The 57,888-nt window shown below is 35.8% G+C and overlaps 2 protein-coding genes across 7 annotated transcripts in view; both read right to left on the minus strand.

Moving 5' to 3' along the window:
• Positions 1–10,713: 10,713 nt before the first annotated feature.
• On the minus strand, positions 10,714–31,911 carry ppp6r3 (protein phosphatase 6, regulatory subunit 3). 6 transcript variants are annotated; one of them, XM_067378789.1, is made up of 26 exons: positions 31,728–31,911; positions 24,678–24,856; positions 24,324–24,557; positions 24,021–24,207; positions 23,804–23,941; positions 23,543–23,608; positions 22,878–22,990; positions 22,629–22,742; positions 22,421–22,550; positions 21,923–22,075; positions 21,092–21,250; positions 20,928–20,992; positions 20,693–20,808; positions 20,531–20,616; positions 20,318–20,404; positions 19,988–20,034; positions 18,778–18,832; positions 18,540–18,670; positions 18,310–18,431; positions 18,035–18,209; positions 16,357–16,454; positions 16,090–16,273; positions 15,756–15,773; positions 14,376–14,486; positions 12,183–12,269; positions 10,714–12,093 (listed from the first exon to the last, which is right to left on the minus strand). In XM_067378789.1, the coding sequence occupies exons 3-26, from the start codon at positions 24,548–24,550 to the stop codon at positions 12,042–12,044; spliced, it is 2,721 nt and encodes a 906-aa protein (XP_067234890.1). In that variant the 5' UTR covers positions 24,551–24,557; positions 24,678–24,856; positions 31,728–31,911; the 3' UTR covers positions 10,714–12,041. The 6 variants fall into 6 exon arrangements, with proteins under 6 accessions (XP_067234890.1, XP_067234889.1, XP_067234887.1 ...); XM_067378788.1 differs by having other exon boundaries at positions 10,715–12,093; positions 19,988–20,067; XM_067378786.1 differs by having other exon boundaries at positions 10,715–12,093; positions 19,988–20,085.
• A 6,525-nt stretch (positions 31,912–38,436) lies between these two features.
• Positions 38,437–57,888, minus strand: part of lrp5 (low density lipoprotein receptor-related protein 5) — a 74,869-nt gene continuing 55,417 nt past the window's right edge. Inside the window, exons 11-24 of the mRNA XM_067379355.1 lie at positions 55,431–55,657; positions 53,763–53,947; positions 53,330–53,653; positions 52,378–52,574; positions 50,723–50,925; positions 47,956–48,146; positions 45,306–45,515; positions 44,135–44,260; positions 43,803–44,039; positions 43,161–43,271; positions 42,814–43,047; positions 42,568–42,710; positions 41,962–42,059; positions 38,437–40,630 (exon numbers count right to left, since the gene is read on the minus strand). Of these exons, the coding sequence (XP_067235456.1) occupies positions 40,369–40,630; positions 41,962–42,059; positions 42,568–42,710; positions 42,814–43,047; positions 43,161–43,271; positions 43,803–44,039; positions 44,135–44,260; positions 45,306–45,515; positions 47,956–48,146; positions 50,723–50,925; positions 52,378–52,574; positions 53,330–53,653; positions 53,763–53,947; positions 55,431–55,657 (2,748 nt within the window). The 3' untranslated portion in view covers positions 38,437–40,368. The remainder of the gene's footprint in view (positions 40,631–41,961; positions 42,060–42,567; positions 42,711–42,813; positions 43,048–43,160; positions 43,272–43,802; positions 44,040–44,134; positions 44,261–45,305; positions 45,516–47,955; positions 48,147–50,722; positions 50,926–52,377; positions 52,575–53,329; positions 53,654–53,762; positions 53,948–55,430; positions 55,658–57,888) is intronic.

Consider the following 57,888-nt stretch of genomic DNA (forward strand, 5'->3'; position numbering starts at 1 on the left):
GGGCAGAGGATCACCAATTCCCCAAATGCTGCGGCGAAAAATAGTGGAGCAATATCAGAAAGGAGTTTCTCAGAGAAAAATGTTGCCGGCCAAAACTCCATAGGTCAAAAAATAAGCCATATCTAAACATGATCCAGAAGCGCAGGTGTTTTCTCTGGGCCAAGGCTAATTTAAAATGGACTGTGGCAAAGTGTAAAACTGTTCTGTGGTCAGACGAATCAAAATTTGAAGTTCTTTTTGGAAAACTGGGACGCCATGTCATCCGGACTAAAGAGGACAAGGACAACCCAAGTTGTTATCAGCGCTCAGTTCAGAAGCCTGCATCTCTGATGGTATGGGGTTGCATGAGGGCGTGAGGCATGGGCAGCTTACACATCTGGAAAGGCACCATCAATGCTGAAAGGTATATCCAAGTTCTAGAACAACATATGCTCCCATCCAGACGTCGTCTCTTTCAGGGAAGACCTTGCATTTTCCAACATGACAGTGCCAGACCACATACTGCATCAATTACAACAATTACTGAAATGGCCAGCCTGCAGTCCAGATCTTTCACCCATAGAAAACATTTGGCGCATCATAAAGAGGAAGATGCGACAAAGAAGACCTAAGACAGTTGAGCAACTAGTAGCCTGTATTAGACAAGAATGGGACAACATTCCTATTCCTAAACTTGAGCAACTTATCTCCTCAGTCCCCAGACGTTTGCAGACTGTTATAAAAAGAAGAGGGGATGGCCTTGTCCCAACTTTTTTGAGATGTGTTGATGCCATGAAATTTAAAATCAACTTATTTTTCCCTTAAAATGATACATTTTCTCAGTTTAAACATTTGATATGTCATCTGTGTTGTATTCTGAATAAAATATTGAAATTTGAAACTTCCACATCATTGCATTCTGTTTTTATTCACAATTTGTACAGTGTCCCAACTTTTTTGGAATCCGGTTTGTATTTCCCAGCATGCAATAGCCGTCATTTCACTGTCTCGGTTAACTATAAACCCGATATAGTCTGGCTATGAATAACCCACTTCTAGCCACAATAACCCTGAATTTGGTTACATGCCGTTTTTGCCAAAATAACTTGTGAGATGTATGATATTCCAACATGTAAACAAAATCATCAGTAATTACAAGGTTTCATTTCTTTGATGAATAGTGCATTCTTGAGCTATGGTTAGAGGTCTATTAAACTTTTCTCTGACAGCCCAAATTTTGCATTGTTATAAGCTTAGACATCAAGGCTGTGTTTGGACAGCTAATAGATGTCTTACCAACTCAAAATTTCTTGCTGGGTTGAAAGTTAAGTATGGTTAACTTCCCTGAAAATATTGTGGCTACATCCGGAAGCTTAAAGATTCTGACTTCAGAGTATGGATTCCAAGGTATGAAGGCTTCCAGTGTTCATCCAAAGCTTCCTGTCTCCTGAGATACCTTCATCTGATTTTGAAGGCAGCATAGATGTATCTTTCCCTGCCTTTGATATCCCACAATCCTGTGCTTTCCATTCTGTGGCAGTTGAGCTAAAAAATAAAGATGGCGTCTGAAAGTTGTGTTTGGTGATCAGTTTGTGTGTAAATGTACATTTTCAACCCCTTTTTTCCACTGTTGATGTCAGTTCTAGTGAGAAATTAAAGTTATCATCAAAGTTACCATTATGCTACCAATAGTGTACGTTTGGGGCGGAGCTACATTTTCTGCCGTCCAATGTTAGCATATCTGTTTGAATATCATTATTTTTATAAAAACTGTGAAAACATACACATATTTAATTTTAATTTAATTTTCTTGTCAAAAAGTAGTATAAAGATGCATTTTCCCCATATAATCTCATCAGGGAAAAATCATTTAAAGAATTGTTTATGCAAAAATGAAAAAATCATACATATTTTTTGCACGGATGTACATTTCTTCTGTTCTTCTGTTAAGATACGTCATGATGAGCAGAAAATCTCCACCATGTCAGGTCACACTAGCACACAGTGTCAGATATCTTCTCACACACTCCTGCAATAACAAGCTAAAGCCTGCTGACTTTTAGTGCTTTTAGAGCAATCTCCTCTGACGCTACCATCAAAGGAAATGGGACACATCACAAAATATAAATGATTAGGTCTGTTATAAGGCAGGATGAGGCTTAAGATCAGGAGGGCTGGGTGAATGTACCAACCCATTGTCAGAGGAGAAAAACAGCACAGGGACACGGGTGACGTCTCTAAGAACACGGTGGGAGACATTAACTCGAAGCTCCATTTCACTCTGCTTCCCAGAAGTGTGCATCTTTCTGAAAGCCACATAACACAGAATTAGCATTTCAATGGTAGATTGGTGACAATCCTCGTGTGGAAGCTATTTGAATAATGGAGTGGGATTAGGGATTTGAAATGTGTATTAAAAAACTGAATTTCACCTCAGAGGATGGTCATGATTTCTGGTGTGATGAATGAAACAGGTCAGTGCGTCTGTAAGGATAGGTTACCGGAAGAGAACTCCATGTAAAATATTTCTTTCACATTACAAGTTTCCCTAAGAATAAGAGATGGCATAGGATTATTAAAAGACAGTCCAAGTGTTGAAGGTTTGCATGGCAGGCTGAAAATTGATCTGTTTGGTCTTTACTTGTTGTGTAGCCTACTATATTTCTGATTAAATCGATTAAAATTAAAAGGCACAGGAAAGATCAGGGTTTTGATTTCTGTCCATTAGGATCTGGGTCCATTTTCAGCATGATATACAGTAGTCAACATTTAAAGTGGATCAAAACCGTTTATCAAAGTTGTCCTAAAACCTTCTTCTTAGGACAATTATGATTAACTTTTTTGATCCAAATGTTGACGATTATATATAGCCTATATATATATATATATATATATAAGAAAGTGGAAAGAAATACTAAACGTCTGCCGTCTGTTTTTACTGTTACTGTGTGTCACCAACACTATCTACTTGTGTTGTGTAAGGAACTGGACTGACACATTTCAGAATGCAACGGCGCATGAAATCAAGCTTGATGCTTATCATGCTTTTTAACAGTTTACAATACTACTGTAAAATAAATGATAGTTGAATCATTAGTTTATTTTGCACATAAACTTAAATACAACTGCTTTCTAGACAAAAGCTAAATTCAGAAAAGCAGAATAACTTACAAAATGAACAGGTCTGATGAAAATAAAGCTTAAAAAAAAATGAACTAGAAAATTTTGAGTGTAAAGGCCTGTTCATACCAAGAACGATTTAAAGTGTTAGTTCACCCAAAAAATAATGTCATTAATTACTCACCCTCATGTCGTTCCACATCCGTAAGACCTTTGTTCATCTTCAGAACACAAATTAAGATATTTTTGCTAAAATCCGATGGCTCAGCATTGCCAGGAAGATAATTAACACTTCCAGTCCAAATGCCCAGAAAGCTACTAAAGATGTATTTAAAACAGTTCATGTGACTACAGTGGTTCAACCTTAATGTTATGAAGTGACGAGAATACTTAATAACAAATATATTGAAATTTTGGTAGATTTTAAGTCTGCCTGGCACCCGAATTTGCAAAGATTATTTTGGGGAATTTTTAATTAAATTCCAATTGTTGGGAACCACCATTACAATCTAGTGATGGCCGATTCAAAACACTGCTTCATGAAGCTTTGAAGATTTACAAATCTTTTGTTTCGAATCAGCGGCTGCACGCCGGAAGCTATTTGAATTTATAAAGTTTTAAATATGGATATTTTTCTTACAAAAACCCATTGCTTTGCTTCAAAAGGAAATTATTAACCCACTGGAGCCGTATGGATTATTTTGTTTATGGATGAATGCATGTTTTTTTTTTTCACATTCGGACTTTCCAATAAATGTTCAATAAATTAATGTTTGCGAATTTTAAGCAACGACAAGATATTGACAACCAACTATTGTAAACTTACAACATTTTTCACAGTCGATCAAAATAGGCAAGTATTGTTTTAATGGCATATTTACTTGTGAATGTCCACTGAATGTCCAATGTAGTGTGATTGTCAAGGCTATTGAATACGGATGTCCGAATGTGCGAATATAAAACCAACTTCTACAAGTACCAACCTTGGAGAACTAATGATATTTTTAAATATATCTCCGATTGTGTTCATCTGAAAGAAGATATAACCTAGGATGGCTTGAGGGTGAGTAAATCATGTGATAATTATTCATTTTTGGGTGCGCATGTGCCTATTTGCTCGACTGATTGAATATGGAAACAAAGCAAAATAACCGCGGAAAATGAGAATTAGCCCTCAGATGCCATGTCTGTAATTTATTGCAAAAACTCTAGCTAATTCGATCTCAAACGGATTCATTTAAAGAAGTTATTACTCCACCACCTGCGTGACATCATTCACCAACAACAATACGGTTTAGGGAAACTGTCGTGTCTAGTTAGTTGATTTGTTTAACGATGCATGGTATTGAAGCAGCGAGTTACGTCGTTGTACAAGAAACGCACCCCAGAACGATTTTTCCCAGCTGATGAACGATAAAAACATTGACAGCCAATCAGAATCCATCCCGCTGTAAAGAGCTCGAGCATTTAAAGTGACAGACGACATTTTAAACATCGCTCGCTTAGAATAAATAAGGGTGCGTTTCTCATACAACGACGTAACTTGCTTTTCACTTGGTGCGATGCATCGTTGAACAAATCAACTAGCTAGTCATGACTGTTTCCCGAAACCGTATTGTCGCAAACCTGTCATTCAACGACGTTGAATGATAATAACTTCTTTAAATGAATCCGTTTGAGATCGAATTAATGCTAACTTTTCTGGACATGGCATTAGAGCACTAATTCTCATTTTTCTTGTTATTTTGCTTTATTTCCAGATTCAATCATAGGCTCATTCTTATACAGCACATGCACACTCTTCAAAACGGTGCTTTAAATCCCTTGACAAACTAAAATATGTAAATGACATTTGTATATATTCGAAATAAAAGATATACATTGTACTTAATGTCAGCTTACTTATTTTGCTCAAGATAACGATTACGTCCACACGTCATAAAAACAACCACATTTCGAGAGCTGTCGTTCCAGCCACACAAGTTTGCGATGTAGTTTGCGAATGTTCGTGGTTCCGGGAAACACCAAACTATTAAACTATTAGTAACGACAGAACTTGCGACGTTAGTTGGCTAACAATGCTTTTGGGAAACCCACCCCAGAACGATATTTTGTGGACGCTTTAGTTAGGCTATCGTTATAGTTATTGTTTTTGATGTGAAATGCCTTAAATTGCTTATAGGTCAGAAATAAACCATATGGCCTAGGGAAATAGCTTATATGAACTTTCAGACATTGTCATCAAATCAGGATGACACATGGCCTGTGTCCTTAACCTCTTGTTCTGGACTTTAATGAAAGCTTTATTGTGTTTTGTCAGACAGTAATTCTGAGCGAATACCCAAAGTGTGTCTGCCTTCTGTCAGTACTATCGACATAACAGTCTTTACAAATGTAGTTTAAACTTCTGTGCTGTTTTGAATTGAGTTAAAGGTCAAAGTTTCAGTTCCAACGGACAAAAATGAGCCAACATAAGTCACAGAAATGGACAAATAAATAATAATGAAATTAAATATTTCAAGTCTGTGAAATAATTCTTAAACGATATATATATATTTTTTAACTAATCAAATTTTAGATGTTAAAATATATATTAAAATATAGGCTATTTTATAAAACCTACCTTAAGCCACTCTACCTTTTTCTTACAAAATAATGAGTGTGCCTAATTTTGTTCAGAGAACTGTTTGTCCAAAGAACCCTGATAGAAGGCATGAAGTATATTAGAAAAAACCATTGACATGTGCAAATTACACTCAATTCATCAGTTCTTTACTACCTTAGTAATAATAGAGCATAACATTAGCAATTTCAAAACATTATAGTGTCACACTGCAATTATGGGTTATTTGGAAAGATAGGGCATAATAGCTCACACACTCTGCTAACGCGTTTATCTTACTGTGATGCGCTAGTTCAACATACGCTGGGAAAATGTTGCGCGACCTCATAAACTTCTGTGGCAGCAATGCCATGACGATTTATGTCATAACATTGTTCCTACAATGCTTTCAAGATGTCCCATTTATTTTACAGCTTTGTTTTTTAATGTCACTCACTGATAAAAAATCATGTTTTTTCCTTTCACAGACAGTAAGTGGCTGTTTCTTTTTCCTCTGTGGACTTAAAGAACTTGAATTAAAGAGATTAAACTAAATTAAACACATTCTTCACACTCTTGCTAGTTTTATTTAGTTTTTTTTCTGCTGACAATATCCAACATTCACTCAAAAAAAAAAAAGGTTTTTGCCATGATGCCATTGAAGAACTATTTTGGGTTCCCCAAAGAACCTTTAAAGGGTTAAGTTCACCCAAGAATGGAAATTCAGTCATTAATTATTTTGATTATTAGTCATTTTAATTATTATTGGTGGCCAGATTTAATCAAAAATATCTTAATTTGTGTTCTGAAGATTAACAAAGGTCTTACGGGTGTGGAATGACATGAGGGTGAGTAATTAATGACAGAATTTTCATTTTTCAGTGAACTAACACTGTAAGTGAAAAGCCATTATTCCATGTAGTGTAATTAACATTTTAATAACCTAAAGTATATTTGTCCAGTATAAAGAATCTTTTGTTGTTGTCCCAAAATTATATATATAATTTCCATCAAACATCAAATGACTGTTCTCTGATAGAAATGACAGTTAAGGAAAAGAGCTTTTTTTTTTTTTTTTGGAATAAAGATTACGTTTTTGCTCTTCATTGACACTGTTGGTAAACAAACGGACGTATTTTTGAAAAAAAAAAATAATAATGGCACAATTAAAATAAATTCATTAAAATATTTTCCCACAATAATTATTAAAATAAAATATTGTTTGATTAGATTATCATAGTTTTATATATACTGTATATATGTAAATAATTAATCATAAAAATTAAATCAACATAAGATATTACTAATTTGAATTACAACATTGCTTTGTACATTTAACAATTAGTATTTTAATTGCATTGTTTTTCATATTTTAGGATTGAAAATCTGGGTCTGGAAAAAATCTATAAAGTAAAGTACATTTGTAAATTTGCCAATATAAATGGTAATAATATAATAAAAATGTATACAAGAAAGCCATATAACAATATAACAAACAATAAATAGCCCAAATGATTGATAGATAGATAGATAGATAGATAGATAGATAGATAGATAGATAGATAGATAGATAGATAGATAGATAGATAGATAGATAGATAGATAGATAGATAGATAGATAGATTGCTGGATTGATTGATCGACAGATTGATCGACAGATTGATCGACTGATTGATTGGATAGCCTATATAGTCAACTTTGTGCATCGACAATATAACAAACAATAAATAGACCAAATGAAGATAGATAGATAGATAGATAGATAGATAGATAGATTGCTGGATTGATTGATTGATTGATTGATTGATTGATTGATTGATTGATTGATTGATTGATTGAATGATTGATTGGATAGCCTATATAGTCAACTTTGTGCATTGACAATATAACAAACAATAAAATAGACCAAAGGAAGATAGATAGACAGACAGACAGACAGACAGACAGACAGACAGACAGATAGACAGATAGATAGATAGATAGATAGATAGATAGATAGATAGATAGATAGATAGATAGATAGATAGATAGATAGATAGATAGATAGATAGATAGATTGCTGGATTGATTGATTGATTGATTGATTGATTGATTGATTGATTGATTGATTGAATGATTGATTGGATAGCCTATATAGTCAACTTTGTGCATTGACAATATAACAAACAATAAAATAGACCAAAGGAAGATAGATAGACAGACAGACAGACAGACAGACAGACAGATAGATAGATAGATAGATAGATAGATAGATAGATAGATAGATAGATAGATAGATAGATAGATAGATAGATAGATAGATAGATTGATAGATTGATAGATTGATTGGATAGTCTATAGAGTCAACTTTGTGCATCAACAATATAACAAACAATAAAATAGACCAAATGAAGATAGATAGACAGACAGACAGACAGATAGACAGATAGATAGATAGATAGATAGATAGATAGATAGATAGATAGATAGATAGATAGATTGATAGATTGATAGATTGATTGGATAGTCTATAGAGTCAACTTTGTGCATCGACAATATAACAAACAATAAATAGACCAAATGAAGATAGATGATTGATTTATTGATTGATTGGATAGCCTATAGTCAATTTTGTGCATAAAAGTTGTGAACTGATGCAGCCATTTGTGAATCAAGTCCATCAAACTTTAGTTTTACCCACACCGCATTATGTGGGCTGATGTCCTCAGATTACACTGTATTATAGTGTATCAAGAATGTGTGTGAGGTGTGTTCATCTGACTTCTCTCTCCTCACACACACACACACACACACACATCAAAGAGCTGCAGTCATCTTCCTTCTGATGACAGACAGAGACTCGCTGCTGAAAGGAAACTAATGTCTTTAATGATATCAGCACTGTCACTGTATAACATGTCTGTTCTCTGAGAAGGAAAGTCTGTATATCTATCTATAAAATCTTTTTCTGATGATATTTGATTATGGTTACTTAACATTTCAGTTGCACTTAAATGAGCTGACAGAAAAGTCGGACATATTTTTGTATAATATTAATAAGTCTCTTTGATGAGAATTGGCATCTGCTTAGAGGCTCGTTAAATTGTATGATTCAATAAGCCTTGCAAAAGTGAATCCTATGATCATCTTATTTTTAGCAGTGTTTTGATAATGCTTGCAGCAATGCAGTCCATTGATTTGAATTTCATTATTTTCCTTCCGATTTTTTTCAACAAGCGGAAATCCAATGTTTGGACATGTATAAGGTGCAATATCAACAAAGTAATAAAAAATGACCAAAGAAAAACTTTTGTTGAAAGATGAAGCAATGCCAACAGCAGCTATGGTGACAAAAGTCTACTGAAGTCGGCAAGAAACGGAAGTTGCAATAATCTTTTCTCCCCTGTTGTGAAGTAAATCCGAGTAAAAAAGCTTCTCGAACAAGAAAAAATGTAGGGTGGGTGGGACTTCATCAGGAAATGATTGGATTGTTGAATCATTAGGTTTGCTATTGGTCGATCTCATGTGAGTGACAGGTTGTCCCGCCCTTGCACCAGTAAACGCGTCATCAGAGGGAAAAAAAAAAAAAAAAAATATATATATATATATATATATATATATATATATATATATATATATATATATGAGAGAGAGAGTCACAAGCCTATAAAAGGCGATTTGGTGTTAAGATTACAAAACGTTTTTGCCCAGGTTTTGACAGTAACCATGGAAATTTCATCAATTTCCAATCCTTATCTTTTTCCACTGCGTTCTGTCAAGTAGTTATAATCAACATTATCAATCTGGTTCCTTTTTCTAGATATTCAGCAGTCTATTATCTTGCTCCTCGGCCCCTCAGTTCTGCACATTTTAGGTCAGCAGCTCCTGACCGTTTATTACTTTTGTAGCGGATTCTTAAAGGGACAGTTCATCCAAAATATGTAAAAATTTGGAACGACGCCATTTAAAATGACATTAACATTACTCAGTTTATCAATTACCTAGTGTTACACAACCTATGCATTTACAACCTAAAGAGAAAAAAAATAAAGTAACGACAGCCTATTTCAAGTATGTGAACGTCTGTATTTCCATGCCATATTTTACTGCCACCTATTGGCTTCAAAACAAAAATGCACTGTGTACTGACCTGCAAACTTTCTTGCTCCTGGTTTCACAGACAAGACTGTACGAGTTTCTTTACTCAGTTGAACACAAAAGAAGATATTTTAATAGTTTCCATAGTACAATTCCATAGTAGAAAAAACATTTTCATTTTGGGGTGAACTATCCCTTTAAATGCCCTGATTGAATTAAAACCTAATCCTGGCTTAAAGGGTTAGTTCACCCCATAATGAAAATTCTGTCATTAATTAATCAACCTCATGTCGTTTCACACCCGTAAGACCTTCGTTCATCTTCAGAGCACAAATTAAGATATTTTTGATAAAATCCAATGGCTCAGTGAGGCCTCTATTGCCAGCAAGATAATTAACACTTTCAAAAAAATACTAAAAACATATTTAAAACAGTTCATGTGACTACAGTGGTTTAATACTTTTTGTGCGTCAAAAATAAAATAGCGACTTTATTCAACAATATCTAGTGATTCATAAAGCTTCGAAGCTTTAAGAATTGTTTCGAATCAGTGGTTCGGAGTGCCAAAATCACATGATTTCAGTAAAAGAGGCTTTGTTACGTCATAAGTGTTTTGAAATTTCAATGGATCATGTGACTTTGGCAGTTTGATACGCGCTCTGAACCACTGATTCGAAACAAAAGATTCGTAACAAAAGATTCGTAAAGCTTCATGAAGCAGTGTTTTGAAATCACCCATCACTAGATATTGTTGAGAAGTTGCTATTTTGTAATTTTTGGCACAAAAAGTATTCTCGTCACTTTATAATATTAAAGTTGAACCATTGTAGTCACATGAACTGTTTTAATGTTTTTAGTAGCTTTCTGGGCTTTGAAAAGGGGAGTGTTATTGCTGGCGATGCAAGCCTCACTGAGCCATTGGATTTTATCAAAAATATCTTAATTTGTGCTCTGAAGATGAACGAAGGTCGTACAGGTTTGGAACGACATGTGAGTGATTTCATTTTTGGGTGAACTAACCCTTTAATCTAAACCCTTTCTTTGAAACCAGGTCTTAAAGTCATGTAATTTATTCCCTTCACACAGCAAACCATGTAAAGGATTTTATAACACCCCCAATTGGTGTTATACAGTGGCCCAATTGACAGTGAAGAGGCAGAACACAAGAGATCCAGGGGGCCGAGACGGGTAGGTTAAGGGCTATGTAAAGTGGGAGGAGTTGGATCTAGATCTCAAGTTCTGCAATCTGCAGTCACTCAGAAATATATGTTAGATTCACAAACAGAACCTTTTCCTTCTTGCTGGCACAGATAGCGTTTTATTACAAAAAGAAAAAAAAAAGTCGATGCATGATCATTGTAGCATTACCAGGAATATGTTGCATTCCCATCACTCTTCAGGTAGAAAGGTTGACTTGTTTGGAGAGGATAACAGTTATAAAAGTTGGGCTGTATTTAATGCAGGCCCGTAGGTAAGAATCACTCTTACTAGCTACATGCAAATGGAGACCCATCTGTTCATTCACTCCAGATTCGAATTTCATCAAAATGGTGGGGGTTTATGTATGTAACATCATCTCTTTAAGAATAAATTAAGTTAAAAACTATACCAAAACATGTTTCTTTTGTCCAAATCTTGCTCATGTTTTAAAGAATACAAGAAACATTTACAATTAACACCGGTGGCAAAATAAATCAATTTCTGAATATCTCAAATCAGTTTCCCCTAACAATAAGTTTAATAAACCGTGGTAGCTGTTGCTTTTACTTGGAAATTAAATAGCAGATTTTTGTGCAAGAGCAAAATCCTATCAAAAAGACAGCTTATGTTTTGGTCACACTTTAACGTTCCAATCGGTATATTTCGGTTTTAACAATCCTGTTTCTGTATACATTTGTCTTTTATAAAATATTTTTTTTTTTATTCATACAATCATTTTTAACTAGCAACATTACTATTCACTTTTAAGTGGCAAGATGTCAGACAGATCACCTCATAAGAACAATAGTATATAAACGACTGAAAAAAAAAATCATTAGAGTATGTTTCTCTTCATAACAGTTCAAATTTTCTGTACAACTGTCTAATATGAATATTGCTGGTCCTGATCTGGTGGCATCAGTGCAGTGCTGGAGTAAGAGACAGCAGCAGCGGTGGTGGTGGTGGTGGTGGTGGTTTTCTTGGGGGCTCCAGTCTGGCACTGGCCTCTCCGGGTGGTCCTGGAGGAGGGGTGTGCAGGAGCTGACTGACAGCACTACTCTCATCATGCTGGACCGTTCACTGCTGCCTCGGGGTTGGCCGTGCGCTGCTCTGATCTGGTTGGAAAAAGGGGAGGGGCTTGACATGATCAGTGGAAGCGAAACAAAACTAGAGGAAATGAAAAGGTGGAGGGCACAGAACTCACTTGGCTTCATCCATAGCGGCCGGATCCTCAAGAGGACCATTTAGAGCTTCGCAAGTGGCTTTTGCTTTCTCTTCTAAGTGCTTTAGACTGAAGGAGAAAAAGAAAATGACAGTTAAAACAAAAAATTAACACTATTTTAGTGTCCTTGTTATACATATACAAACTATAGCAGTAAGTTCTGCATAATTACAACCAAACCCTAAACCTAACCTATAATAAGTACGTTGTTAAAGGCACATTATGTAACATTTCACCACTAGAGGTCGCCTATTCCAGTGTTTCTCAAACTGGGGTACGTACCCCGTGAGGTGACAAAAGGGGGTACGTGAACAAAATGCGGAGTAGTTAATTTAACTCTACCAGACCTAAAAATAATATTAAAACAGAGCATGTATTTCTAACTGGCAAAATGCCGTAAATCCGTTACATTTAATCAAATAACCTCATGTTTTGCAGTCTAAAATGACTGCATCCACAGAAGCAGCATGCATATGATAGATTGAGTGCCGAATTTGCTGCCTTAAATCGCGCTGAATTACTGCCGTTCTCGACAATGCACCTTTGTAAAATTGGGGATTTAGCACTTGCATGAAGAACAAATATAGACACAGATTATATCAATTTAAGACTCAAACTTACTCCGGTACAAAAACATACCTTGTGTGAGTTCTTGTATTTAATGTTGGTAAAGAGGAAGAATGCAATTGTACCCAAATATCCACATGACGGCAAACGTGCATTATTATACAACAGGCCAAAAAACAAAACGTACATTTTAAACACAGTACTGTCAGTATTTACTCTATTTTGCAACAAAAAAATATTTCTAACGAAAACCAGAGCAGAACTACAACACACGAATGCGGCTTTGAACGAATCGTGAGAGTCAATGATTCAATGATTCATTCACAGCCACTTGCTTCATTAATGAATGAATGACTCGATGACTCACTCATAATAACAGTGACTTGCTGCCACCTACTGGCAGTTTTAGTTTAATATTTAAAAGTATCACTTCGTTTTACCATCATTGCATATTTCTCTATAAAATAATGTTTTAAATAAAAAATGTTAAATAAAGTTATTCAGAAGCGTAAAAATATGCACTGGAAAATCAATTTAGGTGGCAAATATTGTCCCTTAATGGAAAAGGTGTGACTGCAGTCGAAGTGGAAGAGAGGGGGTACACGGAAGGATGGGAATATCTTCAGGGGGTACTCCACGCTAAAAAGTTTGAGAACCACTGGCCTATTCAAAACGAAGGCTTAGCTTGATGGCTCTGAGTTTGAGTGTGGAATCATGGGAGATGTCTTCACCTCAGTCGGTGGCAAACAATCGGGACTGGATTCAGGCAGAAATCATGTTCATGGATGAAATTATTAACGTTACATCATACATATTGTGCCTTTAATATTACTCATGACTTGTGTAATTACACTGTAACAATGACACCTTAAAATAAAGTGTAACCGAAATTTCACGATACATGACAAATTAGGAAAATATTTTATTTTATACATATAGCTGTGATAAATTTTTCAGTATGTAGAGAATATCTGCATAATACCTGAAATTTATAATATCTTTTACATATAAAATGTGTATAATATATATTAATGCATAACTGAAACATTGTAACAGCAAACTTACTTATCAGCAAGATGTTCGATTCAGGAAATGACACAAGGGGGAGCCAGTACATCTGACAATAACCTAAAAATACTAAACTTTGCCAAGATGAGTCTAGCACTCATGTAATTATAATGTAATTTTGAAGAACTGCAAATTGTTGCTTTAAAATAAAGGCTTCTGTATTTTCAGCAAAAATAAAGGAAATCGTACATTTTAAAACTATACAATATGTTATTTAGGATAATATATTATAATGCTATATATAATTATAATAAATAATCATAGTAGAGAGTCATAAGCCAGGCAGTTCTTTGTCCATTCTGAAGTGATCAGCAGTTTAGAAACACCTTTGTCCAATAAACAGAAGAGGCAGTTTTAAAATCTACATGAATAACATATATAAATCTCTCATATGTAAATTCAATTGCATTATGTATACATGTTGCCATTACAGTAACATCAGCATCGAAAGCTCCATATGGGCCAGTCCCTAGACTCTACTAAAAGAAAATGAATTGTTTAATACTCTAATGATTTCATAAATACAATAAAGCCTCTTACCCTGGTTTCTGACAGTTGCTAGGAGGACAATTGCTTTTCTCAGATTCCCCACACTCTGCAACAAACAACTTTGCAGATGCGTCTTCAGAGGTAGATCGTTTCTCTTCCTCACTACAGGACAATCAGAGATGAGAGCGTTTTAATGAGCTTTCATTGCCACTCGCTTAAATAATAAAACCCCCATTTTAAATCCCTGGACAAACATGCAGAATGTAACAGACCACATTCAAAGCAACGGGGCAAAACGAAAAATGTTCTGAAATGGGATTCGGTGGACAAATGAGACGTGAGTGACTATGAACCACACAACAACTGGTTTAGACGATGAGCTTGTTTAGTATGTGGGGGTGAAATGGTGGAAAAAAGCTAGCAATTTCTGCAAAGTGACCGCATGCCAGCCATCTTTACCTTTAGGGTGGCATCATAAAGGGACGTAATCGTATAAAGTCGTTTAATTAGGGTTCAGTAACAACCGGTGTTGGGGGTAATGCATTACAATGGCAGCTATGTAATCAGATTACTTTTTCAAGTAACTAGTAAAGTAACGCATTACTTTTTTAATTTTAAGTTACTTTGTTTTCCCATTTACTGACTGCACTTACTCCTGATTTCTCTCAACATGGTGACAGGAGAGGTGTCAGAGGCGTTCTGTGAACATGGCAGTTATTCTAGACGAAATGTGAGCATACATTTACTTCTGCATCCTATTCTTCTGTATTTCAAAATGGCAGCACAGCTGAAAGGCTTGTTTGTTTGAACTGCGCCCTCTACTGTTCCGACATGAATTTTCAATACAGTAACTAACTAAACGCAATTAGTTACTTTTTTAGTAAAGCAATATTATAATGCATTACATTTAAAAGTATCTTTCCCCAACGCTGGTAACAACTATATCCTCCTCTAAAGACCGATGCAAAGATGATAATGGCATATTTCTGGTTTAGGGAAGGTCTACAGAGAAGCATCCTCCTTTATCAAGACGGATTTACACAAATTAAAGTTCACGCAGAGCCCGGATTTTAAAGGGCCAGCTCATACTCATTAATTTAGCCCTGCGAAAGAGCCATGGGACCAAACCTCAGAGGATGAGGAGGGAATCCATAAATCACCACCTGCGGTTTTGGAAAGACATATGCGCTTTAACCTTTTGTAATCAGAATGAGCTACATTTAAGGATGTATGGGGCATTTCATGCCGTTAACAACCTGTACATCTGATATTAACATGCAAATGGTGATGAATACATTACCGTTTAAAAGAAAACAAACAAACATACGAACGAACAAACAAACAAAACATGGTTACAAACCAAAACGCAGAGGCTGACATGGGAAAAAAACCAAACAAAACAAGACACGCCCCCTGATTGGCTGTACATACCGATACGATTTCAACACTCTGAAGCCACACGCACGCCAAAGAGAGAGAGGAAGCTCATGTTGTAAGAGTTGCAGTTCAAGAAGGACAGATTGTTCTTTTTTTTGCATTCTCAAACAGACAAAACAGATGTTGTTACAAAGCTCTGCATCTTAACAGCCCCCGTTAAAAAGAGACAGTGGGCGGTCCAGGGCCGGGCTGGCTCTAGATACAGGAGGAGGAGGATACATGACAAGGAAAAAACAGGTCTACATGCAGAGTGAAGTGCAGCTTGTGTCTCAAAGTGGGAGAAGAGGAAGTGATGCGAGGCACTGTGTGAGAAACCTACACGACTCACCTTTTGAAAACAGCAGTTTCAGTTTTGGCGTCTACAGTAAGGCTGACTGTCTCCTTCATAGAGCCATTGGTGACTGTTTCTGTGATGCGGTCACTGACAGGCTCCTCCTCTGGGTCCGAGCCGTCCCCTACCTTCCCTCTAGGGGAAGTCGGGGTGGTCTCATTGGGAAGCCACTGATCCGTGTCTACAACGACAAGATGGTTTTATTCTAACCACTTCGTGTGTTGACGTATGGACAGGAGGAATGGTACAAGGGTCTATTCTTACTTTCTTGCTGCATGGGCGCATTGACTCCCAGAGGGTCTACCGTTTCTATGCTGGTCTCCATGGCTACAGGGGAATTGCTCCTCAAAGGATCCTTGGGGCTAAATAAAGACAAAAAAAATGAACATTAATGAATTTACTTGCTCAGCGCTCTATTATGTACATCTTCACTAGTGTGGGTCCAATCCATTTCTATAATTAATAAAAATGCATCAATACATAAAATATATTTAAATATATATTTTACATCATAACAGTGTTAAAATACATGTAAACAAAGATATTTGCAAAAACTATTAGTGTGTTGTTCTCCACATATAGCACGTTCTGAACCCTAAACATATTTTGTCACAAAAGCCGGTATTGTCCACTGTCAGGCATCGCGAGTTCACGTTTTACAACAGAAACTGACAAGCGACCTTGTTGTTTGTGAACAAAAACCCGATAAGTCCATCTTAGCTAATCAAAAGACATGCTAGCTTAGAGGAGTTTCGTCTTAAGGAGTTTCATCAAAGTGATCGACAATGGATATTTTCAACAAACTTGATGAACCTGTGATATTTTCTTCGGGTATCTTACATTATCAGACATTGTGTGATGTTTTGTTATAAACTCTGGATTGCTGAATTCTGTCATCTTTATAATGTATACTATTGCCCATCACTGAGCTACTTTTACTGATATTTACCTACTTGTTTTAAGAAGTTTACTTGTTAAAGAATGTTAAATATTGCACTTAAATGCAATTACTTAGTTTTGTTTAACTGTGAAAAATTAAATGTTATCCATTTTTGCCAAAGTTGTAAGTAAGTTACCAGTATTTTTTGGCAGTTTGGTTAATATTACTTGGAAGGCACACAAAAAAAAAAAAAAAAACATGATTTATGAAAATGAATAAAAACGGAGTTTGTTTTTGCAAATGAACTTCAAATATTAAAAAGGAGAAAAGGGAGCGTTTTAAGCCAGGTTGACACTATGAATTTGGCCACGATTTGATTCCTCTGATCCTGGGCCAAAATATGAAGTCTTTGATCACTAGTTCAACATGTTCAGACAGCAGAGTAATGACCTTTGCAATATATTTTACCTCACATGAAATTCTGACAGTGTCAGAAGATTTGACGATCTTGTAGTGTGACTTCTACGACAACCATCAAATCAAAAACCAATAGGAGCGCAGAACCTGATGGTGCAATTAATGAGACAACAACAAACCACCACTTGCCCTTCACATCTTCATTTTTTCCCATTTTTCTTTTCAAGAGAAGCCATGATTAAAATTAACAGTTGTTTTTGTTTGCTAGCCACCATTTCTATCCTGCTTATAAATGCAGCTCACATCACTGAACAGGTCACATATTGATGATGCAAAACTCTTTTTAACATGTCTTGAACTGCCGTACAGTCTGACATTAATGACAACTGAGATCCCACAGTGTGACATGGTTACAGCAGGGATTATGTTCGTACAATCTGACAAGCAACAGTCGTAAAGGACTATTATAAATTGTACAGTGTGCACCCAGCTTTACTATCAAAACCATTTAAAATGTACAACAAACCTGTTGAAAAATAAAGTCTGCAACAATAAGTCAATGATGAATGACCGTATACAAGTTGAGCTTAAGCAAAATCAGAGCAAATTCATTTTAAATATGCCTTCACCCAGCATGTAATGTACCTGACAGGTGTGAAGCTGGAGAAGTCGGCCCAACCTGTCTCTGCAGCAGCACTTGGAGAGCTCCAGCCCGAAGGTTCAGGTGCTGCAGCCGGTGAGTTTGACACAGGTGCGCTGGGGGTCGTGGAGCTGCCAGTGTCCATGGGTATGTCATCAAAATTTGCCGTCCATACCGGTCCTGATCCGAAGCAAGGCACAGAACAAGGATATGTGATCCGTGAACTTCAGCTAAAAGCTAAACGGTGACACATATGGCAGCTGAGAAATTCTATTCTCACCATCCCCCGAGTCCACTTCCATCCTGTCGTCAGATGTGGCGTTAGCAGTTTCAAACGGGTCTCGCTTCCCATCCTCCTCCTCAGAGTCCGTACTCTCTTCACTGTCTGTACTTCCTGAGCTTCTGTGTAGGAAGAACGACGTGGATGAAAAAAAAAAAAACGAAAAAAAAAAAAAAAAACAGCAGCATAAGGAAAAGCACTTCAAAAGCATGTTCCAATGATTACAATACCTGGGACGTCTCTGAGCATCAGGTGCAAAAGTGACGTCCTTCTCATCCCAGATATCTTCCTCGTCTGATCCGGCATCTTCGAACTGCTGGATCTTCTCCTTACAGCAGGCTTCAAAGAGTGCCATGTTTGCCTATGAGCACAGCATGAACAAACTATAAAAACACATCATGAGCTTTTCAATTAATTAAGCTAATAATTTAAAAAGAAGGAATTTCATTAAATACATCTCATACTTACACTTTCATTTGTATTCAAGGAAAAATTGATGTCTGATATTCTATCAAAGGGAATACTGCAAGGTTAAAAAGAACAGGTTTTAGTTTGGTTAAGAACTTAAAACAGAGCAGCACCCCATCACCCCGGCATGACTAAAACAGTAGGGATGCACCAAAATGAAAATTTTGGGTCGAAACCGAAAATTATGGATGAACTGAAACTGACTTAAATTAATTTATGCTGCCTCCGAAATCACATATCCGGGTACTTTTCTCCTACTGTTTTTCAAATACTATAATTCGGACATCTATTCTGTTCTCTTTTTCATGTACTATATAGTAGAGAAGTATTCGATTTCGGACACAGCTTTAATTTTTTTTGTATAACTGTGTCATTAGACTTTTTAAATTAAATTCAATAATTTTACTGAATCTGAATTTAATACATACATGCTATTAATATAAAAATAACCACAAATATAATATATCAATATATTATTCTTCATTCAGTTCTATGTGACAGAATCAGATTTATTTTTTGACCAATTATCAAAGTATAGTCCTACAAAGCTATTATTATCAGAGCATGTGAGCAGATAGCAGGGAGAGGATCAGTGAACGAGAGGGTAGTGTCATTTTACCAGCGTTGCCCAGCATGGCTATACCACACCATGTTACAGTACAGTTTGCAAACAGAAACAAACAAGTCCAGAGAAATGACATTTCGGCATGTTATTTGAGTGACTTTGTTTTTCCAGTGAGCAACTGCGCAGCGACACTCACACGAAGCAGAAACAGTCGCTTCGAAGTTGTGCATCTTCGGAAACGGAGCCGCTTGGAAAGTTAAAAAAAACATGCTGTGCAAGAGTGGGGGAATGCAATTTTTGGGTGATAATTTTCAATGGCGGTAATTTCAGTGCATCCCTAAAAAGAAGAACCCACTCAAGTGTGTTACAGTCACCAAGGCCACCACACCAGACTATTAAGAACAGATGGGTAATCAGAATGGAGACATTTAAGTGATATGAGAAAATCTATACTGTATGATTCATGATTTAACACACACAACACCAAAAACAGGCTTTGTGAGTTCATTGAAAAGCAACATAACATCCCTAAACAACCTAAAATCAACCAAAGCCCCATTAATAATGCTAAACCATCCCAATTTGATTTGTTACCAGCAGAAATGGCAGTAAATTTGAAAAGCATCATGCACAATGGGTACTTACTCCCCGACATCATCCTGATCGGCAAACTCTTCGTCATTGAAGCCAAACTGCTCAATAAAATTGGACGTCATTTGTTGCATCTGATAATCAGAAAAGGCCTGGCAAACCCAGGACCAACGATAATGATATAGTCTTGACACTACAAAGAAGCTTCATTTTAAAACAGCTGATAGCATCTTGCATTAAAAAAGCGTTAAAAAGACTAAAACAATTTATCAATGCATTAACGGTTTCAATACAAGGAATCAGTTTTAGTAGATATATATTAACAGTACCATAAATATTAACATAGATAGCAGCGTTTATGAGCTCATCCAGGCACAGACTTACTTGCTGTAGGGAGGAGTCCTGATGAAATCCACTGTCTTTGAAATCTACCTCATCATCGCTGGATGAGTGTATGTGGTGTGTGTTAACCTGAGAATAGAGGAAAGCAACGGGAAGTTTAGTTTAGATGCAAAATATTCTAGCAAAAGCTACTTATAAGCATCATAAAAAAAGCAATGGTTACAGAAGCCAGTGAATTAAACTGAGCACACTTACTAGGTCTACAGTGTTTTTCTTGTTTGTATCTGCTAGCTGTCCTGAAGTGAAGGCTTCCCATCGTTCCCTGTCCTCCTCTGAAAGCTCTGCAATTGAGCAAATGTAAGTGGATATGGCTTTGAAAATAATTGCATGAAAATATGGTAACGCTGTTGAACGAACCTGAGATGAGCTGCTGAATTTGTGCCCCATTGGGGCCCTTGTCACTGTTGTGGACTATAGAGTTTGCTATTCTGGTCAGGTGACCCATGTAACCTCTCCGCCGCCCACCCTCAGCCCTGAAGAAAGAGGAGGAGGATTCAGTAAAGACCTCTCCAGACAAAATCACAGTCACATGTGTAAACAGGATGGTTCCTCCTCTTCACGTGTAACCGATCAGATTTTAGGAGTTACTTACTGCTCCTTCTCATTTGATCCCCAGGCATCAAGAATTCTTTGTATTAACTGGCACTTCTGAAAGAGCTGCAGGACAGAATGGAGAAGAACACATTAAACTTTGATGTGTCAAGCAAACAGCTTGTGTTTCAAAGTGCGAGTGAGTGGAAGGGATGAAAAACTCACATGTTTGATAAGGATGTTTTCTCTTATGGGCTCTTGGTCGTTTTCTCTGTTTATTTCAGGAGATTCACTTTGGGTCGAAGGCATCGCTAAGATCATCGCCGTACAGATTTCTACTTGTGTGTGTAGGAAATTATTCCATAAGTATTTGAAGTACATGTCCTACAGACAAAAAAAAAAAAAGACAAATTACTCATTTTAGAACATATATGGCATTTCTGTCCTAAATCTTTTAACAATAGCTGCTTTTCTAAACTGCAACAAGTATTTGAAGTTTCAGTGTGACTAATTACAAAACTGCATATGTAGCAAGAATAAATCAAGATTTTTTTTCAGCAAAGATGCGAATAAAACATTTTAAAATGTATTAAATGTTACATTTAAAAATGCAGTATTTCATGACAGTTTTTAACTGTAATTTTGATCTAATAAATGCAGCCTTAGTGAGCATAACATAACATAACACTGAATAAAAAAAATAAAAATAAAAAAAAAGGTAGCTTTTTCAGAAAAAAGTCCAAATTGTGAGATATTAAACTAGCAATTCGAAGGAAAAAATGTCTGTCTTTTTCCCCCTCAGAATTTGACTTTTTTTACTCACAATTGCATATATCACAATTTGGAGAAAAAAGTTAGAACTGTGAGATTAAAAAGTCGCAATTATCTATTAAATTTTTATTCCGGTGGAAACGAGCTTTTATGTATAAGAAAGGTCTTTTGAAAAACTTATAACTGACCCAGACAGTACTGTAAGTTTTAGAACATGGCTATCAACTAGCCTTTCTCATATCAAAAAGATGTCACAGAACTCTTAACTGTGTCTCAAACACTCACTAGTATGACACCCAAAGTGTTGAGGGCAATGAGCTCTTGGTTGATGATATGCGTGTTGGTCTGTAGAAGGCTGGTCACTAGTCGCACCACATTAAGACGGGTGTTTCCCACCGGTGGATCCAACACTCCCCATGTGGTGTTCAAAACAGTTTTCTAATGTTAAATAAAACAACAAAAATGAGTCTGAATGACCTAAATGAAATAATAAACAAAGTATAATTTTTCAGACATTTACTGAAATGTAAGGCTAAACTGTTTGATTGAATTTGATACCTTCATGGCATTATTATTATTAATCCAACATGAACGGCTATGTATGCAAGACAAGCTATTCTTTGAAAGGGCAAGATTCTGCCAGGTTATATTCGTACAGGAACAAAGTCTTGTTGTCTAAAGCTTAATGTAATTAGGAATTTAGAGATTACAGTCTAAGTGAGGTCAGCTGATATAATGTGCCAAAGTTTAGCCAACACACATTCGCAGTGTTTTCACTCCCACCTTTGGCGGCTCGAGCAAAAGCTGGTGAAAATCTTTCAGTCTTGGTCTGACGGCATCTAGAATACTCTGATTGACAGAGAATGACGGATGGTTCATTCCAGGAGGGCAAATCTCCAAATGGCCTTCAAACCTGAAAGAGAAAGCAACAAAGATTTTCATACCCGAACAAAACCCCCCAAAAAACTGAAAAGTACTAAAATGCACTTACGCTGGTCTCCGGGTCTCAAAGAGAGTTAGGAGAATCTGGATTACACTGACTATGGCAGACTCGTTCTTTTCTTTGTCAAAGATGTTTGACAGCAACTGCTCTACTGTCTCTTGTCTGAATAAGAAGACAAATGGTCAATTCAGTTCTACAGCATTAGCAGGCCTGAAACCAGAGCTCAACCTTAATCCCTCCAAAAATGCCACTTTCTGAAGTTAGTAGAAAGAAATTTATTGACATGGAAAAACTCACTTCTCCAGTGTGGCCAGCAGGGGGTCAGGCTCCGAGCAGCCCTGGACTTGGAACATTTGATCTCTGCTCAGCCGAATGATCTCACAGAGCGACTGGGACGCGTTCGAGTGTCTCTATGTGAAGGGAACAAACAATTACCATTACGTAGCTAGTGAGTAAGGATGGGTCATCAGGACTCCACAATAAGAGACAGTCAGACACGCATTTCAGTTTTTAACTGAAAAAACATTTCCACTGGCTCAATCAAAAATAAATAAATAAAAACTATTAAATCTTGTACATCCTTATGGAGAATTTTACTGAAAGCTAATTTGAGATATCAACCTCAAATTTGGAACTTATTTAGATTCATGGCTTTGATTTTCTAGCAGGTTTAGAGTTCAATAGGTTTCATAAAATACATATTTTATATAAAACAATGTTCATAAATCATTTTCATAAATTTAAACCTCTAACTTTTCTTATTTCACTTTTGAAACTTTCTTTACTTCAACAATAATCTGGCACGGGTTTTCTTTAAAATGAGACCAAACTTAAGTCTGTGCTCCCAAGCTTCACATTTTTATGACAGTTTTTGGTCATTTTTGTGCAACTTTTTAATTGACGGACAAGGGTTAACAACAGAAATGTTTGTTTTGTTGACTGCTTTATTGGACTTCACTTACATCCTCATCTTGTGATGGTTGTACCATGTCAACCAGCCGCTGTATAACTTTCTCTTCATTTAGCCACTACAGGAGAACAGATGAAGAGGAAACTGTGAGGTGGTATTAAGGTGACTGAGTGGATTAAATGAGTAATCCATGATGCATTTCCTGCTGTATACAAATGAAAAACATCTACAAAATGAAAAACTTCACCCTGCTTTACCCCAACAAAGCATCACAAAAACCCTAACATATATTCCTGTAGGTATGAGAACTCACATTTAATACATCTTGTCTAAGCTGCTGTGGCTCAATGCACGTGAGCATCCTGAGCAGGAGGTCCATAATGGCAGAGGTCCCTATGTGTTTGATCATCAGATCCACAAAGTCTTCCCTCTTCCTGAGGAACTCCACGATCTAGAGGTAGACATGAGATTTAGTTCACCTTCACTCCTCCATATCTCCAGAACATGAACCAGTATGTCTGATCACGCACCTGCTCTGGTTTCCTCCCAATAAGGATGCTCAGGACCTTGCTGAAGAAACTGGCCAGCAGCGGATTGAGGGGAGGCTCATTCTGTAGGAAACTGTAGAGTTTCATCAGTAAATTTTCATCTTCACCAAGCCTGTCATTGATCTGGCCAACGTCTGAGGTCAGGAGTTCACAGGATATGTTGGGATACCTTTCCAAGAAAGAGACATGCAATTAAACAACTAAATAATGAGTAGAATATCCCTTAATACTTGAATGTACCTCAAACTAGACCTCCAACAAACAAAGCAGCAAACATATTCTTACTTATATTTGATCTTCTCCTCCACATCGTCATTGGGCTCCTGGGTGATGTAGCCCACAAGATCCTCCATGCACTGTGGCCTCACCAGGAAGTCCACAAGCTTGTGGTTCTGAGCCTTACACTCCTGCAGGACATCCTCCTCATCCATTACCTCTGTCAGCGTAACGTCATCCTTCTCCAGGAGCGTGTCGATGTGGGACGTCGTGTGCAGATCGAACTTCCAAAACATGGTGCTGCTGAGAAATAAATAAACAGGAGGTCAGGTTTTGCTCAGCTATAGGAGTTTTTTGGTGAGATTTGCAATATAACTGTGAAGATGCTACATTTAAAATGTGACCAATTAGGAAAAGGCTTACCTGAGTGTAGCAGAGACCAGAGGGTAAAAACTCTGATTAAAAATAAAATAATGCTTGTGCTCTTTGGGACTTCTGGCCCATTACAGGCACCACAGGCGGTAGAAACTGGACAGAGCCTCAAGTAAAGGACACATGCAGCAGAAATGTCCTCTGCCACAGCAAAAACACTCAACAGACACCTGCAACAGAGAACAGACAGCAATAAGAGTGTTACAACTAACATATCTTAGCCATCGGGAAAGAACAGTTAAATGCATGTCACCTCAAACCCAAACAATCAAAGGTAAGTCATTGCTATAAACAGACAATTTTGATTATCCTTACAAGTCATTATTAGTCACAGCATTAAAAACAAATACATATTGCTAACACATCCTGTTAGCAATAACAAGAGACCATTTTCCAGTTTGTCAGGTTCTCAAAAAGACATTTTACACAACTTCTAGTTCTATCAATAAAGCATGATTTAATACAGAAACAAAATGGTAGTTTTGTTTGTGGGGAAAAATAGGTGGAAAGTTAAAAGAAAACCAAACAACTTCCTTGTTATGACACTGACAACCTAGCAACACAACAAATACAATTGCACTCTTACCAGACTAACTACTTTGATCAGCCTGTAACTATTACTACCTCAATGAGCACATGACTTTGTGGTTTCATTTTCCTTTCAAGGAAGGCGCACATGATGGAATATCTAAAATAAGAGATTCAATTATGTCGGGTTAAATTATGTCCATTTGACAGCTCTGGCATCAAATTATTAGATGCCAGAACAGACCAACACACAGCTATGCATTATTAAGGGTAGCCAAGGGACTGTTTTTCCAGTCTACAAGGTGGATGGATACACACCACGGAGGTGAAAGGTTACAAAGCTGGCAAGGAGCCATCTTGACTTTCATGAATGGTTAAGAGGAAGGAAAGCTTATTAATAGACTAAGGGGGTTGGTCTAGGCTCACCCGAAAGAGCTTTGACTCTGGCCTCCATCCATTCTCCAGTAAACAGGCTTTCCGTCAATTTACAGACTTTCAAAAACAGCCCAAACAACACAGAATTCTTCCAAAAACTCATTCAAAAAGAGCTCTTGCCATAAAAGTTCTTGTGATATCAATGTCATAAATAAAATAACAAGCGTTAAAACATTTAGCTGCACAGAGACAATAGCTGGAATTGTTAAAGAATTCAAAAGTCTGACCGAATTACTAAAGAGAACTTAATTCCCTACAACAACCCTGATTTATTTCTTTAAAGGGTTAGTTAACCCAAAAATGAAAATTCTGTCATTAATTACTCACCCTCATGCCTTTCCACATCCATAAGCGCTTCATTCAACTTCAGAATACAAATTAGCACTGTGCAATAGCCTTTATAATTTGAGTTTGTCTATAACTGCTTAGACATGTACTACAATGGAAGTTAATACAAACTTAAAGGGTTAGTTCACTCAAAAAAGAAAATTCTGTCATTAATTAGAATTACTCACCCTCATGTCATTCCACATCTTTAAGACCTTTGTTCATCTTTGGAACACAAATGAAGATATTTTTGATGAAGTCTGCGAGGTTTCTGTCTCTCCATAGAGAACCAACGCAACTACTGCTCCAAGGTCAACAATGCCTTTCGCGTGAACACAAAGCGCACGCGTCATGATGCTCTCGTGAACACTCGCGCATGCATGTTGAGTTGACGCGTTAAGATGGGATGTGCATTAAGTTGATGTGCTAGTCTGTTTTTAATCAGTAAGGTGGTAAATTTTTTTTTTTTTTTGTGCAAACAGCACTCACATCGCTTCATAAAATTGAGTTTAAGCCACTGGAGTCACATGGAGTACTAATGTCTTTCCTACCTTTCTGGACCTTGGAGTGATAGTTGTGTTGGATCTCTATGCAGAGACAGAAACCTCGCAGACTTCATCAAAAATATCTTCATTTGTGTTCCAAAGATGAATGAAGGTCTTACGGATGTGGAATGACATGAGGGTGAGTAATAAATGACAGAATTTAAATTTTTTGGGTGAACTAACCCTTTAAATCTGTATTAACTTCCGTTGTAGTACATGTCTAAGCAGTTATAGACAAACTCACATAAGCTATTAATTGTCATTTTTAATTAATGATAATACTGATACTTACTGGGTATATCAACAAATAATCTTCATACAAAATGAAATTGCACACACTACTGCTCAAAAGTTTAGGGTCAGTACAGCTGTTTAAGAAACTTTTCATTTAGCAAGGAAGCAATAAATTAATCAAAAGTGACAGACTTTTTATTTTCAGTTAAATGTGATACTTTCCATTCATTCAAATAATCCTGAAAAGATTAACTGTTTCCAAAAAAATATTAGGCAGCAGCAACACAACTGAACCAAACACAGAACCAAATGACCAAATACGGTTTAAAAAAAAAAAAAAAAAAAAAAAACAGTTTCTCCATCACAGGAATACATAACATTTTGAAACATTATAGAAAACAGTTATTTTAAATTGTAAAAGTATTTCAAACTATATGGCTGCGTCTGAAATCGCATACTTCCCTACTATATAGTATGCGAAAAACAGTAGGCGAGAAGTACCCGGATGACCTACTGCTTCCGCACGAATTCTGTAGTAGGCATACGATGGACGCTGCGTTATCCCGTGACGCCACAGGAGAGAGGATTCTTCATATTCAAAAATGGCGGAAAGCGGCGATATGCAGCTCATTCAAGTCCTTAAGTACCTCAGGGAAAAACTGTGTTTATTGTGGTTAAATTGCACTTGTTTAACATAATGTAAGTAAACGGCTGACTTATTGAAAGTTTAAACAATGTAAATCCATGAGAAGATTTTGAGAGTCGGCTGTAAAAAGATGTTTAATCATTATTATTGACAGCACATCAAGCTAACAAACAGGTTGAGATACAAGAGCTTGTTAACACCGTTTTATTTAATGGAGACGTTCGTTGTTAAGCAGTTTAATGAGATTAGAAAACTTAGACAGCAACATTCAGGCGGCAGTAGTTTATAGTATATACGTATTCTAAATAAAAAAAAATAAAAAATATTTACAGTGTTGCACGATATACCGGCACTAAAAAGATATCGCGATACCCTGCTTTTAAAAACGGTCCAGTTCTTCATTTTATTGGTACCGGTACTTTGAGTGCCAGCTGTATTTCCTAATGTGCGACAGCAGGGGGCAGTGTGTGCAGCGCGCTGCTTCTAAAGCCGAGTTCAGACTGCACGATTTTAGGCCCGCCGACAGGTTGAGAAATCGCCGACAAATGCCCGAAATCACAGGCAAATCGGTGCTCGTTCACGCGAGTGACAATCACGCAGTGTGAATGAGCAAAGACGCGATCTGAGAGAATCGCCGTGAGATATTTGGCATGCTAAATATCTGGACCTGTCGGCGATTCAAAATCCTGCAGTGTGAAAAGTGTTCTGACTGAAAACTACATCGGCGATGACGACAGCCAATGAGAGAGCAAGATACAGAACAGTGGGGAGTTCGGGGAGGAGTTATAGACCACAATATCAGCAAGCATGGCTTCGTTTCAGATAAACATTACAATTCTATCAAACAGAAACAAAGCACAAACATTTGCTTGACCATCCGCAACAGCAGCACATTGAAAAGTTATGTATTTAGCTCCAACTGTCATTGCAGAACACACAATCCTTGTACTTTGCGTCTCCCCAAACATTTCCTCCATATTCTTCTTTTCTTTGTATTGTTTTCGCTGCAAATCAGCGCACAGGCAATTCGTATTTCAAGCTTCATGCGGGCTACTATTTTTAATAATAATCCCACCGTGTGTCTCAATCAGCTCCCTAGTTCAGTAGTCAGGGCACTGATCAGGGTATCAGCCACATTCACTTTCATTATATACTGATTCACTACCTAGGGAGCTGATTGAGACGCAGGGCCAGTCTCACGTGAGAACTCTGGTCTTGCGCGCGTTGTTTCCTTATCAGGTCTCGCGTGTGTTTGGTTGTGAAACGTAGTTTGTGTGCCAGACAGAGTTGTCGGCGATTCTTCCTATTGTAAAGTCATGCAGTGTGAAACCTTCTGTCGCCGATCCATCGTGCAGTTTGAACGCAGCAGCGACTGAATGCTGGCCAAGATAGTCATGCAGTGTGAAAAGAACAGTGACCCGACTACTTTGAAATTCGTGCAGTCTGAACTCGGCTTAAGGCACATTGAGTGCATTTATTCCTCTCAACTGCGCAACGTTTTTTATGGTGACGAAACGAGAGGTATGGTTGAAAATACAGGTGCTCTTGCAGACCGTCCACAAATTGTTGAGAAAGCAGATGCACGAAACGAAATATGACATTATTTTGCTTACATTGCCAACAGTCAGGGCAAGCCAACGGACGCCACTAAGCCGGTCTGCAAAAGATGTTACAAAATAACGCAAGCGAAGGGAGCCGACACATTCAACTCTGCAATCTTGCCGACAAAAATCCTGATTTTTACAAAGAATTTAAAGAGCGACAGGTTAGTGAATGCGATACCATCATTATGCTTATGCTCTCAGACATTAAAGGAGAGTTATTTAGTTATTGTACTCGTGCAAGCAGACCTCCACAAAGAGGTGTATTATTGAGTCAGTTTAATAAGTGATATCTGGTGAAGAAAGAAGTTTATTTAATATGCATTATTTATTTACTTTTCCTGCTGTTTTAGGTTTTTGCCACATTATCATTTAAGTATCGGTATCGTGATATTTAAGTTGGGTATTGTATGGAAGTCAAAATTTTGGTATTGTGACAACACTAATATACTATTATTATCATTGTACTTATGCATTATTGTATATAATATTTGGGGTATGTTGTGCATTTCTCTCTCCCTCTCCATCTATCTAGCTACATTTTATTTATTTATTTATACACACAAGTTTGTAGAAGAAAGCGTGATCTGCGAGCTCCTTTGAGCTGTAGATTGCATCGACAAAACACTGATGAAAGCAGTAAGCATTAACAAAAACATGAAAGCGGAGTAGAGTGGGCCCTTTAAATTTTCGCGCTGTTGTGACGACACATGACACGTGACAACATTACCATGGCGGATGTAGTACCGGTACGTCCGAATTCCATTAATACTACCCATCTTCATACTATATAGAACATACTTTTTTAACGGTCGGGAAGTACGTTTAAATTCAAACGTAGTACCTACTCATGTAGTATGCGATTTCGGACGCAGCCTGAGCCTACAGTTTTTAACTGGAATTTTGATCAAACAAATGAGTGAGCTACTTTTTTGGAAACAGTTAATTGTTTTTCAGGATTATTTGAATGAATAGAAAGTATTACATTTATTTGAAAAAAAAAGTGTCACTTTTGATCAATTTATTGCTTCCTTCTTTTAAAAACATTAACACCGACCTCAAACGGTTGGAGTGTTTACATAACATAATACACACAATATATATCTCATGATGGAATACTTACAATACAATAAATCAAAGTGATGGATCATGATTATCTGCAGCACATCCTCTAATTTTTAATTCACTCAACAGTAAAGCGCGAGTTTAAAATAACGTGTAGCAGCGAGCCAAATAGATCATCTATAATTATATGCGTGCATTAAACAACACAGACAACCACAAGTTTGTTTCTGTAGCCTAGACCGCCTGAACCATTTATATTAATAATACTATGCATAAAGCTGACATATGAAACACATTGCTCTATAAACTTTACAATGGATAAGGATTAAAAAAAAAAAAAAAAAAAACTTTAATATTTTAGAGTCAAGCATAAGTAGAGTTAGGCATATTTCATTTTCATCTTTAAAGTCTGAATATTTCTCATGCACTAAAAAAATTGACTGGTGTAAAAGACTCAATTTAAAGTAAAGTTATTAACATACCTTGGTTGTCAAGAACATCTATACATTTGCTTTGAATCACCTTTTACCAAAGGAAATAAACTGATTTACTAGTCTCTGCCTTCACCACAAAGCTAGATGTGATCTTTTAAGACATTTACACTCTGCATAAATCTTTCCAGGTTCACTTTATCTAATGCAAAAGGTCAAAGAACCTTAGCAACCAACCTACTACACTGATATACCTGTACGATTCAGCCTGAGCAACACTGAGCTGAAGAAAATCCTCGTGACTCCCTCTCAGGGGCTATAAAAAGTGTTGTCAAACCTCTCCAGCATCCCAGAGGCCACAACAACACCACCACCACCACAAGTCCTCCGGTTGCACTCAGAATCGAGCCTGCAAAGATGATCTGCCTGGGTTAACTATAAAATGCGCTGCCATGTCAAACCAACTAGATTGTTTTTTTACAAGAGCAATCTGCTCATGCTGACAGTCTTGTATGTGCCTTCATATAAAATCACATCACAGAAGTCTAGAAATAAACAGCTGTAAGACTTTAGTGGTGTTTATATGGATGTGCCAAAATAAAAGCAAATACAAGGATCTCAGATCAGATTATGTATTAAGATATTATAATAGAAATTATTGACATTTTAAACCTAATAGCCTTTTAACACAACTAAAGTCCTTGAAAGAGCTTTATGAAACATTAATGTGAAAACAAAATCAGTATCTAAAACACTCGATTTGTTGGGTCTCCAAAATATGATCTTAAAAAGTACATTTTCTGTTGGTGTTTTGGTTGTCTCTCAACACCCAGAGAGCTGCCTACATAGACAGCATTTTGGGCACCACAAGCCGGTCCGAACATTACAATATAACCTCCATAAGCACTTATATTGCACCAAAATGTTGTCTATGTGGACAGTTCACTATGTTTTGGTACACAGGCTTTGTGTCTCACTTTCTGAAGTTTTTCGGCATGTCGGGCCCCGGCATTAGCCGACACTGAGCTTCCGCCAGCGAAATATTAGATTTGACACTTTTGTAGAGCCTGGGTTGGTTTAAATACGCTGTGTGAATATTATATGTAAAAATTAATTAAGTTAAATTACAGAAAATGTTGGAAATATAAACCATTCTGACTCGACAAAACAGAGAAGTGGCAGCTGGCTAATGCTAAGCTACCAGAGACACACACAACACAAATACGTACCGATTAAGAAAGCGGAATACTGCCAAAGCCCGGCATGAAGACGGGCGAACCTTTGGATAAAACGGTCACCGGAATAAAAAAAGAAAAAACAGGTCGAGGTATGAGAAAATGAGGTGTTTATAACAGATTGTGACGGGCGCGAAAAGAGAGACCATCAGAGTTCACTTTTCAAGATGGCGGCGTTATCAACTTCAACAGCCCCAACCCCCCACCTGAGGTAGAGGAGCTGTCGATCAAAATCCACTGCTGCGCGCTGATTGGCTACAGTGGGTGTCAGTCAAAGCTGGCCGTATTTGTTAATCTCGGATTTAGTGAGGTAAATCTTCGATTTAGAAACGTCATGTAAACAAAGACGATCTTTAAAACAGTATCATCTTTGTTGGAATTATAAACATGTTATAATCATACATTTTAGAAGCAACATTTAAGTAAAACTAAATCATTGCTAACACCCACACTCGCAAGGGCCAATAGCGTTTTAGGTCGATTTAAAATCTCTCGTCTGATTGGATCACGAGAATGTCAATCAAGTGCCGATTTCAAAACTAAAGTAGGGGGATATCAAAACGCACATATTGCTTTATCTTACCTTCTTTGTGAGAGCTTGTGACTTGAACGGAGTTCTTAAATTTCAACATATCCAAAACATAAAGACGACGTGTTTGTAGTTTCTTCACAATGTTACATAGAACACCTCGTTCACAGTGTCGCTTTCAGAATTGCCTTAACCGGCTCGTTACTTGCAACGCCCTAGCAACAATGAGACGTCACGGTGATTGACATGCCGATGGTCCAATCATCTACGAGTGCGTGAATCTCATATTATTGAATGGAACAGCCAGTTTGCCGTAAGAAAGGCATTATTCAAATGGCGCACCAACATGAAATTGATTACATAAAAAGGAGTTAAATTCTTATAATAAAAAATAAGCGTGTTTTAAAGGGATAGTTCATGCAAAAACAAACAAACAAACAAACATAATAATAGTTGAATGAATGGATGATTATTTCTGGGTGAACTATCTCTTTAAGAGAACCTGATCTATCTTTTTTGTTTGTGTTGTTTTTTTATGTATTTAAGTGTTTCAGTGTCTTGCGCCCTTTGATAAAATATGGGTCAAAAGGTCCGGGCCCCATTTTTATGCTCTATAGCCTGTCGGTAGTGCAGACAGGCAATTACGGGTTTAGTGTAGCATGCCAAATAGGATCTGACGTGTGACCCTTATGTTAAATGTGAGGCATAAATCTACAGTATCAGCTGTGGAACCGATCTGTTACAGCTGATGACGGCTGTATTTCAGACATTTTGCATTGCATGTTCCATAAGCATGACAAAATCTGCAATTGATTCATTGTATAGAGTAAAAGCAGCCATATTTAATGTGTTTCATATGTGTCAAATTAACCCTATGATTCCACTATGTTTTTGATTATGGACTGCCATGAGCTGACATGTGGGTTTCTGTGACAAAAACCATGAATTTACTGATGCTCTTTTACTCTGTAAAAACTCAAACATGTGCATATGATTGTCTAACAAAATCCTGCCTCTACTAATCAAAGATCATGTCATAAAAGTTGTGTAAACTGAATGTTAAGATGCATTGTGGGCTTCTGGGGCCGCGCGAAAGATGTTTCTCATGTCATCTTTCATCAGACAGAGGCAGTTATCACGGTTACACAGTATGGTCGGGCTTTTTGTTCTCTTTGTATATCTTCTGCATGTACTGTCAACAACACTCAAAGGAATGAATCTTGAAGCTTTGCAAAAAGAATTTCATGTTCAGACAAGGGAATGATAATCTTGGGGACAATTATATAATTGGGGTCATTATTCACAGATTACTTTGCATGGTGCTTTACATTGGGCTCCAACACTTAAATTTTACAAAAAAAATTTATTTCAACATTTTTTTTTTCTAAATTAATTTTCTAGTTTTTTAAAGTTTTAATGTAATGTTTTATTTTATTTTATTATTTTATTTTATTTTGGAAATTTTTATTTGGAAATGAACACATTTTAGTTTTGAAATAGTTTTAGTTAACAATATAATAGAATAACAACATTGTACCAGACCCTTACAGAAACTGGATTGCTGACATATTGAAATATCTATACATATTTTTTATATGTAAACATATACAAATGTAAATAAATAAATCTAATAGATCTAATTAATTTAATAACGAACTATATATTTATATTCAGCCGTGACTTATTCATGATACAGCACAAGCCTCGAGTACCTTATTGCCTTTATAAAACGGTTACCACACAATACAAATATTATAGCCAAAAAATATGTATCAATGCAACTTTCATGAGGTAAAATCACTAAAAGCCTATCTTCCGCCGGAAAAAATAGTCCCTGACCGTGAACGGCAACCAACAGAAGTTTCATTATTACGCCATTAGATGGCGGCAAAAACTGTGTTTATGAGTGTGTCAGTCAGTGGCAAAGACTTTTACATTGAAAAATTGAATTGTTATGATCACGGAACAAAACGCAACTGCAAAATGTTTTGACTAGTGCTGTCAGTCACGGGAAAAGCCCTTAAATGTTAAAAGGACAAGATAATACATCGGACATTTAAACAGATGTTTTATTATGAACATAGGACTGACCTTAAGGATAATACTAAATCTGAATGCAGGTAATAAACTCGCTCACTCAGTACTCTTCTACATAATACAGTAAGCTTCAATGAACAATATCAATTGAGAACATACAGTTTATGTTGCTAAGAGTGGTTGCTAAGGGTGTTGTGTAGTGATACACAGAACCGTTGGGTGAAGCGGTCATAGCCGTGTTTTATTGTGAATAAAACACAGATATTGACCAATCACTATTGTAGTCAATGGGGGCCGAAATCTGCTTGGTTACTGACATTTTTCCAAATATCTTCCTTTGTGTTCAGCAAAAACAAGTTTGGAACTACTTGAGGGTGAGTAAATGTTGCCAGAATTTTCATTTTTGTGTGAACTATCCCTTTAAGTAGCTTTTTTAAATGTGCCTTAGAAAAAAACATTACTGGTGTGCATCCTGAGACAAAAAGAGAGTTGATTTCAGTTAAGACAGCTTAAACATGCAGTTTATAGTCAGTGGCTACACATTTTTATATATAACGTTATATATAATCAGGAGATCCAGGATGCCGTGGGTCCACCAGCACTGTTCTTTCCCTCCTGACATGTATAAACGTGTTCTCACGTGCCTTTTTTTCCAAGGCGTGTTTTTAGCTCCTCTACAACACGGATCATAAACAAAGACAGACAGATGGGTACATGGAGGGGTGTCGACATCTCCCCTCCCCCTTCAGCCCAGTCAGGAGCCTCACAACATGTGTTCACTTCTGTCAAGTGCTGAAGACAGTCCTTTAAGATGGAAAATGAGAAAGGGGAATGTACGTTTAGTTCACAACTGCTGTATATTAGCACTGGGCCTCATTTTTATAGCATGGGCCTTTGAAAAGCGACATTTGTAATACATTCATAAACTGATGGATAGGCCTACATATGAAAAAATTAAAAAATAATAAGAAATCTCTGTCAATGTCAAGAGAATGTGCATCCCAATATATATAATATATTATATATATCAGGGCTGTCAAACGATTAATCACGATTAATCGCATACAAAATAAAACTTTGAGTTTGCCTAATATTTGTGGGTGTACTGTGTGTAATTATTAAGTATATACAAACCCGATTCCACTGTACAAATTGTGAATAAAATAGAAATGCAATAATTTACAAATCTCATAAACTTTTATTCTATTTTATATTTTATTCACAATAGAATATAGATAACATATCAAATGCTGAAAGTGAAACATTTGGAAATGTCATGCCAAATATTGGCTCATTTTGGATTTCATGAGAGCCACACATTCCAAAAAAGTTGGGACAGGTAGCAATAAGAGGCCGAAAAAGTTAAATGAACATATAAGGAAAAGCTGGAGGAGCAATTTGCAACTTATTAGCTCAATTGGCAACATGATTGGGTATAAAAAGAGCCTCTCAGAGTGGCAGTGTCTCTCAGAAGTCAAGATGGGCAGAGGATCACCAATTCCCCCAATGCTGCAGCGGAAAAATAGTGGAGCAATATCAGAAAGGAGTTTCTCAGAGAAAAATTGCAAAGAGTTTGAAGTTATCATCATCTACAGTGCATAATATCATCCAAAGATTCAGAGAATCTGGAACAATCTCTGTGCATAAGGGTCAAGGTTGGAAAACCATAGTGGATGCCCGTGATCTTTGGGCCCTTAGACGGCACTGCATCACATACAGGAATGCTACTGTAATGGAAATCACAACATGGGCTCAGGAATACTTCCAGAAAACATTGTCGGTGAACACAATCCACCGTGCCATTCATCGTTGCCAGCTAAAACTCTATAGGTCAAAAAAGAAGCCATATCTAAACATGATCCAGAAGCGCAGGCGTTTTCTCTGGGCCAAGGCTAATTTAAAATGGACTGTGGCAAAGTGGAAAACTGTTCTGTGGTCAGACGAATACAAATTTGAAGTTCTTTTTGGAAAACTGGGACGCCATGTCATCCGGACTAAAGAGGACAAGGACAACCCAAGTTGTTATCAGCGCTCAGTTCAGAAGCCTGCATCTCTGATGGTATGGGGTTGCATGAGTGCGTGAGGCATGGGCAGCTTACACATCTGGAAAGGCACCATCAATGCTGAAAGGTATATCCATGTTCTAGAACAACATTATGCTCCCATCCAGACGTCGTCTCTTTCAGGGAAGACCTTGCATTTTCCAACATGACAGTGCCAGACCACATACTGCATCAATCACAACATCATGGCTGCGTAGAAAAAGGATCCGGGTACTGAAATGGTCAGCCTGCAGTCCAGATCTTTCACCCATAGAAAACATTTGGCGCATCATAAAGAGGAAGATGCGACAAAGAAGACCTAAGACAGTTGAGCAACTAGAAGCCTGTATTAGACAAGAATGGGACAACATTCCTATTCCTAAACTTGAGCAACTTATCTCCTCAGTCCCCAGACGTTTGCAGACTGTTATAAAAAGAAGAGGGGATGGCCTTGTCATGGCCTTGTCCCAACTTTTTTGAGATGTGTTGATGCCATGAAATTTAAAATCAACTTATTTTTCTCTTAAAATGATACATTTTCTCAGTTTAAACATTTGAGATGTCATCTTTGTTGTATTCTGAATAAAATATTGAAATTTGAAACTTCCACGTGATTGCATTCTGTTTTTATTCACAATTTGTACAGTGTCCCAACTTTTTTGGAATCGGGTTTGTATAAAAACACATTCATGTATATATTTGAGAAATATTTACAAGTATATGTATTTATGTATATTTTTACATAATTTATATATAAATATAATTTATATAAATACAAATATTTTGTACATAACATTTCTCTTAAATATATACATTAATCTGTGTGTATTTATATATACATATTACACACATATTATGCAGACTTTTATCTTTTATCTTGCAATTAATCATTTGACATATATTCAAATGATACACATTGTCATATATATATATATATATATATATATATATATATATATATATATAAAAATATAAATTAAAACGAATATATATAAAATAGTTTTAAATTTAAGTAACAAAATAAATTTTTTAAAATTATTTTATAATTTATTAAAATTTATTTTAAAAAGTATTTTATTTTTACTGAAAACTAAAAACAAATTAATATGTTTTTTATATATTTAAAAATAAAATAAACTTTTTTCAAACTTTTTATTTTATAATTTATTAAAATGTATTTTAAAGTTTTTTTGTTTTTACTGAAACAAAGTAATTCATATGTATATTTACAAAATTTAAAAACTTTTTTCAGATATATTTATATATAAAATAGTTTTTAATATTTTTCAGTATAAAATAAAAAATATTTTTTATTTTATAATTTATTAATTTATTTTAAAAAGTTTTTACTATATATATATATATAAAATTATTGAATTTATATATTCAGGTGTGGAAAAATTACCCAGACATTTGTTCGTGATACGAACATTAAACACATGAAAAAAATATAATATATAATATAATATATATAATATATAATTAAGAATGAATTAACTATATAGAACTAAAGAATATATAATTAAGACTTTCCAAATAGAAATAAAATATTAATAAAACAATGAGGGGTGAGGAGGGCCATACCAACCTGATTTATATATTTCATTGTTTTTATCCACATGAGGGCAGCAGAAGACAAAATGGCTGAAATCCCAAACCGCTGGCAATGATCAAACACAGATTTATTTTATTACCTTAAAATGCAATTCCACTACAGCAATGTCACATTCAACAAAAACATTTCATAAAGCTCTGTTTGGAGTAATTCAAAGCGTTTCTGCATTCTTGGTCATGTTTGTTGCTTCACCAGTGGACTGAGACGCACCTTGCTCAATTTAATTAACAATTGCCTTATTGAAGCTTCGGGCTCCTTGTTCACTATAAATGTAAGGGATTTTTTTTGCCTGTTGGACCACTTAGAGAAATAAGCCTTCAATAAGCCGCATGATTTGAGGCATTCTTTACACACAAAGCTGAATTAGCAAGTTATACGTTACTTTACATATATACTGTATGTAAATATGAGAAATAATACTGCATTAACAAACACCATGTTAAAGAAGACAATACTACATTTCTTAAAATAGAACCTTTATTATATATAAAAATGCTTTTGATACAAAAATTGTCACAAGTGTGCATTATATGAGGCATTTTTGTACACAAAACAAAGACACCTGAGAGCAAAAAGCTCCTCGGCATGAGTGGATGGTACGACAGACAGATTCAGTCAAAGCGCTGACCTGCCAAAGTGGTATAAAAATCCTAATAATCTCCATTCAGTCACATTCACGGTGAATAGTGTTACCTTGAGGGCAATTTAATAATTTGCATCACCTGTTCAACTGGTTTTTGCAGAGTTTTCTAGAATGACTATTTCCTTTCATCTAATATTTGCCTTTAAAGACATTGCTATATGTCTTCTTGTATGGCTATCTGTAAAAACAACTAATGTAATCAGTCTGTGAAACTCATTTCATCTTGTAGTTTTCTCTAGATCTATAATTCTATAATTCAGTTTTTATGCACATGTAATTTCCATAAGTGCTCAATTTGGCAAAGAGAAAAAAAAAGTACATTTCAAACAGACATACATGGCATTTCAATGTGTGCTACAAGACATGTTTTAACCTAAAAAAACCAATATCTCCGTCGAATTAGCATTATAAAGAGGGAAATACAGTTTGATTCTTCAACTTTACCATAAAAAGGAAAAAAAAATAAAAATAAAAATCAGAATTTCAAAACCACACTTTTCTAAATTGCATGTCATGAATTAAAAAAAGCAGTTTGTTACCGTAGTATTACGGTAAAATTAACCACATATCCTTGTGTTCAAATCATAGCTTAGTTTAACTGTATTATTATTACTATAATTATTATTTTTAGTTTTTTTTACTAAGCACCTACAATGAGTTCAGTCCATGAGATCTGATAAAATCCATGTAGTTCACTACAAAGCAGGCGACTTTCTGCTTCTTTAAAGAGATAGTTCATTAAAATATAAACATTTTGTCATCATTTAGTCACCCTCATGTCATCCCAAACCCTTAAGACTTTCCTTCCTTTGTAGAAAACAAAAGGAGATGTTTATCAGAATGCCTAAGCTGCTCGTTTTCATATAATGAGATTAAAATTTCAGTCTGTTCCACACACAAAAAACTTTGCTTTTATGGTACTTTCATTATGGAAAAGTGCAGCTTGGACATTCTGCTAAACGTCTTATTTAATGTTTTACAGTGGAAAATAAGTCGTACAAGTTTGGAATGACAAGATTTTTAGTTTTGTTTTAGTTGAACTATCCCTTTAAGATAGAATTTTAAACAAGACTCCTTCAAAGCAATGGCATTTCACATGTATGTTTTTCTATAAGAGATTAATAACAATTTTACAATGGTCTATGGTCAGTTCTCATTATATAAACAAAACATTTTAGCTGGCTGTTTTCATTTGTCATTATTTACAGTAAAAGATGTATGTACAATAGCAGCAAACACACTTTTGGTAAACAGGACAAACCAAACATATGCTTGGAATTGTATCATATTCACATAGAACAATCAAAAACAACACCTCATTGCCATTACGAAAAACATTAATTATTTACTTAATTACACATATGTACAACTCCTCTGCAGCGGATGATTTTGGTGTTATATCGACGATTTGGTTTGCAATTAAACTTCTTTTTAATTGGTATTATAAAAAAAGATGATTAAATCATAACCATCCTGAAACAGATGACTTACAGAAATTGCATTTCAGTTCATATTCTCACATATTGAAGAGCTTTGGGGAGGGGGGGGGGATGTCATAATATAAAATGTCATAATATAATTAATTCGTGCAAGCATCGTCCTGTCACAACCGCTGTATAACTCTGGGTGAAAATATCCGGAAAATGTTTCCTGTTCCTCCCGAAAAGCTGAAATGTTTCTTGAACAAAGCGTGTGGAAAATAAAATAAAATCTTTGTTTCTTCTTAAACTATTTAAAACTATTTACAAAGCGTGGCCGTTTGCCGGGTGTCATGAGGAGTCCGTGCAGGGCGAGGGGGGAGGGGGGCACAGGTGGAAGTAGCTGCGTTCAGTGGAGGGCGAGGGAGGGCAGCTCTCCTCCGCTGACATGTACTGGCTGCGGGGCGTGGGGGGCGGGGGGTAGGGGTCAGAGTCTGAATTGAGGTCCATGTAGTACTTATTGCTTTTCCAGCGGCTGGTGGTATAGTCACTGTCACACACGTCTGTGCTGCAGGGGGTGGTGGGCGGCGCGACCCCTCGCATCAAATATGGCCTGTCGAGGGGAAATATTCAGACATCGGTAACTTGAGACATTTGAGCTATATATCCATCAGCACAGTCATCTATTCAGCCATTCTTTATCCATCTATGCAGCTATGCATCTTTCCATTCATATATCCACATACCTATCTTAACATACTAGATATTTGAGCCATCTATCTACCCCAGATATTTTAGATATTGATTTCCTACCTACCTATGTACATATAAATATACATCTTACATATCTATCTATCCATCCATCTATCCATCCATCCATCATCTACCAATCCATAGACCCATCATCTACCAATCCATCTACCAATCCATCCACCCATCTACCCATCCATCCACCCATCATCTACCAATCCATCTACCATCCATCCACCCATCATCTACCCACCAATCTACCAATCCATCCACCCATCAATCTACCCATCCATCCACCCATCATCTACCCATCCATCCACCCACCCATCAATCTACCCATCCATCCACCCACCCATCAATCTACCCATCCATCTACCCATCCATCCACCCATCATCTACTCATCAATCTACCCATCCATCCACCCATCATCTACTCATCAATCTACCCATCCATCCACCCATCATCTACCAATCCATCAACCCATCATCTACCCATCCATCCATCCATGAGTGGATGGTACGACAGACAGATTCAGTGCTGACCTGCCAAAGTGGTATAAAAATCCTAATAATCTCAATTCAGTCACATTCCCGATGAATAGTGTTACCTTGAGGGCAATTTAATAATTTGCATCACCTGTTCAAATGGTCTTTGCTGAATTTTCTAGAATGACTATTTCCTTTCATCATCTTCCCATCCATCTACCCATCCATCTACCCATCCATCCACCCTTCCACCCATCATCTACCCATCCATCTACCCATCCATCCACCCTTCCACCCATCATCTACCCATCCATCTACCCATCCATCCACCCTTCCACCCATCATCTACCCATCCATCTACCCATCCATCCACCCTTCCATCTACCCATCCATCTACCCATCCATCCATCCATTAATCCATCCACTAATCCATCTACCCATCCATCCACCCTTCCACCCATCATCTACCCATCCATCCACCCTTCCACCCATCATCTACCCATCCATCCACTCTTCCACCCATCATCTACCCATCCATCCACCCATCCATCTACCCATCCATCTACCCATCCATCTACCCATCCATCCATCCATCCATACATCCATCCATTAATCCATCCACTAATCCATCCACTAATCCATCTACCCATCCATCTACTCATCCATCCAATCTCTCCAACTATCCATGATCTCTGTATTAAATCGCACCTGTAAGACCTGGTTGTGGAAGGGCTGTTGGACGAATAGAAGACTTCTGCATTGTAAAGTGAGCGATCTGTTGCTGGTGATGGAGGAGGGTTGAGCATCTACACACAGATCAGAAAAAAACAACAATTATATGACATTAACCACAATAATCCAGACAATATAGAATATAAGTAACACTTTACAATAAGGTTTCATTAGTTAATATTAGTTTACTACATTAGTTAACATTAATGAGAAACAATGCTTTTACAGCATTTACTATTCTTAGTTGCTGTTAATTTCTACATTTACTAATACATTATTAAAATTAAAAGTTGCATCTGTTAACAGTAGTTAATGCACTGCAAACTAACATGAACAATGAAGAATTGTATTTTTATTAGCAAAGGTTAATAAATGCTATAAAAATATATTTCTCATAGTTAGTTCATGTTAACTAATGCATTAACTAATGTAAAGAAATGAGACCTTATTGTAAAGTGTTACCAAAACATATGAATGAGCATTTAATTTAATACAAAAACCTTTTTCCTACATGTAATTAAATAAATAAACACTGGTCTTTAACAATAAACAAAGATAATAAACTGATGAATATTACAGTACCTGTGGGTAGAAAGCTCCTTTGGTGCTGGAAGAACTACTGGATGAAGCACCTGTCACATGGTTTCTGTCATAGAGAGGCGCCCCACTGCTGCTGCTGCCCATGAGACTCACTGAGCTCATCATGGACTTCCCACAGGAAATACCTGCGACACATTGAGGCAGACTCATAACCCACAAGACTCATCACAGCCAGAGAGATTATTCACCTTAAGAGACTGCAGCAGCTATCAAACAGCAGACCTTTACCTGTAAAAGTACCGTGCTGTGAATTTGTGGGTGCGATGAAGTTGAGGGGCACGTGAGGGGTCCCGCTGATGTACTCGTGTGGGAAGCCTCCGTTGGGGCCCTTGTAATGGCGACACACAACTCTCTGACACACAAAACACATGCCTCCCATCACAAAGACAGAGAGGATGATGCCGATGACAGGGCCGATGGTGCTGGTGTGACGTGGAAGGTCGTTGGGAGGTGGAGGGAAATCTGTGAATAAGACAAACAGGGATAATTTTGTCTTGCAAGCATCGTTGCAATATGGCATGCATGGACAAGCACCACATGTGTTTTTTTTTTTTTTTATGATATGGTCAGCGTACCACAGAAAAGCTCATCAGATTTGTCCGTGCAGTCTGCGAAGGAGTCACACTGCTGTTTCTTCAGAATGCACTGGTTGTTGCCACAACGGAACTGATTAGGCATGCAAATGGCTGATGGGGAAAAAGCAAGAGGAAATATCAAAGACTGCAAGTTAAAACAGATTTAACCACTTAAAGAATAAAACATGGGAGTTTAAAAAAAGAGGCAGCATAAATATGAATGGAACAAATCAGTGTTTCCTATAAGAATTTGCATGACTAAAATTAATCATATGAACCTATTCAGTGATGATTCAGTGAGTTGTCTGACTGATTCATTTTACTGATTCACACAGCAAACTATTGATTTATATGAACTATGATTTAATTTGAAAGTATGAAAGTAATTTAAAAGGCAAGTTAATAGTATTTGCACATCCTGTTGAAAAGGGAGCTGCTTGTCTTGCTCTTTTAGTCATAATATCGATTCAGTACAGTAGATTTCTGAGATATTAAATGAATATCATATAGCAGGTCAAATCTCAAAAGCAATATTTTTGGGCCAAATTGTGCAACTCAAAAACGTGTGCTTTTACAGAATCAAATCACAGGTGGAAATTCTGGTAAATCAGCAGGATCAATCTGCGTAACAGTTGGACGTACTGTCGCAATCCAGTTCATCAGAGCCATCTGCGCAGTCTGGCTCTCCATTGCAGCGCAGCTGAGAGTCCACGCACTGGCCTTTGTCGCACTGGAACTGAAGCTCGGAGCAGATGGGGCAGTTCATCTCGTCGCTGTGATCTGCGCACTCGGCGATGCCGTCACAGCGCCACGCCATGGGGATGCAGTCGATCTCGCCAGTAGCACAGGTGAACTGCTCGCTAGAGCACGTGGGAGGCTCTGATGGGGGTTGTGGGTAAATATGTGATTAACGCAGATGCATCAAAACCAATTGGTGCATTTTTGGCTTCATGCCACAGATATGTGAAATGTACCTCCGCAGCTGAGCAGATTTTGAAGCAGCACCAGGTGCATGGGACATGAGCACCGTGGTGTCCCGTCTCCCTTAGCGATGCAGATGTGGGAGCAGCCTCCGTTGTCACGAGAACAAGGGTGGGATGCTGTTAAGGAGATTAAAGGACAATTATACTCTTTAGTAATAACAGGAACTCTGAATCTATGTGGTCATTAACTTCATAATTACACTGATTTTTGCAGCTCAAACAAGGTGAAATGCAGTTTAAAACACAATTTTATATATATATAAACATAATATGATGAATACCTTAACTGATAAGCAACTTAATAAACATTTTAATCATATCTTTTTAGAAATATATGTTAGTAAGTACATTTAATATAACAATATGCTAAATACATTAATATTAATTTGTCATTCTTAAATATAATTAATGTTTTAATAATTTTAATAATATTATATATATATATATATATATATATATATATATATATATATATATATATATATATATATATATATATAAATAAAGCATACATACATACATACACACACACATACATATACATATATATATATATATAAATGATTTATTTTTAATTAGTCATTTTTAAATATAATTTATATTTTAAAAATCTTTATATTTTTATGTGTTAGTAAGTAAATAATATACTATGCTGTTTTAATATTTATATATGAATTCATTTTAATTAGTCATTTTTAAATATAAATCATATTTACAAAATTATATATATATAAATCTATTTTATTTTTTATGTTTATTATATTTATTTTGTATATTATATATATATATATATATATACACACACATACATACATACACACATATATATATAATAAAATATAAACATATATAAAAAATACATATAATAAATATAAAAATAAAATATTAATTATACCTTTTATATATATAATTATACACAAATATATATATATATATATATATATATATATATATATATATATATATATATATATATATATATATATATATATATATATATATATATATATATATTTGTACACTAAAGTAGATCATTAAATAAAAATAGTAAATGTCTTGACATCTTATATTCTGCCTACCATATATTATATTATATTATATTCATAGTTTCGGAAAGGTGCAAATGATTTAGTCTTCGAGAAATGTAAGAAACTGAATTTACCAAACTCCTCTGGTTCCATGTACTCCACCGCATGGATGCTGGTCAGGTACTGGAGTCGCCCCTGAATACGAGTCCTCTTCTCTCCGGTCAGCTTGTCCACGCGCTCGATCATCTGCTGCTGTTTGTCGATCCAGTATAGGTGATCGCCCAGCACTGTCAGACCAACGGGTTGAAGGATGTTGGAGTCCTGAAGTACAATCCGATTGGCCCCTGGAAAGCAAACAAAGAGATCGGCAGAGTCATAATTTAGGTTTTTCCACCATGTCACGTTATAAATCATATCTATTCAGCCTTTGTGTTGGTCATTTGGCTGCAGAAGGATTGTCTTGCGCAAAGAGATTAGCCGTGGCTTAAGGTGTGTTCATCTGTCTCATGCTAACATCAAACATCAGAGCTTAGCATCTGGAGAGACTTTGCTTACTGGCAGACCATTAGGGGAAATCAGACAAGCCAGTGATTTTCAGTGATGAAGGCACTTAAATAACCTCACAAGAATTAACTAAGTTACAGTCTATCAAATTTTTCGTTAGAGCTTTGTCAATATATAGACCATGTTTAGACAACACAGACTATACCGTTTTGATTAGTTTAGACTAGACGGTTTTGAAAATATACATTGTAAATATAGATTAAACCTGGCCTGCGCTCTCAGTCTGTTTGTTTGGTTTCCATAGCTGTCAGTTGACAAATCTGATCGGAGAGGTCAGAAAGTTGTCCTTGTTTCACATGGCGTTCCAGAAAACTGCAGAACTGATTGCAATCAATTTGCCCGTGGGCAATACAATACAAGAAAGGAAACAAAAATATTCTGGGTATGAGATTCAGTGACATGTACGCGATAAAAGAAAAGACCTAATCTTTCTGGTGAAGCTCTGACATCAAAATTGATCCTCAAAATAAATGACTAACATTGAGTTGTATGGGAACATTTCATTTTTCAAGTCTTAAATGCCCGCTGAATTGCCATGGAACACGCAGCATTATTCAATGTGCTGACGTAAAAAATAAAATAGCCAATAGCGTTTTGTTTATATCACAGCTCGGCCAGAGCAGTTTAACTCAGTAAAACCTCCATTTCCTTCTAATCTCTAACAGTTTCTCCTCCTTATGTCCTCTATTTCACTTTAAAATACAGCTTTCTGTGCAGAATTCAAATGGGTTCGATACCTTTCGTGGTTCACTCGCAGATTTGATCCGCTCTGTGCCGTAGCACACTGTGCTTGCGCTGCGGCGGTTCATGTGACACTATCGCAAAAACGGACTTCATTCACGTCAAAGGAAGCATATCTACACTGTCTGAATCGTTCCCTATTCTCTATATAGTGCACTTTGTGCCATTCTCCATTTAGAAACTAGTAAATGTGTGAACAAGTGACTGATTTCAGCCGCATCTTCAGCATCTGTTTAGAGTGTAGGAGGGGGCGGGACTTCAGATTCTAGAGAGCATTTGATTGGACAGAAGATCTGACGAGAAGCTGAAGTGTGATGTGATGTCATGAAAATCCGTGATCCATTTTAGTAGAAGTAAGAGACTAAGTTTTGAATGCTTGTATCTCCTAAATAGCTATAACTTCATAACCTTAATATATTCATACTAAAAGCTAAAAAACTTACATTTTATTTTCAGGGGGACTTTAAATCATGACCTTTTGGTACAGTACTACAACCAACCGAGTGGTTGTTATAATAATTGTATAAACTCAGCTTTCACTCAAATGCTGATAATTAGGGATCCACAATAAATTATTTTAGAATTTTAGAATAGAATTTTATTCCTACAGTATTCCTACAGGCTTTTATTTTATATTTTTTATAGTTTTCATTTTAATTTCACTTTTTGTGATTTTTCGATGTGCTGTTGCTGTTTTTTTTTGTTATTCTAAAATATTTATATACTATTATATATTAAAATATTTTAGCTTATATACTTAGCTATTGTTAGTTCAGTTTTAGTATTACTAAATTTAAGTATTTCAACAAACCTTTTTAATTATTTTTATTTCAATTAATTCAATTGATTTTTTAAATGCAGTAATTATGCTAATTTCCCGTATTTTTACATTTAGATTACCTTAGTAGTCATCTAACGTTACTTCCAATTTATCTTTAAAAAAAAAATTAAATTTAATATAATTTAAGAAAAATACTGTTAAATGTAATCTTTAGTAAATCTCAAAATGAATATCCATTTTTCATACTGTACATTTGTAGCATTTAAATTTATTAATTTAAGTTTTTTTATAGCGTTTTTAGTGTTTTATTTTATTCTGCTAAAAAAGTGTAGATACTTTAATATTGGGCATAACATAAAATAATTAATTTTGTTATATCAGTACTTCCCTTCTTACATATATAATTATTAATCATCGTATTAAATCAGAAAAATGCAAAATAGAAGCATTTTCAGTTGTGGACTTGTAAAACTTTGGACTGAAGCCAATATATATATATATATATATATATATATATATATATATATATATATATATATATATATATATATATATATATATATATATATATATATATATATATATATATATATATATATATATTTTTTTTTTTATTAATGTATTAGATAACTGTTCTGAATTCAGGTTTACATAAAATTTGCATATGATATGCAAGAAAAAAACATAACTGTATTTACCAGACAGGTCACTGCTCTCAATCCGTTTCAGGTCTGCATCCACCCAGAACAGCTTTCCCAGCTTGTTGTCTAAAGCCAGTGCCACGGGGCGGATCAAACCGGTCGTGAACAGGGATTCACGCTCAGTCCCATCCAAAGAAGCACCTTCAATTTTAGCCGAACGATCCTGGACAGTAGTGAAATACATGTAGCTGTGGGGAAAAAAAAAAAGGTTTGGAACTTACATACCATTTTCCAAATAAAGAAAACTGTAGTAAAGGCAATGACTTTAATTGGATTCTATAAACAACATCTTTCAAGATCGTTCAACATCTAATAAAAGTGTTTGTAGTAATTTATGTTATTGCATTGCATAACCAACACATGATCTGTTTGGATAAACCCTCATTTGTTAAACAAAAAGAACAACTTTGATGGGGCCATGTTGTTTCGACTGTGTGGGAGAATTGTTGTATATCTTCACACATCACAAAAGCCCTTTAGCCCCAATGTTATGTCTGGATTAGTTTGTGATAACTCTCAAAGGTGCGTTTGCTCCTTTGTTTTCAGTTGCTGTCTGAGAAACCCACAATTTGCATCTGTTAGCAATTTTACTCAGCTTAAAAAAAAAAGAAAAAAGAACAGCGATATCGCTATCTATGCCAATACAGTGTCTGAGTGTCATTAAAAATGAGAAAATATCACAGCTTAAAAACACAGTTGCTTCTGGGAAAAGTTTGGGCCGATATACATTATATTTGATACATTTCCAATGCTAAGAAGAGGACAGAAATGAATAAACCCCAAAATTGGTTTGGCTGATGGATCTGAAGATGCCTTCTCTGAGTCAGAGCACTGTGAAGTGTTATGTACTCACTAAACGTCTGCCAAAGCCTGACTACAGTGTGGGGAATGTAAGCATATCACATATTAAATTTTCCACCTGCATGTTAAACAAATCCTTATGGTAACATCTTTGAAGATGTTTTGATCCAAAAACTAGGTAAAACAATGCTTCATTAATTTTACAACATTTTTTTCTGGTTTTGACAGCATCTTGGATCTAGATCCACCGACTAGTGAAAGTCGATGCTTTTGGAGAGGGTCAGCACAAGACCTTGAACAGAACAAATCAGGCACACCTGATTAAAGTGACGAGAATATTTTGTGCGCCAAAACAACAACATAACTTTATTCAACAATATCTAGTGATGGGCGATTTCAAAACACTGCTTCATGAAGCTTCGAAGCTTTATGAATCTTTTGTTTCGAATCAGTGGTTTGGAGCTTGTATCTCAAACCGCCAAAGTCACGTGGACCATTGAAATTTCAAAACACTTATGACGTAACAAAGCCTCGTTATTTAGTTTTTTTGGTGCACAAAAAGTATTCTTGTCGTTTCAAAATATTAAGGTTGAACCACTGTAGTCACATGAACTGTTTTAAATATGTCTTTAGTTGCTTTCTGGGCATTGAAAGTGTTAATTATCTTGCTGGCAGTCTTACAGGTGTGGAACAACATGAGGGTGAGTAATAAATGACAGAATTTTAATTTTTGGGTGAACTAACCCTTTAAACAAAAATATTAAGTTTTTATACTGAAATAAATAAGTTGAAGTACTAAATTACTAAAGCTTAGGGTCTGTTTACACACCATTTTCTACGAAAAACTGAAAACTTTTTAATGCATTTTGGCCGCTATTTACACGACAACCGCGTTTTGGGGGACCTGAAAACAAACTTTTGAAAACAGGTTTTAAAGTGCAAGTTTTTGAAAACTATATAGTTATTGTCTCGATGTAAACAAAGAAAGAAAAAAAAGCCAATTTGTGAAAAATTTCTTCCTTTGCAAAGTGACATCGCCAACTACTGGCCTGGCAGCATAATACAGCATTTTTATTCACTTTCGCTAACCCGTGTGAACGGGTATCGTTTTGACAACGTTGTCTAAAAATGCAAAGGAAACACTTTTCCATTCTTAATACACTGTTGTTATGTAAATTAATCCTTGACAAAAGCTAAAATGTGAACTAAAATTCAAATGAAAACTGAAAATATATAAATAAAAGCCAATTTAAAATATTAATGAATACTATAAAAGTATATAAATAATACAAAAATAGCACAGTGAGTGACAGTGTCTATTCAAACAACTCATAAACAAAGAAGTATAATCTGGGCAATTTAGGGATAAAATGTTAACTAAATATAGGGATAAATGCAACAATGAAAACACAAGCTTGATCTCAGACACACAAACAAACATTAGATGCTCGTTTTTGTGCCATAATTTCTCTATCCTGCTACTATTATGGGACAAGTCCCCTTCACCCCACCCAGACGAGGCTGTGAGGGTGAGACATAAATAGAAAACCCACTGATGACGGTCAAACTAACAATGAGACACACAATTACAGTGCATGCAGCCAACGCCTGTGCATGGTCGACCCGCTAGCGAGCGCCGCAACACGGGGACCACAGAGGCCCATCTGTTCCACATATTTGGCTATTCGAGAGGCCTGGATGGAATCAAGAGTTTTCCGACAATACCGAAGCAATGGCGAAGTGCCCCGTCATTAGAGTATCCAGTTCTATGCAGTAATTTTAAGTCCGCCGGCCATATATCAATAAACAATTGATAAGGTGTTGTTATGTTCATGAAAAGGAGCCAAACCAAAGCTGAAGTACAAAATCTGGCCGTGAGGTTTTGGACAGGATGAGCAATTAAATTTAATGCAGGTTGTAATGATCATGCCCTATACTTTACTCTGCTAATTAATAATCGTACCCTTTCTCAGCATTCACCACGATAGCGCGTGGCTTGTCCACATCATCTTTCAGGACCTCTCCGACAACGTGCCCGTCCATGCGATGGATGTTGATGGTGTTGGTGCTCTCGCAGGTCCAGTAGACGGTGCGACTGTAGGGGTCCAGACTCAGGTCATGAGGTTGCTTCGGGTGAAGACTGGTTGGGGTCATCACCGTGGACGCCTTATAAATTAGAGATCACTTTAAATTAGTATTGTCAATGTATATCGATCAAATTAATCACAAATAATTGCCTATCAATATGCTGAGAAAAGTCCCAAAATGAAGATAATACAAAAAGTGCATCAGATATTAAGAAATATTTTTAAATTATATAATAATAAGTGTTGTTATTATTATTATTATTATTATTATATATTATTATTAATAATAATAATGTTAACAACAACATAAACATAATAATAATAAAAACAATAATACAAATATTTCTCATTTAAAACTGATCCAAAAAGTGGATCAGTGAATGGTTTTAAATAGTAAATATTATTATCATCTATCTTATAATAATAATATTAATAATAGTTAATCATATATTAATATTAATAACATTTATATTAATAATAATAACATCTTACACAATTATTTATTTATTTTTTACACACACACACACACACATTATATATATATATATATATATATATATATATATATATATATATATATATATATATATATATATATATATATATATATATATATATATATATATATATATATAATTTGTTTATCCCTTTATTTAATTTGACATATTTCTTATTTAAAGCTGATTCCTTTAATAATTTTATAATTGTGTCCTTATTGTTGAACTCTGATTAAAATGCACTGTTTGGATTTTATGCAATAATATTTATATTTATTTACTGTTTATCAATATGCTGAGAAAAGTCCCAAAATTAAGATACAAAAAGTGCATCAGATACAAAAGTGCATTAAGATACAAAAAGTGCATCAGACATTAAGAAATGGTATTAAATAATAATAATACTTTTTATTATTATATAGTAACAATCATAATAATAATTAATAATATATTATTAACTATTATTAATAATATTTATATTAATAACAACAACATTTAATATTAACAACAACAACATTTATTATCAACATAATAAAAATAATAATAAATACAAATAAATATGTAAAACTGATCCAAAAAGTGGTTTTAAATAGTAAATATCATCATCATCATCATCATCTATCATTTAATAATAGTAATAATATATTAATATTGTTAATATTTATATAAATAATAATAACATTTGTATTATCAACACAATTACTAAAAATTATATTATATTATATTATATTGTATTTTTTTTGCTCCCTTATTTTATTTTATTTTATTTTATATATTTCTTATTTAAAATTGATCCTTTTTGTATTATCTATCATTTTGGGATGATAATGATAATAATAATAATAATAATAATAATAATAATAATAATAATAATTATTATTATTATTATAATTATTGGTGTTTTGACTCACTGTTTTAATGTAAAAACATTAACTTAAATACTATATTAAATATTAAATATTTGTTGCAATTTAGAGCAGGTCAGGTGCGTATTATAATCAAGTCACATCAATGTTCTTTGATTGAACCGTCACCTGAGTGCCATCGTCCCGGGCCCTGCGGATGTTTTGTCGGCCATCCACCCAGTAGACCAGTCGTTCCAGAGGGTCGAAGCTGATGGCACGCATGTTCTTTATAACGTGAATTGGTAGAATCATGTCTGGACTCTGTTCTCCCAGGACCATTCGACTGATGGAGCTCTTCTGGCTGAAGAGCAGGAAGCTAGAGGGCGCTGTTGAGCAAAACAGGGAGGCGAGAATAAGGTTATAACAGCACAGGTCAGCAATGGACAACTCAAAGCCAGCTCCATTACTCTGATCAGAAGGTGAAGGTCAGCTAAATGCAATCACACAAACTAAACGCAATCAGCCTTTCCCTCCAGGCCATGAAAGAATGAAGAAACAAGAGGGACTAAAAGAGTAGAAACACACTAGCATTGCCAAGACCTCTGCACTCTAAGCCAAATGCTCTCACCGGGCTCCCTGGCGTGCTTGTTTAATCCAAGTTCAGTAATTTTTAAGCTTATAAGGAATTAAATGCATATGACTGAGTTTTGCATGGCTGGGAGCCATTGTTTTCTAATGCTGTTTCAATCTGCCAACTGCATCTTAAAACCCATGACTCACTTTAATGTCAGTAAAACCCAGTGAACTTTATGGCTGAAAGACTATAGATTACTTTAGCCCTGATGGCTGCTAAAATATAAAAACTCAAAACAGTGCATTTTAAGAATTCAACAATATTATTAAATAATAATTAGTAGTACTAGTAGTATACATACATTTTATAAATAATAATACTAATAATAACAATTATTACTAGTAATGCATTTTGTAAAAATATTGGCAAGGCAAATAAAATCTTAGTTAACTGCCAAAATTTTTGAGTGCTAAAATAATCAGAAGTCAAAGGAGGAACAATAGTACAAATGTAACGACACTGAATGCTTTACATGTCCCCTTTAAACCACTGTACGCCAAAACTCACAGCTGCAGTTGCGTCCGTTTGCCTCCAGCGTGTAGTGGGAAGCGCAGCGGCACTGGGCTCCAGAGGGTGATGCTAGGCAGAGGTGGGCGCACTGGCCATTGTTCTGCGAACACTCGTTGGCGCCATCTTGTCTGGAGGAGTGGAAAACCAGGATGTCCATGACATACTCCAGGTGCCCTTGCACCACCGTTCGGTTCAACCCACTGCGCTTGTCCGCTCGCTCAATGCTGCGCAGGTTCCAGTCGGTCCAGTAGATGTAGTCGCGATACTGGGTCAAGCCAAAAGGATGAGGAAGATCGTCGGCCACTATCTCCCTCTGCAAACCTGAGGACATTAAACAATACTTTTAGTTTATTAAAGGAGGTAAGATGGTGTAATACTGTGTGATGCATTTATGATGATTGTGGAGTTTTCAAAACCCATAATTTGTCACCTTGCATGTTTGTAGACTCAATCATGCAGGTGTCCAGGTCTGTCCAGTAGAGACGCTGGTCGATGTAGTCAATTGTAAGTCCGTTGGCTCGGCCCACTTTGTCTACCAAAGTCACGATGTTACTGCCGTCCATGTGAGCGCGGGCTATCCTGGGTCGACCTCCCCATTCAGTCCAGTACATGTACCTGCAAACCCAAAACATTTACTTTACTGAATATCAAACAAAACTAGAATAAACTTTATCGGCCATAAATTTAATTTATTTTGACCTGCTGTCCATGGGCATGTTGATATTAACAAGAAAACACATTCTATAAATCATAAAGACATTACTAAAAGTAAAAAAATAAATAAATAAATAAAATAAATGATTGCATTAGTCATAAATATAATTATATTATAAGTTATACAAGCAAATATATATTTAAGTTATATAAGCAAGTAATTCTTAATGTATTTCAATTAAAAACATCTAATTAATTTAATAAAAAAACTAATTTTATAGTGAAGTTACTAATATTTATTTATATTTAAATGTAATATTTAAAATAATATCAATATTTATAATTTATGAAAATACAATGAACGAACAATGAATGAATTTTTAATTTGGCTAGGGCAAATTAAATATAAATATAAAAAAATAATAAATAAATACATGTACTATTAATTTATTAGTTATTTTTATTTGCTGTATAATTAATAAACTTATTAATTATATTTATTTAACATTTAAGCATTAATAAAAAAATGATAAAATATTCATTATAAGATAAGTTTTTAATGTTTATTTATACATACGTAAAAAATCTAACTTATTTAATTTATAATGTTTAATATAACTATATATACACTAAATATATAACAATATATTAAAAATAAATATATACTATTAATTTATTAGTCATTTTATTTGCTATATAATTTATATAATTATGAACTGTATTTATTAACCATACATTAACAAACATTGATACTTATTTTACTTTATTTTAAAGTAAAAAATTATAAATGAATAAACAATAAATAAATAAATATTTAATCTAACAACAGCAAATAAAAGGAAATAGAAAAGCATAGGCTAAGCTGCCTACATTAAAAAACAGAAATATTACTTTTCCAGTGAAAAGCACACCTGACCAATCCCTCAACCCACTCATTACTCCACTGGGCTACGAGTCTACTGAGTCAACACCTTTCAGTGTTAAGGTGAGAAGAGACAATGCTGAAGAATGTGTTGGCTAATAGAGGCAGTCGTGCCTCAGAAGCCACAGGAATGCCTGCTGGGCGCTGGAGGACATGACTTCACTCCTCTGAGCCACATGCAGGGGCTGCGGCATGTTGGCACTTGTCTTCTGCCACACATACAACTTGATGCCCCGAGGAAGCGCTGTAATACCAATAAGTTGGTCTGTGTTCGAGTATGTGAGAGTTAAATCAGATATTTAACTAATGGTAATAATCGATTAGCATACTTCTGGAGGACTAAAAATGTAGGAAGCCTATGGTTTACAACACAGGTGGACGGATGGGTGCATACTATGCAGTGCAGTGAACGTGCAAGATTGCAGACACTAGGTTGCAAGACACTATAAGTGGTATGCAATGAATTTAAAGGGCAAAATTGTAGCTATAGAGCAGGACAGACTTTAAAGCCAGTGATCCTACCCATTGGCAGGGTCCAGAGCAAGAGAGCGAGGGTTATCCAGGTCTTTGCAGACCAGCACTTGTCGGTACTGGCCGTCCAGACGGGCCACTTCAATTCGGTTGGTGCCGGTATCAGCCCAGTAGAGGTTTCGACCCATCCAGTCCACAGCCATTCCCTCAGGATAGTCCAGGCCAAACTCAATGACTGGCTCAACCAAACTGCCATTCATGAAGGCTCTGCTGATAGTCTGAAGAAGAAAAGTAATCATGATGTTTTGTATGGTTCTCCTCTCAGGCCAGCATCAATTTCCACTCTAGTGGTTAGAGAGGTTTATGCTCGATGGTTTAGATTCATCTTTGATCAAAAACCATATTCTACCGGAACTATTATTATTGTTTCATTGTTACATAAGGCAAGATTCTTAAATACATTATAGAAAAAAAATTTTTAGTAGTTAAAATTCAAAGCTGCAGTCTGTAAGTTTTGCCTCTTTGTCGCCATCTCTGTTTGAAACCTGTAATTGCAGTTATTATCATCTTTACATGGGTTGTGCATCGACATGGCTCCTCAGAGCGGATGAATCTAATGTTTGCTGTCAGTCACCACATCGGTGTGGATTCTGTACTTCGGAATCACAGATTCTACGTCTTGAAAGTATGACCAAAATGAATTTACACTGGAAAATGTCATCTGAACAAGTAAGTAGCATGACTGCCACTTTTGTTCTGACCAACTGAGGAAAAAAGCATTACAGTAAATGGAGCTGCCAATGGTGATTAAATCTAACGATCGCTTAGATCGGATCACGTAAAACCGTGCAAATTATTATTATTGTTATACTTTGTTTTTAAATTGTTAATGTTAAGAACATCAGCATTGCATAACGACGTGTACTTAGTGTTTATTAGTGTTACATGTAGATTTCAATGTCTGTACAGTATAATCTCTAATGTTAATTTGTCATTCCATATAGGGCTGTCAAACGATTAATCGCGATTAATCGCATACAAAATAAAAGTTTGAGTTTGCCTAATATATGTGGGTGTACTGTGTGTAATTATTATGTATATATAAATACACACAAATTAATGTATATAGTTAAGAGAAATACCTTATTTATGAACACAATTTATTTATTTATATATAATATAAATTATATAAAAATATAAATAAATACATATACTTGTAAATATTTCTCAAATATATACATGAATGTGTTTGTATTTATATACAGTGTGTACGGAAAGTATTCAGACCCCCTTAAATATTTCACTCTTTGTTATATTGCAGCCATTTGCTAAAATCATTTAAGTTTTTTTTTTTTCCCGCATTAATGTACACACAGCACCCTATATTGACAGAAAAACACAGAATTGTTGACATTTTTGCAGATTTATTAAAAAAGAAAAACTGAAATATCACATGTTCCTAAGTATTCAGACCCTTTGCTGTGACACTCATATATTTAACTCAGGTGCTGTCATTCTTCTGATCATCCTTGAGATGGTTCTAAACCTTCATTTGAGTCCAGCTGTGTTTGATTATACTGACTGGACTTGATTAGGAAAGCCACACACCTGTCTATATAGGACCTTACAGCTCACAGTGCATGTCAGAGCAAATGAGAATCATGAGGTCAAAGGAACTGGCTGAAGAGCTCAGAGAAAGAATTGTGGCAAGGCACAGATCTGGTTAAGGTTACAAAAAAATTTCTGCTGCACTTAAGGGTCCTAAGAGCACAGTGGCCTCCATAATCCTTAAATGGAAGACGTTTGGGACGATCAGAACCCTTCCTAGAGCTGGCCGTCCGGCCAAACTGAGCTGTCGTGGGAGAAGAGCCTTGGTGAGAGAGGTAAAGAAGAGCCCAAAGATTACTGTGGCTGAGCTCCAGAGATGCAGTTGGGAGATGGGAGAAAGTTGTAGAAAGTCAACCATCACCAGTCGGGGCTTTATGGGAGAGTAGCCTGACGGAAGCCTCCCCTCAGTGCAAGACATACTTAGGACCATGTGATATTTCAGTTTTACTTTTTTAATAAATCTGCAAAAATGTCAACAATTCTGGGTTTTTCTGTCAATATGGGGTGCTGTGTGTACATTAATGCGGTAAAATGATAAATGATTTTAGCAAATGGCTGCAATATAACAAAGAGTGAAATATTTAAGGGGGTCTGAATACTTTCCATACCCACTGTATACATAATAATTACACACAGTACTCACACATATATTAGGCAAACTCAAACTTTTATTTTGTATGCGATTAATCGTGATTAATTGTTTGACAGCCCTAAAATCCGTCATCATAATGATAAGTTTAATTATTCCAGCTGCTGTGAGAAAAGGCTATAAATGATCTGCTACAAGCAGCATCCTCACATGCCATATAACCTACTAGCTGGGACTCCTCCTTTATGTAAACAGATGTGACGTAATGACACAAAGATGAATGGCTGCATGCTCGAATTTCCCGTGGAAACC

Source organism: Chanodichthys erythropterus, chromosome 24 (genome assembly GCF_024489055.1).
Source record: "Chanodichthys erythropterus isolate Z2021 chromosome 24, ASM2448905v1, whole genome shotgun sequence".
In the NCBI taxonomy this organism is placed as follows: domain Eukaryota; kingdom Metazoa; phylum Chordata; class Actinopteri; order Cypriniformes; family Xenocyprididae; genus Chanodichthys; species Chanodichthys erythropterus.

Bases quoted from the DNA above. Each gene is read 5' to 3' on its own strand.
- ppp6r3 (XM_067378786.1), bottom strand. From the start codon at position 24,550: ATGTTTTGGAAGTTCGATCTGCACACGACGTCCCACATCGACACGCTC. The intron at 20,617-20,692 runs GTTCGTTCAACA...GCTCAATTGCAG, and splicing joins AATTCAGCAGCTCATCTCAG to AGCTTTCAGAGGAGGACAGG. The intron at 18,210-18,309 runs GTGAGAATAGAA...GCTTCGGATCAG, and splicing joins GGAAGTGGACTCGGGGGATG to GACCGGTATGGACGGCAAAT.